The following is a 68,439-nucleotide window of genomic DNA, read 5'->3' as shown; positions in this document are numbered from 1 at the left end:
GTGGCAGGGGTCCCCTGCCCTGCAATGGCAGCTTGGGAGCTCTGAAGGTCCTCCTGCTCCACAGCAGCGGCTAGGGAGCTGTGGGGATTCCCCTGTGCCCTGCAGAGGCTGGGAGCTGTGGGGTAGCCCCTGCCTGTGCTGGCTGGGAGCTGTGGGGTATCCCCGCTGCCCATGGCAGCTGGGAGTTTGGGGGTCCGCTGCCTCAGGTGGCAGGGGTACCTCACACAGCGGGACCCTGCAGCTCCCAGCTTCGGGGCTGAAATCATGAAGGTCTTTGGAAGTCATGGAATCCTCTGTGACAAAATTGTAGTCTTAATTATTGTACATACCCACTTCCAATTCCTCTTCCCATCCCTGAACTTAGTAACTGTTAGGATGAAGCCTTGGCAACACATTCATTGCTGACACCCTGTTCTGTTCCATTGAAGCCTAAATGTATGGTAAGCAGTGGCTGCATTTATATGTGGGGCCTTAAAAGAATGGCTTCCAATTTCCACTGTTATGTTCTGTACTAACGTAAATTCAGAACAACCAGAAATCCAATAAATCTTAGAAGAAAATAAGTGACCTTAGACACTAAAGTGCATTCTTTTAAAAATCCCACGGGGAACAAAAAGAACATCTGATGTTAAGAGCCAACCAAGCTTTGCAGCACCTGTATCAGACCCTGCAGAGGAGATAATCCGTGAATAATTAACATTTTCTTTTGTATAGTCCCTTATGAAATGGTCATAATATTTTTAGATGCTTAGTAGAATTGTACTACATTTGAAGCATACATTAATTATAAAAAAGATCTTGCAAGGTTTCATAGTTACCTTTTTTCTTTTCCTGCAGTTGAGTTCATGTTTACAGGTAGCATTCTGCAGGCTCTTCTTCTGATGTTGAATTTAGTACTTTCTACTTTAAATGTGTCCAGTGTATACATCACCAGCCAGAGTCAGGAGGCCTGGGTTCCATTTTCAGCTCTAACATCACTGAGCTGCGAGACACTGGGAATGCCACTTATCCTCTCAGAGCTTCAGTTTCTCCAGCTGTAAAATGGTCAAAATTATCAAACAAAGCAAAAGGGTGGCCCAATAGTTAAGTCACTGGCCTGGGTACTCAGGAGACCTGGGTTCAACTTCATGCTCGGCCATAAACTGCCTCTGAATGTCACTCAGCCCCTTGGGGCCTCAGTCACAATGCATGAGGATCATAGTACTTCCCTACATCATAGAGGTGTTGAGAAGAGAAATACATTAAAGATTGTCAAGTACTCAGGTACTAGAGCACTGGGGGTCATATCACTGCCTTAATACATTTGTATAATGCTTTGAGATCCATAAATGAAAAGTGCAGTATATGTGTTAAGTATTATGGCATTGGTAATAATGTAGTGTTACTGGTAAGTACCGAGTCAGGGAGAATGTAAAAACTTCCTCTTTCTGGTTAAAACCTAAGAGGAATGTGTGTGAAATCTGGTAAAATGACAATACATACATAGTGTTGCTTTGGAGTTTCCTGGCAATGGAGGGAATTTGCTATTTTCCAATTTTGGTCTTCATCTGGTTGTTGGTGAAGCTTACCAGTCTACAGCTTCCATAGCATTGGATGGAAATGCAATTATATGCATTAAGATGATGAATAAACAGAATGTTAAAGTTATAATTAACATTTGTCACACTACTTTTGAGTTATCTCTTCTGCAGTCCAACAATGAGGTGTAAATGGAAGAGAAGGTGGGATTTCTTTGAGCATGTTGGAATCGCTTCAAGCTATAGAAGACAAACTGTATATTTTATCTTCATTCAGGGCTAAACAGAAAATTACATTTGCCAAATGGCTGAATGGGAGTAACTGAAAGCTAAAGGTTGGCAGGCAACAGTAGAATCCAACCACATAAATAGGTAACTATTTAAAAATTAGATGGTTACCAGCCCAGCCAGGAAACCTAGTTGTCATGGTCTGTATGTATAGAGAAGATCTGGGTTCAATTCCTGGTCACTCATTGCCCAGGCTGGCAGAAGCTCCAAGTGCTCTGGAGGCAGGGTTCTCAGCTCATGAGAGGAGGGAGGACTATACATTACTGCACAGTGAGCCTGTAGCGGAGTGGTTACTCACTCCAGCCCTGACAGGGTTAGGGCCAGCCCTAGGAGAGGGCTGGGGCTCTAAGGAAAAGCCCAGGCTGCTTAGGAAAGTAGGCACAGCTGGGGCCATGCCCCAAACAGAATACAGCAGGTCCTTATAAAAGGCTGCTAGCTGGGTGCTAAAGTAGCTCTCTCTGGTCTTGGAGGGAGCAAGGCCTGGCTGTCAGTAGCAAAGGTACTGGGCATGGAACAGGGCTGGGGAAAGGCTAGGGGAGCTCCAGCCTGGTCTCAGGCCCACCCCTGAGGTACTGGGTAGTAGAGGAAGACAGCAGGTCCTACCCCCTTGCCTGTGATTACTGGCTCTTATACTGCAGTCTTCCCCAGGGAGTGGTGCCTCATTGCTGACTGAAAGTAGCCATTGGCTGAGGCAAGGTGGGATTAGGGGGTTGGAGTCCCTGGGGAGGAGAGACCCTGAGAATGAGGGGTTACTGCCGGGGGCAGCACCCCGGATAACAGTGGCCTGCAGAGGCTGCTCCAAGGCTGGAAAATGAGCTAATTCCCAGGACACCAGTAGGAGGTACCGCAGAGATGAATCCCACATCATTGCAGAGCCCCACAGAGTATTCCCCTCCACTACCATGAACCATTAAGTCTAGATGAAGGGATGGTGGCCTTAAGGATGTGGAAAATAATTATTTGCAAATTCATACTCCACAGAAATATATTAACTACATTGTATTCAACATCCCTGTGGTGGGAAGAACATCTCAACAGCCCAACACTGTGGCATTTAATTTCAAAAGGGGGAACTATGCAAAAATGAGGGGGTTAGTTAAACAGAAGTTAAAAGGTACAGTGACTAAAGTGAAATGCCTGCAAGCTGCATGGGCACTTTTTAAAGACACCATAATAGAGGCCCAACTTCAATGTATACCCCAAATTAAGAAACACAGTAAAAGAACTAAAAAAGAGCCATCATGGCTTAACAACCATGTAAAAGAAGCAGTGAGAGATAAAAAGACTTCCTTTAAAAAGTAGAAGTCAAATCCTAGTGAGACAAATAGAAAGGAGCATAAACACTGACAAAATAAGTGTAAGAGTATAATAAGAAAAGCTAAAGAAGAGTTTGAAGAACGGCTAGCCAAAAACTCCAAAAGTAGTAACAAAATGTTTTTTAAGAACATCAGAAGCAGGAAGCCTGCTAAACAACCAGTGGGGCCCCTTGATGATCGAGATACAAAAGGAGCGCTTAAAGATGATAAAGTAATTGCGGAGAAACTAAATGGATTCTTTGCTTCAGTTTTCATGGCTGAGGATGTTAGGGAGATTCCCAAACCTGAGCTGGCTTTTGTAGGTGACAAATCTGAGGAACTGTCACAGATTAAAGTGTCACTAGAGGAGGTTTTGGAATTAATTGATAAACTCAACATTAACAAGTCACCGGGACCAGATGGCATTCACCCAAGAGTTCTGAAAGAACTCAAATGTGAAGTTGTGGAACTATTAACTAAGGTTTGTAACCTGTCCTTTAAATTGGCTTTGGTACCCAATGACTGGAAGTTAGCTAATGTAATGCCAATATTAGAAAGGGCTCTAGAGGTGATCCCGGCAATTACAGACTGGTAAATCTAACGTCGGTGCTCGGCAAATTAGTTGAAACAATAGTTAAGAATAAAATTGTCAGACACATAGAAAAACAAACTGTTGAGTAACAGTCAATATGGTTTCTGTAAAGGGAAATCGTGTCTTACTAATCTATTAGAGTTCTTTGAAGGGGTCAACAAACATGTGGACAAGGGGGATCTAGTGGACATAGTATACTTAGATTTCCAGAAAGCCTTTGACAAGGTCCCTCACCAACGGCTCTTACATAAATTAAGCTGTCATGGGATAAAAGGGAAGGTCCTTTCATGGATTGAGAACTGGTTAAAAGACAGGGAACAAAGGGTAGGAATTAATGGTAAATTCTCAGAATGGAGAGGGGTAACTAGTGGTGTTCCCCAAGGGTCACTCCTAGGACAAATCCTATTCAACTTATTCATAAATGATCTGGAAAAAGGGGTAAACAGTGAGGTGGCAAAGTTTGCAGATGATACTAAACTGCTCAAGATAGTTAAGACCAAAGCAGACTGTGAAGAACTTCAAAAAGATCTCACAAAACTAAGTGACTGGGCAACAATATGGCAAATGAAATTTAATGTGAATAAATGTAAAGTAATGCACATTGGAAAAAATAACCCCAACTGTCCTTCCAAATGATGGGGGCTAATTTAGTGACAAGAAGTCAGGAAAAAGATCTTGGAGTCATCGTGGACAGTTCTCTGAAGATGTCCATGCAGTGTGCAGAGGCGGTCAAAAAAGCAAACAGGATGTTAGGAATCATTAAAAAGGGGATAGAGAATAAAACTGAGAATATATTATTGCCCTTATATAAATCCATGGTACGCCCACATCTCGAATACTGTGTACAGATGTGGTCTCCTCACCTTGAAAAAGATATACTGGCACTAGAAAAGGTTCAGAGAAGAGCAACTAAAATGATTAGGGGTTTGGAGAGGGTCCCATATGAGGAGAGATTAAAGAGGCTAGGACTCTTCAGCTTGGAAATGACGAGATTAAGGGTGGATATGTAGAGGGTATATAAAATCATGAGTGATGTGGAGAAAGTGGATAAGGAAAAGTTATTTACTTATTCCCATAATACAAGAACTAGGGGTCACCAAATGAAATTAATGGGCAGCAGGTTTGAAACAAATAAAAGGAAGTTCTTCTTCACGCAGTGCACAGTCAACTTGTGGAACTCCTTACCTAAGGAGGTTGTGAAGGCTAGGACTATAACAGCGTTTAAAAGAGAACTGGATAAATTCATGGTAGTTAAGTCCATAAATGGCTATTAGCCAGGATGGGTAAGGAATGGTGTCCCTAGCCTCTGTTTGTCAGAGGATGGAGATGGATGGCAGGAGAGAGATCACTTGATCATTGCCTGTTAGGTTCATTCCCTCTGGGGCACCTGGCATTGGCCACTGTCAGTAGACAGATACTGGCTAGATAGACCTTTGGTCTGACCCAGTACGGCCGTTCTTATGTTCTATAGGGGATGTTTGTTATATATTGATACTGTATATTGTGCTTATTACATATAATGGGCCAGCTCTAACAACCCTTAACTCGTGTAGGTGGTCCCATTGAAGTCAATATCATATTCTTGGTGAAATCATAGGAATGGAAGGAATCTCTTGAGGTCTCTTAGTCCTGTCATGAATGCAGGGGACCGGACAAAGTATTATCTAGACCAGGGGTCAGCAACCTTTGGCATGTGGCCCATCAGAGTGATCTGAAGGCAGGCCATGAGACATTTTGTTTACCTTGACCATCCACAGGCATGGCACCCTGCAGCTCCCAGTGGCAATCGTTTGCTGTTCCCAGCCAATGAGAGCTGCGGGAAGTGGGGGACTGCAGGGACGCGATGTTCTAGGTGTCTGCAAACCGCTTAATTATTTGCTTCATTATGTTTTCAGATACTGAAGTTAAGGTGACTGGTCTGTAATTCCCAGGGTTGTCTTTATTTCCCTTTTTATAGATTGGCACTATATTTGCCCTTTTCCAGTCCTCTGGAATTTTTCCCATCTTCCACGACTTTTTAAAGGTAATCACTAATGGCTCATATCTCCTCAGTCAGCTCCTTGAGCATTAGGCCCTGTTGACTTTAAGACCTCTAACTTGTCTAAGTAACTTAGCTTGTTCTTCTCCTATTTTAGTCTCTAATCCTATCTCATTTTCACTGGCATTCACTGTTAGCTGTCCAATGACTACTAACCTTTTTGGTGAAAACTGAAACGTAAGTCACTTAGCACTTCTGTCACTTCCACCTTTTCTATTTTTGTTTTTTCTCCATCTAAAACAGCCCAGGAGAGGGCTGTGGCTGGAGGTAAGTAGCCCAGGCTGATTGGGGAAGCAGTCTCAGCTGTGGCCATGCCCCAATCAGGGCCCAGCTGGCCCTTATAAGAGGGTGGTGGGCTAGGAGCAGACAATATCAGAGGGGTAGCTGTGTTAGTCTGGATCTGTAAAAGCAGCAAAGAGTCCTGTGGCACCTTATAGACTAACAGACATGTTGGAGCATGAGCTTTTGTGGTTGAATCCAGAGGCAGAGGGGGGCCTGGCTGCCTGGGACTTGAGAGAAGGTACCTGGAGTGGAGCAGGGCTAGGGGAAGGCCTAGTATAAGGCTGAATAGATACTGGGGATGCAGGGGGCAGCCCAAGGGTAGGTGGAGGCAGCAGGTCCAAACCCCCTTGCCTGTGATGAGTTGCTTATATATTGCAGTCTGCCCCAGTGAATGAGGGCTAGATGGGGACTGGGTGAGGTGGGGACAGGGGGTGGGGGTTCCCCTTGGAGGGGAGACCCAGAAACTGTGGGGGTACTGCCAGGGGGCAGCCCCCTAGAGAAAGGAGCACTAGCGTTCAGGAAGATGAGACACCAGCCTGCAGAGGGCGCTCCAAGGCTTTAGAGTGAATTCCCATACTGGACAAGGAGGAGGTGCCGCAGGGGTGAGTCACGCATTGTTACAGGGCGTATTCTGTCCTTGGTTTTCCTCTTGCTTCTAATGTATTAGAATATATTTCATGATCACTTTCACCTAAGATGCCTTCCACTTTCAAGTTCTCAACCAGTTCTTCCCTATTTGTGAAAATCAAATCTAGAACAGCCTCTCCCCAGTAGCTTTATCCACCTTTTGAAATAAATAATTGTCTCCAACACATTCCAAGAACTTGTTGGATAATCTGTGCCCTGCTGTATTTCTCCAACAGGTGTCTGGGTAGTTGAAGTCCCCCATCACCATCAAGTCCCATGTTTTGGATGTGTGTGCGTGTGGTTTTTTTTTTAAAAGCCTCATCTACTGCTTCTTCCTGGTGAAGTGGTCTGTAGCAGACCCCTACCATGACCATGTTTTTAACACCTTTTATCCTTACCCAGAGACTTTCAACGAGTCTGTCTCCTATTTCTATCTCAACCTCAGTCCAAGTGTACACATTTTTAATATATAAAGCAACACCTTCTCTCTTTCTTCCTTGCCTGTCCCTCCTGAGCAAACCATACCCTTCTATACCAATATTCCAGTCATGTGTATAGTTGTGTTAATTAGCATTTCAGGTTCTTCCTGCTTATTCCCCATACTTCTCACATCAGTATACGGACATCTCAGATACTGATTTGATTTCCCCCCCTATGTTTTCTCTTATTTCTCCCTTAATTCATACTATAATGGTCCCCCCTCCCCCATATAAGTCTGTGTATAACAAATATCTGTGTTCCCTTATTATCATAGGCTTTGGCTAGCCTAAACAGATTTTTGTAAGGTTTCAGAACTCTTTTTACTAAATTCTAGCCTCAAATCCTGTTTTCATACTATATATTAAATCAATAAGGTTTTTTTTGTCAGCTTGCAGCACATAATAAACTGCTGATACATGCTTTAAACTTAGTAGTAGACTGTGAACTTCTCTCCCAGGGATAGATTGCTGTTAGATCTTTATTTACATGAACAGGTTTGCTTATGAATGGCATTATCTGGCAAAATTGCAACTGCTGTTTCTAATATTGCTGACTCCAGTGGTACTAATATTAACAGCAGAGAATTTACTTTAAATCATAGCATAATTTAAATCAAGTTTGCTTTAAAGAACTGAACCAAGGTTTATAAAATCCCATTAGAAAATGGGGGTTTGCCCTCAGGGTGGATAATCACGAAAATGGAGTCGTCTTTTGTTTCATATCAACCAAGTCTCTAGAATTAGGAGGGTTGGGAGAGCTGTTTGAAGAGTTCTAGACTTAATAAAAATTTCCTCCAAGCTGGGCTTTGAATAGCATTTCTTCCAGAAGTTCCATACAAGTTTTTTTTGAATTATTGGAGAAACAGACTATTTTTGAAAAAGAAATCCTTTTATTTCATGATTTATCATCAGACAATTCATTTCAGGACTATAGAGCACACACCCAAGAATATCGCATTAGACACAATACTAATCATTTTACACCTCAGCATGCTTTGAAAACCATTTTGCACAGGGTCATTATGTGACAGAATGGAAAATAATTTCATAACATGTAAGCATTTTGGATCTCCTCATCAAAATTTACCCTACACATCAAAAATACTTTGTGGAGAGCAACCAATTAAGCACCTAAATTTTAAAAACTAAAAATTCTGTTTCATAATTGAGATACCAACTACAGTACATCTATTACCAATCCTTTAAGAGAACATCAGTAGTTCTTGTTTAAAATCTAAGCAACAGTGTGAAATGGATACAAACAATAACAAATTAGCAAATCCAGTTGATCATCTGGGTTTAATGTAGAACTCATGTCATTATGTAATGAAAGAAGCAATTACATAGGCACAAGTGCAAATAGGCCATACTGTAAGCTGTCTTCTCTCTTTGGTAAAAATCAATTAATCAGCAGGGAGAGTATTAATAATTTAAGTCAGAAGCAAAATTCATGCTATAAACTGTTTTGCTTTTTCTTATTAATAGGATCAATTAATTATTTTCAGATATCCTATTAGAGAAATAGTTAAATATACACCTAATATTTGCCCCCAGTATTTCCTTGTCTTTTGATTTAGTTTATACTTAAATTAAAAAAAATTTAATTCCTTTCATAAATAGCTTGTCAATTATTTTTAAAATAACTTCAAAAATAAAACACTATAAATAGCAAAATATACACCATTTCAAAGATTACATTTTAGTTCCTGATTGGTATAACTTGAAATATGTCTCTGAAGAATAAACAACCTTTGGGCTTCTTAAACATTTGGCAAAATGTCAATTGTTGTTAGAGAAGATTCTTTTGGAGGAACAAGGAAATTACTTTTATAAAGCTTTTAATATATAGGCAGAATTCTAGTAATTGCACAAGAAAACTATATAAGCATCAAGATTCAATATAATATATTGGATGTTCATTTAAAAAAGGAACTAAAATGAAAATTGAAACACTTAAATTTAAAATTATCAGAGCAAACCCAGGAACTTTAAGGTAAAGGAGATGTTCTGTGGAAGGGCCAATTAGGTCTTTGGTTTTATGGTTCAGGAAGCTAAATCAATGGTAATGTAAGGTTCTTCCTAGTCCACAGTTTCTCAGCCCCTGTGTCAGGACACAAAATTGGGTCACCAGAATGTTTCAAAGGGTTTAGTGGCAGCTTCTGTGGCTCTAGTCCCACAGGGCTGGCTGGGCTCATCTCCCTCTTCCTAGCTTTGCAACCTTTGGGGTCCTAGCACCACTCAGCTTTGGGCCAGCTATCAACAGGACAGGAGTCCAAGTAGGCCAAATTTGAGTGAGTGACACTGCAACCTCATGAGCCAAATCACAACTCCACTCACACAAATTTAATCCAGTCAGGGAGGCGGGGCCACACCTGAGTGGCGCTGCAACCTTGGAGGCTGCAAGGCTGAGAGCCGAGCCCAGCCAGGCCTACAGCACAGGAGATGCAGGAGCCGCCACTGTGGGGTGAGTGCCGGGCAGGACCCCCACTTCCCCCCCCCTCCCCCCCAAGAGACAGGATCTGATTGAAACCATCCCAGGGCCTCTATCCTCAGACTATTTACTGGGTCACGACAAGCCATAAACATTTACAAATGGGTCCTGAGCCACTTCTTTTTACCATCAACTGTTTTTTCCACGAATGTAGTTAATTCCTCTTTCAGAGGTGGTAGATAGGTTAATGGAAAAATTCTTCTGTTGACCTAGCTATGGTTATACTGGCAGTTAGCATGAAACTATTCACAACCCTGAGCAACGTAGCTAGGTCAATCTAATTTTTAAATTTGGACTCTCTTTTAGGCCTAGTCAAGGGGAGTTAAGGAAAGGATGAAGGAGAATGAGGGTGAAGAATGCTTGGTAATAAAGCTATCCTGAAGTATACATCCTGCAGGGGCACTTACAAATCAGAGTATTTAAAATAAATAAAAATCCTCCATCTCTTGAAGGGCCTGATAAGGGCCTGCATAATTTAGGGGAAAGTCACAGGGCACCCATGTTTCAGTTCCCAGGCTCCACTCCCTGCTTTGCCTTTGTCTTCATTGTAGCTTTAGAAAAATGGGAAAATGGTAGGCCACATCAGCAAAGCTACTAACAAATAAAAAACAGTATTTGCAATGTCAGCAACTCCAGAAAATCTTTTTCTGTTAAGAAACAGTTTGCCATTTTTAGAAGTCCTATTTAACCTGTTAGCAAATTAAAAGGCAACTTTGATAGTTCAATTACTAGTAAGCTGTAAGTAAACACCCAGACTTGATAACTTTCTAGTTATGCATAGTTACTCACTTTACAGACACATTAGGCAGAATGCTTTTCTACTCCTTGTTTGATTCCAAGCACAAGATGTAGAAACCAGTTAAACTGCACAGTCCAGCCTTTATCTCTGCAAACCTCAATCTGATCTAGGAAATGCTTTTTAGCATCTTCCTCATTTTTACCTACAGTTAGAGCATCCCGGATATATTCAATATCTTCTTTGCTGGTTAATTGGGGCATTCCGGTCATTAGCATCATGGAAAACAGAATGATCAGCAGGTTTGTGTGATGTCGAAGAGCAAGATAAGCCTTCACACAAATGTCCTGCAAGAGGAAAGAAAGTTTTGTTGTTAACTAAGTGAGCAGACTGAAACAAAAGGTTTTAGGAAGCTCATTTAGGAACTTGCTTAAAATTGATTTACACAGTACTAATCAACCATGTTAAATTGCTGATGCTTAATTTCCTTACTATTCATTTTAAAAGAAACATTAAGCTAACTTCCCCATGGGTGGTGAAATTTATGGGCCCATGGTGCCCAGACACCAGGAATATTCCTGGTGCCCAGGTACTACAGACCCAGGTCGAGCCCTGTCTGAGGCAGAGTCTCTCCCTTGGCCCTGCCTTCTGCCCTGGGCATTCTCACGCTGTGCATCTCCGGGGCCATTTAGAACAGCCTAGGGCCCCCACTCACCACCGGCAGGGCAGTGGAGCTGGCAGCTGCCAGCCCACTCGCTCCACATGGCTGCCAGCTCCTCCCTGCAGCCCCTGGGCGGGGTGGGTCTATGTCCTGCCCCAAGTACCCCTGCAGCCAATGGGAAGCTGCGGGGGCAGTGCTTGGGGGTAGCAGCACATGGACACTCCTGGCCCGCCCTGCCTAGGAGCCCCAGGTAAGTGCTGCACCCCTCCACCCCCTCCCAGAGCCTGCACCTCCTTTCCCCACAACCCCTCCCTGCCCCCAAATTCCCTCTCAGAGCCTGCACCACAGCCCTCCACACTCCCTTCCAGAGCCTGCACCCCTCACCCCCTCCCACACCCCCAACCCTTGCCCAAGCTCACAGCCTACATCTAAACTCCATCTCAGATCCTGTACCCCTCCCAAAGCCCAACCTCTCACCTGTCCTGCACCCCAATCCCCTTGCCGACCCCAGGGTCTGCACTCCAGACCTCCTCCCCCAACCCAAACACCCTCCCAGAGCCTTAGACAAGTGGGGAGCAGAGTTGGGGGGGGCGGGTTCTGGGCACCATCAACATTTCTACAGACCTACCACCCCTGAACTTCCCCATCCATTGCTCTGGATGCACTAATAGCTATTGAGGCATGGGGCCGTGTTTTGTTGCAAAAACTAAAAGGCTTTTTGTAACAGCTTTACATAATTAATCAAACATAAGCTTTTTAGTGAAAAAGAGGATTTAAGTTTAATTTTCCTAATGCATGATGATTGCCAGTAACAATGAAAGAAATCTCATTAAATTTACCATCTTTCTCTAAAATCAGTAGCATTTCCTTTTATCATGGGAGAATCCAAACAAGCTCATTTTGTAATAAATTCAGCAGACCTTCTGGGGGAATATTTATTTTTTATATCTCTATACACTTTACAGAGATGATTACATGTTTAATGGAGAACACTGTTAAGGTTCATCTTGTTGATAGATAGCTATCATTTTCACCAGCTCTAGTTTTAAGTTACCCCATTTTTGCTGCAGGAGTGGTGTGTGTGTACGTACACATACACACCCGTCTACCCCGATATAACATGACCCAATATAACAGGAATTCAGATATAATGCGGTAAAGCAGCGCTCTGCGGGGGCGGAGCTGTGCACTCCAGTGGATCAAAGCAAGTTTCATATAACGCGGTTTCACCTATAACGCGGTAAGATTTATTTATTTATTTTTGGCTCCCAAGGACAGCGTTATATCGGGGTAGAGGTGTGTATATATGTATATAGTTGACTGCCATACTGAGCTCACTGGAGTAAGAATATATTTTCTGCTATCACTATTGCTTTATCACTTACCTATATACCTTATCTAATTATACTGGTACATCATTTAAAGCTTTAGAAAGGCAAACAGTCCTTATAGGTTGGTTAAATGTACAATGAATCAAAAGACTATTTAATAGAAAGTGACTAATTAGTAAACACTTTCATTTTATTTAAATCTGTATCACATTTACTTTTAGAAATAGTTTTCTCAAAACCAACAGAGCGAAGTAATGCAATGAAGCTCCATATTCAAGAAAACACTAATGCTAGAGTTAAGACAGTATGTTTCAATAGCTTAGAGGTAAAATCCTTCCAAGTAATAGTTATTAAAAAAATTCAAAACAAAACCAAGCAATAGAAAATAAAAAAATCAAAGTTAAATTTTATGGTAACGTCTATACTTCCAAGTGTATGAATTATCTTTAAGATTAGACTTTCCACAAATTTCAAAATAAGTCAGTTTAAGTTCCTTAAGCAATCAAAGGATTTCCAGGTAACTTTCTCCAAAATCCTATCAATATCCTATTGGAGTGTGTTCATTTTAAATCAGGGTTAGTTTTTTTTTAGTCCTTTAAGAGCCTGCATACCACCCCATTTTAACAAATAAATGTTAACTATGGAGCCATGACCATTAAGGGGGAAATTCTGCTTTCATGCCCTGCATCCCTTGGAAAGAGTGATCCCAGCACAGCTGTAGGAGTGACAAGAGCCAAACAGGTTAGGAAGATGTTCCAGAAGAAGGTTTTTAAATAATTTCTCACCTCTCCCAAACCTCTCCATTTGCCTAAAATTTTCCAAATAAATTCTTCAGTCAAATCTAAGATCAGTTGGTTTAGTGCTGACAAAGTTGGGGATAGATTATGTTGATCAGAATTGAGTTTATAATAGAAAACTCATTTCATCTGTAACTTTATGGGGATTAGTGTCTTTCTATATATTAATTTGTATATTCATTTCAAACAAGGAAATTTTGGCACAAAAACTAATGTGTATTCATTTCCCCTTGAAGGAGATGTGAGCACTTTTTATAGTTGTATCAGTTGATGAAATCAAAGAAATTTGGTTTCCAGCGAGACTATTTTCCCCTGGATGTTATATCTCAATATTGTTGGTGCCAGGGCAGAGGAACCATAGTGTCATAAAGAAAGTTGCTTCATCAGGTCTCACATTTAGTCTAAGGACACTGAGATTTCTGAGAATCTGCAATGACTTGCTAAAGCTAATTGTCTATGTATAATCTGAAGTGAGTTCTGAATTGGCACTCTCAAAGGATGCCGATATCTACTCTCTGAAGAGGCAGAGAGGTGAAAACCACATATGTATGCATCGAGGACATGAAGAAGATTCCCTCAGGTACATGGCTATAGACACACCTGAGGGTATCCTTGCAGGCACAATAAAGCAAAATGATCTCTGAAGACAGACATAGTGCAAGAAAGAAAAAAATCCCCTTAAACACACAACAAAAGGGACAAATGAGAGTACTTAGGTCCAAAAGCTATGCTAGATATTAGCTAGAACAGTGGTCCCAAACTGTGGGGTGCGCAGAGGAACATTCAGGGGTTGGGGGTGGCAAAGTCCTGGCCAGCCCCCATGGGAAGCAGGGAGGGAGTGCCACCTAGCTCTGCCCCAGCCTTGCCCCCCACCACAGCTCCGGCTTCCAGCCACAGCTCCGGACCTGCCCCCCAGCTGTGGCCCCACCCTCGGCCCCTGGTGCCTGGTCACTGCTCTGGCATCCCTACTACTGTTCATGCCACACACCCATGGCCACATGCCTGGCCCTGGCTTCTGATTGTGGCTCCAGGGGGTGGAGGGATGGACAGAGGTAAGGGGGTGCTACATGAAAAGTCTGGGGATCACTTTTAGAAGTTTTGGCACCTTTCTAATGTACACTGTCCAAAGTCACCTGTACAAACCCACTCTTCTCAACACACAATTTATTTTACAAATTAGTACTTTTAAATGAAGATGAGTTGTATTTTTCCCCTATCACTTTTTTCTAACAATCATCTACATGATTTGGTAGCCACAGGGTATCTCTTGAGGAAGTTGTTCAGGCATTATTAGAAAAATAACACAGCATTATCAAGTTTGTAGGGCAAAGCAAAATGCTAAGAGTGAAATATCTAAGCTAATAATAAAAACAAAAACAAAAACCCAGCAGACAGATGGCTCAAGATGCTAGAAATACAGGGTAAAACCAGAACATTTTTAAGGCTTCTGTAAATTAAAGGAGGACCAAACCTCTGATTCACAGATAATTTTGTTTTAAGAAGTCCTCCTATATGAAAAGGAGTTGCGAGATCCCAGCCAAAAAAGCTGGAAAATAAAAATTCAGTACCACTGGCACACTCTTGGACATTAAGAACAAAGAGAATTCTAAAGGCATTGAAGGCAGCCAGAAAATTCACCTACAAGGGCACTAAAATATTATTCTTCTCAGATCCGAGTTGAACTTCTAAATTGAACTTCTGTGGTAAAGACACAGAAAAGCGTCAATATTGCTTTCAGCAAAACAGAGTTTCAAGACATAGTTAGTATCCTTTCACATCTTAAGTCCACTAAATAACTATCAGAAAATGCAAAAGTTAGGTTAAGCTCTGATAGAAATAACCAAGACAATATTGTACCATGCGTCTTTGTTGCTAGCTTTATATGCCATGCCATTGGTAACTTTGGAAATGTAATAGCTAGCTGTATGTTATGTTGCATTATTCTTTATCAAAGATGCTATTTTTTAACTAACAGCTTCTTTAAGATCTGCCAAATAACATGGGGCTATGGTCTTCAGCAGCTGTCAGAGGGGCAAAATCAGACATTTTGAAGAGGAATAAACACCAGAGCAGTACATTACAGAAGATTTCTCTGAAGAATAAAACTGCAATATGGTTGAACATCAAATTAATATAAGGCACTCTTAAAAATTAATGAATGCTCAATAATGAACCTTTCCTTTAATACCTAGTAAGCAAAGTCAGTCACAACAAATGAAACACTTACTATTACAAAAGGTTATGATAACTAGCATTATTGAAATTAAAAAGATATTGCACATTTTAAAAAAATTCTATAACTAAAAATACAGCTTTAGTATAGGAAAGTATCTTATTTGGTGTTCTCACCTTATTTTTAACTTTCTTTTTATTGTTTTGAAGACAACAAGCCATTTAAAACATTGACAGAACACAAATTTTGAGACAGTACTGTAATATTGCGGAACTGCAAATGCAGTTACATTTTTTGTTATTATAGAAACCTCTCCCTAAATCCTCCCTCTTGTACATTTTGAAAAGATAAATAATTGACCAGTTTATACTATCAGAATTGTAGTTCAAGAAAATATGAATGGGTTAACTACTTTTTATCTGGTTATTGGCACGAACGGAAATTAGACCGCCCCATCTTACATGCAACAATGTCTGTATGATTTAGAGGACTGCAATTTAGATTTGGGGGGAAAGATTGTGATTTAAGGCCCACACCAGAATTCAGGTTTGTCTTCATTAGATATTTTTGCAGTAGTGTAGCTTCCCAGATCCCAGGGAAAGTCACTGTCCCATGTGCCAGTTTACACGGGTTCAGTGCATCAACACTGGGAAATTGCAGTACAGTGTAGCTACAATGTCTTCTCACAGTTCTCCTGGGGTATATTTTCTTGCTGTCTATCTAATCACTGCTTCCAGACTGAACATGACCTACCAATTCACACTGGCATTTGAACCCTACATTCAAGCATGGTTTACACAGCGTCTGCAATAGCACTTCTGCTCTGGTACACAGCTATGTTCGGTTCAAATCCTCCTTTGAAGGGGGGTTCAACTCTCCTATCTTCCAACAGCCAAGAAATGCCTAGCTTTATAAAGGGCTTTGCAATAGTTTGACTTTTAAACGTTCTATCATCTTACAAATATGGTGGATCTGCAGGTCACTTGGAATTCTGCACTGCTAGAGCAATGAAATCCATTCACACTAAGATGATGCTGGAACTGCTTTTGATTTAAAATAAAGGCTCAAAACTAGCAGTGGGTCCTCACTTACTTTTAGAAGCACAGGATGGAAAATGGCAGCTGCTTTGTGTTTAGAAATGGAAATTTTTGTTCCAGAAAAGCTTAGTTGAAGACAGAACAACACATGTATGTTCAAATATAGAAGATTTTACCCCGAAAATGCCTATTTTAAACATCTCAGAGGAGCAGCACTGGAAGCCATTATCTTATCTTATCTTAAGCCTACTACATAGGTTTCTTCTGCAGGTCCTATAAAAGACCACAATGTCATGTTCTTAGCCATTTTGGAAGGCCTCACTGTTAAAAACGATAGCACTCCAGAGAAGGAAACACTATCCTACACTTAGGACATATGAAAAAAATACTACAGAACCTACCATGGTTCAGGACAACTGGAAATTTCTATTCAGAAACAGAATTCCAGGACTGAAATAGGCATGCAGAGCAGGAATGAGCTGCCCTGACATAGCAGTTAAAAGTATGCACAGCACCTGCTCACACTATGGCTGACTCTAGCAAATTCCATTAGTCTTCTCTAATTTTATATATATATTGAAACTTAATAATAAACAAATAGTCTAGTGAAAATGACTCTATTAACTGGGTCTAACAGAATACATCACTGTATTCACACCCTAAACACTATTGTAATAATTTTTCCAAGACATGTCTTGTAAGGTATCATTTGAAATCTTGTTATGGTCAGTATTGTCCTGATAAAATGTGTGGCAACATTGCATGTAAAGTTATAAGATTGCCCTGTATGATGTTTTTTACATATGTTCCAAACCCCACAGCCCTGCCTAAACAAAGTTATTTTTCTGACTTTTATACCTCATTACTTGTACCCACTTAAAATCTCTTTGTAGTTAATAAACTTGTTTTACTGTACCATCTAATCCAATGTGTTTAAACTTAAGTGCCTGAATAATTATTTGAGATAATAAAATGTCATATCATTCCGCTTAAAGAGTAATGGAGTTAAAATATTTCGTACTGTTCAGGAAAAAGCTGGGCAGTACAATACATTTCTGGGGGGAAATCTGGGACTGGGGAGGTGTTGTGGTTACCTGGCAGTACAACCGAGGCTGGGGAGAGACACAGTGCAACCCAGAGCGGCTGGCAGGCTGCAGTTACACACAGACACTCAGGGTGTGGTTTGCATGCAAGAAGGCAGTTTGTGAGTGGCCCAGGTGCGAGCTACTTCAGCAAGGCAGTGTAAGGCATCCAAGGTTGCCAAGCAGGGGTGATACAGCTGCTCATTAGTCTGGACTGTATCCTGGTATGTCATACTGGGTGATCCCATTCAAAACATGAAATAGAGTAACAGGTCTTCCCATTCATTTCCATTGCAGGGTAATGCTGTGCCAAGAAGTGCCGTATGTGCCTTTTGAATTCTAGTTCCCATAATCATATAGGTAATTTGAGAATTTAGTTGGGCCTAAAATAGCCCAGAATTTGATTTTTGGTTCAGTGCATTCTATTAACAGAGGAGTCTTAAATTTTGAAGACTAAGGCACCAAATGCTAGTCTCAAAAAATTAAACATTGTTTAACTTATTTACATCAGAAGATTGACTCCTTACCTGAAATTTACTGAAATGCAGACTTGTCTTCTTTCCAGTAGTTCCCATGACAAAAAGAAAATCTGGTGTCAACACAAAAGGGACTCTTTCCTTATTAATTCCGAGGAAGCTTTTGTAATTCCCAAGAATATGACCAAAGTCAATATGAAAGAGATTACCTTCATAAGAAAGATAATTCAAGATTAGGCTGATAAATAAGTAGTAGACAAATATTTCCACTGGCATCCATAATACTATGGATAGCAACCTTATGATTTATCTTACATTAGTTTACTATAATATAACTCTGATTTACTAGAACAGACTATTTGTTCTCCTTTTTATACAGCATCATAGCCTCGGAGCAAAATATTTATTGTTCAAATTTATTTTTTGCATCCCTTAATAAGCAGGCAGAACTTCTATATCTTTATCTATTTCTCTTAGTGGCCTTGTTACTATTGTGATGTATATGTTATAAGGTCCCAAGTCACATGATAAAAAAAAAAAGCTGTACTATGAAAACTTGTGTCTTAAATCCATATCACCACATACCCTTGTGAAAAAGCCCCCATAAAATACAATAGAGGTGAAACAAATATGGTTCCACAGAAATTATTCCTTTAGGATTTAATACATAATGCAACCCTTTCTGTAGTTATTTTTAATCATCATATAAATATCTATAACAAAGATATTCCATAGTCACTAATTCCGTAAGATCTTTTCATAAAGGTATATAAATGCTTGAGTTCACTGGAAACCAAGCCATTTCACTAACAGCCTAATTCTGCTTTCTCTCATGGATTGGTAACTGGTTAAAAGATAGGAAAGAAAGGGTAGGAATAAATGGTCAGTTTTCAGAATGGAGAGCCATAAAATAGTGGTGTCCCCCAGGGATCTGTACTGGGCCCAGTCCTATTTTAACATATTCATAAACAATCTGGAAAAAGGGGTAAACAGTGAGGTGGCAAAATTTGCAGAGGATACAAAACTACTCAAGATAGTTAAGTCCCAGGAAGACTGCAAAGAGCTACAAAAGGATCTCACAAAACTGGGTGACTGGGCAACAAAATGGCAGATGAAATTTAATGTTGATAAATGCAAAGTAATGCACATTGGAAAACATAATCCTAACTATACATATACAATGATGAGGTCTAAGTAAGCTGTTACCACTCAATAAAGAGATGAGTCATTGTGGAGAGTTCTTTGAAATCATCCACTCAATGTGCATCACAGTCAAAAAAGTTAACAATGTTGGGAATCATCAAGAAAGGGATAGATAATAAGACAGAAAATATCATTTTGCCTCTATATAAATCCATGGTACGCCCCCACCTTGAATACTATGTGCAGATGTGGTTGCCTAATCTCAAAAAAGATATATTGGATTTGAAAGGTTCAGAAAAGGGCAACAAAAATGATTAGGGGTATAGAAAGCTTTCTGTATGAGGAGAGATTAATAAGACTGGGACTTTTCGGCTAAGGGGGCATATGATAGAGGTCTATAAAATCACAAGTGGCATAGAGAAAGTAAATAAGGCAGTGTTATTTACTCCTTCTCATAATACAAGAACAAGGGGCCACCAAATGAAATTAATAGCTAGCAGGTTTAAAACAAACACAAGAAAGTATTTTTTCATGCAACACACTGTCAGCCTCTGGAACGCCTTGCCAAAGGGTGTTGTGAAGGCCAATACTATAACGGTGTTCAAAAGGGAGCTAGATAGATTCATGGAAGATAGGTCCATCAATGGCTATTAGCCAGGATGTGCCAGAATGGTGTCCCTAGCCTCTGTTTGCCAGAAGCTGGGATTGGGTGAGAGGGCATGGATCACTTGATGATAACCTGTCTGTTCATTCCCTTTGGGGCACCTGCCATTGACCAGTCAGAGGACAGGATACTTTGGTCTGACCCAGTATGGCTGTTCTTATGCTCATTAAGCTTAATCAGAGTTGCGTCTATGTTTCTGATGGTAGAATCAGGGTGCTAAAGTTGTTGATTTTGTTTTACTTTTTTGGAATTTGGGTTTTACATACATTTAAAAAATTATACAGAAAAAACAGATGAAATAAATGTCCATAAAGCTAAACCAGTAGCACAGAATCTATGCACGTCAATAAAAATGTTACCAACCCTATTTATGTTACATGATTAAACATTTTCACCCTGACTTCCAGTCAGTGCAGTCTTACATATCTGTGAGTCAGTTTAAATACTAATGTTAATAAATAAAAGGTACAGGGATATGATGATTAATGAGTAAAATGTAAATATCAGTTAAATATCTGTTAAAACACACATCTACTAAAACATACCCAGTCCCTATTTTAAGTATGTAATTCATAAAAAACCTCACCTGATTCTGTAATCATAATGTTGTCATTGTGTCTGTCTCCTATTCCAAGTACAAAGGTTGCCACACAGTAACCAGAACAAGAATAAACAAATCTTTCCACTGCTGCCTGAAACTAATGAATAGCAAGAATAAAAGTAAGAATATTCTATTGCTTATATCAATGTTTCTCAAACTATTTCCCATTGTAGGCCACATCTGTGGAGGACTGGAGTTCTGGACGGGGAGCCAGCGGGCAGGGACTCTGAACCATGCCATATGGGGCTGGGTTGCAGCCCGATCTTGGACCTCGCCGGATGGCAACCCTGGACCACAGACCCCTGTTGTATGGGGATGGGTGGCAGCCCTGGACTGGACCTCTGTTGTGTAGGGCCAAGGGGAATCTCTGACCCCAGATCCCCACTGTGTGGGGCTGGCAACTCCAACCGTGGAGCCTGTAGGGCCGCGTGGCAGCCCTGGACTCCAGACCCCTGCTATGTGAGACCAGGTGGCAGCCCCAGAGGCCGTACTCTGTGGGGCCGGCTGGCAGCCCCAGATCCTCACCGAGCTGGGCAGCCCAGACCCTGCCATGCCAGGCAGCGAGGAAACCATAATCCACCACAGGGCCTGGCGACCTTTAGCACACAGCTGGGTTGCAGCTGTGTGCTAATTGGACCACATGTGGCCTGCAGACTGCAGGTAGAGAACCACTGGCTTATATAGAACACTTCACCTTCAAATATCAGTATAGGCACTAAGAACAGGATCCTACTCAGCACCTTGCAGGATCAGGCCCTTATTAATTACTTACCACAACACATTTGTGAGCTACATTTATATTGTTATCCCACTTTTACAGAGGAAAAAATCATGCAGAGAGGTTAATGATTTGCCCAAAGCCACACAGCAAATCAGTGTGAAAGCCTGTGTTAGCTTCCAGTCCTGTGCTTAACCTTAAACCATGCTGCCTTTTACAGCCTTCCTAAGGGCTTGTCTACACTTACCTCTGGAGCGATCGATCCAGCGGGGGTCAATTTATCGTGTCTAGTGAAGACACGATAAGTCGACCACCGAGCACTCTCCCGTCGACTCCGGTACTCCACTGGAGCGAGAAGCGTAGGTGGAGTCGACGGGGAACATCAGCAGTCGACCTACCGAAGTGCAGGAGTAAGTAGTGAAGTAAGTAGCTCTAAGTATGTCAACTTCAGCACGCTATTTTCGTAGCTGAAGTTGCGTAACTTAGACTGACTTAGCTCCTTCCCCCCAGTGTAGACCAGGCCTAACAGTCTAATCAGCTTGCCATGCATCACTTCCAAATATCATCAACAAAAGGGATAAAAAAGCATCTTGTTACTCAGGATTATGACTGTTAGCTTTCCTTTTGCCCTGTTACATCACACCCCATCATACACACCATAGTTCTTGTTCTGCTACAACACACAGTAACATTTATTTTTAAAGGAAAAACAAACTATGTTAATGAAACCTGTGAACCAATTTAAAACAACAACAAAACAGAATAATTTACAAAGAGGATGTAGGGTGTGTGTTACAGAACACTTTTGGGACTTTCAATGGGACTTGTGCACCTAAGTCACTTAGGTGCTTTTGATAATCCAATTCAAAAGTGTCTAAGAATTCACCTTTTCTTCAATCACACATCTGTCTTTCAGCCACTGATTTAATATTTCATCCTTAAATGCACCTGTGTTGCCAACTGTACTTTGCTGAATTTTGGCAATTGTTGTAGCATCTTTCACAATTTCAATCATTCCTACAAAAGACAGGGAGGAAATAAGAATTTTATTTTTGAAAACACTTTTATATATATACATATATATATAGAAGCAGTGCTGTCTGCGTATTATTTCATAGAACCACAAAGTCAGAGTGAAGGTCTTATATTCTGTTGAGATATTCACATTAAGAGGTTGCATTGTCACAATTCAAAGTCATTATGTCTCAAGCAACACTACAGTACAAATATTGCAAATGTAATATCTCCATCCAGGTACTGAAAAAGCTGAAAGTTGGTTCTTTTTTATATTTGATGTTAATGGAATGTAGATCTGAGTAGTCTCCATATTGCTGGAACATCAATCTGTGTGTTGGCTTACAAACAGTAGCTTCATATATATGTTGAATAAGATTGGGGAGAAGAATGAGATCTGGGGAAATCCGCAAGTAAATGCTCTGGCAGACCACTTGCCTATCATGACCCTCTGATTTTGGTCCAAGGGAATGTAACCTCTAGGAGACCTTGAAGTGGTGCACCAAAGAGTCACATATTGAAGAACACTAGTTTAACCTGAGAAAACATTCAGTAATGAGCTGAGACTGTTCCTTCATTTGACCAACAATATCCTTTTTTGTGGTACTGAGGGGTGCACAATTCTTAGATCCATCACATGGAAAAGGGAATCTAGGAAGTACAAAAGAATATAATTTTCTTGAAATAAAAAATTGGGAGCCTATTAAGAATTCATAAAAGAAGAGAGAGTAATGGCAGATTCCCCCCCCCGCCCCCGCAATTCTATTTTTATGTAATTGGATAGTTTTAAGATAAATTTATATGCAATAAAATTAAGTCTTATAGTTTCTGGAAAATAATACATTTTCTAAAAAAATGGTCTAACGGAGAGGCCGCAAAATTTGAAAACATTTTAACATTAACAGTTAATGTTAAAGTACATGTATCAAGTAATATTTTCATATATATTCATGTTTAATTTCCTCTGATTTTCATTTTATATAATTTGAATAGTAATCTCTCTGATTTTAAAAACATAGTATGTATTGAGAGAGAAATACCCTTTATATTGCAACATTCTGCATTTTAATAAGCATGAATTTGGGACTGCTGCATTGCTCAGAAATCACAAAGTTATGAATGCGTAATGCAGGTGACCTCCAAGCAATCTTGATGAAATCTCTCCACTGCAATATCACATTCTCTATGCCACATATTTTTAGCTTTCAGAAAAATTACTTGGAGATATTTTAGAGAATTCTTAATTTGAGCAGTACTGCCTATAAAGCAGTTTCTGCTGTAGGGGGGGAGAGGAAAGTAAAAAAATGTATTGTGAAGAATGTGGGAAATACCTATATTATTTTTTGTGAATATTATGTGGACCTCTGCCTATTTGATTACTATCATGCTGTCATCTGCTATGTGGATGCAAAAAGTTAACTCAGTCCTGGGAAGTTCTGCATGTCTCCAGGAAACCAAAGTTAATTACTTTAGTCCTTGTCTATACTTAAAGAGGAATGCCAGTATAGCTATACTAACAAACCTGGTGGTGGAGATGCAGCTTGTACCATCAAAAGACTTCGTTTGCCAGCAAAGCTTAAACCTGTTTCCCAAATGGAATAAGTGACACCAGGGCAAAAGGTATAACTTTTGTCTACACTGGGATTTTTAGATGCGTCAGTTACTCCCCCCCCCACCCCACTCCTAACCAACATAGCTATGTTGGCAAAACTTTGAAGTGAAGACCAAGCTACGGCCATGTCTACACTAGGGTCACTTTACCAGTATTGCTATACTGATATAAGTATATTGGCAAAGCATTCTTTGTGTGGATGTAGGTATACCAGCGAAGCTGCATTTTGTGGTGGAATAGTAAAAAACCATCCTCACAAGTGAAACAAGCTATCCCAGTAACTGTGCAGTTTTGCTGGGATAGCTACATCTATACTAGGGGCTTTTGCTGGCATAGCTATGTCAGTAAGGAGTCACACCTCTTACCACTCCTGTGACATAGCTGTGCTGGCAGAAGTCACCAGTGTAGACCAAGCCTTGAACAGCTCCAGTCATCATTGTTCAACAAATAATACTGGTGTCAAGGCCTTTGAGGTTCTGTCCCTGTCAAAGTTGGACACAACACTCCCTGGGCAATGGGGAGAGGGAGAAAAGCGCGTGGACAGAAAGAACAGAGAAGTCTGTTTGGTTTTAAAAAGAGATGTCCCCTGAAGCTCAGGGGCAGGAGTGGCGCCAGGGTTTTTGGTGTCCTAGGCGGGGGTCCTTCCGTGCTCCCGGTCGTTGGTGGCAATTCTGCGGCGGGGGGAGGTCCTTCTGTGCTCCCGGTCTTCGGGGCACTTCAGCGGCAGGTCCCGGAGTGAGTGAAGGACCCGCCGCAGAATTGCTGCCGCCAACCCAGAGCGCGGAAGGACCCTCCGCCGCCGAATTGCTGCCGAGGCCGGCAAAATGCCGCCCTCTCAAATCCTGGTGTCCTAGGCGACTGCCTAGGTCGCCGAAATGGAAGCGCCAGCCCTGCTCAGGTGAGATGGAGAAAAACAGGGTCTGTAGAAAAACAGACTGAAACCTGGCTCCCAGAAGAGTGAGGGTACCAAGGATATGTCAGGCCTACCAACATCTCGGGGAAAATGTGAAGCTTTTGGTAAGATAATATGTGTATGGGCTTCATATTGTTTTAACCCTTCTTTCTCTGATTGCTATGTATCTATGGACAAATAACACTTTGCTTTGAAGAAGCTTATTGGAGTCACTGCATTGTCATACTGATCACAACTCCTGAAGGGAAGTGTATAGCAGGGGCCAAACCCAGTTTGGGTAAACACAGTGGTGATTTCACTCAGAGACATGCAAATGCTGGACCTACCAACTTGAAAGCAATGCTCAGAGAGGGACAGAGAGGGGTCAAAAGTAAGGCTCACCCTAGAGCCATGACTTACACAGAGACATACAATATGAACTTTATGTACAATTTTTGTGACTTGTTACCACCATGATGCTCTGCAATCCACTGATCTCATCCAGTGTACTGTACCTATTTTATTTCCTGTAGAAATGCAACCATAAGGCAACAAACACAGGTCCAAGGATTCTGCTTCCCAAATAGATTCCATAATTCGAAGAATCTAGTCATAAAAACAATATACATTTTTACAGCACTCCATCTTCAAAAGCACTTTACAAAACAATTAATTAACCCTATCCATAATCCTGTGAGATAAGTCAGTAGCATTATCCCATTTTACAGATGGATAGACTGAGACAGAAAGAATAAATGATCCATCTGAGGCCACAGAGTCAGTCAGTGGCAGAACTGGAATTAGAACGTTATACTTCTTGGCTCTCAGTCCTGTCCTCACATCATGTCTCTTTCCCTGATAAAACATACATATTTATTGTATGCCCTATTTTAACAGACAAGAACTGACCACATTATGAAGCACCAACTTCTGTGTAAATCCTCAAAAAGTGCTAATATTGGTAAACTGGTCAATTGGAACACCATCATCAGATCAACCAGCAAGGTCATAAAGGAGAAATGCAATCTGTCACTCTCTTTTACCTTTGTAAGTTTACAAAAAATACGTTTTTCCTTTAGTGGGAAATGGATCATAATGGCCAAAATGACAAATTAATTTTGTAGGATAGTGAAAGTGTAAAATTTATTGAAGAAACTCAGAGTCTCAATTCTACCATCTAGCCAAACGCATGCAGGAGGACTAGGACAGGAGGAATGAGGTGCAAAGGTGATATAAAGTACCAACAGGACATAAAAAAAATGAGGCCCTAGTCCTGGTTGGGGCCTCTGAGCAGTACCATAATATGATTTAATAAATAATAAGTTCATGTTCCAAGTGTACCATAAATACAATTTACACACATTTTTGACAGGAAAAGGTTTTTTTCCCCAAACAATACTTCATTCACGTGGCTCTTATACATATCACATGGCAGTTTAGCAATCATACCTGTAAAATAAGCATATCCTGGCGAAGGTCATCTCCATGTTTGAAGATAATGCCTATGGTTTCATTTGATAGGGCTGTGGGGTCTGCACATTTAAATTCAAGCCAAAGTGGCTTTTTCTTGGATGCCATTACTTTGCATTTTTCAATCTGTAAAAGATGAATTCATTTCTAAGCTTTTTACTCCTGTTGGCACAGCAGAGTCAATGCAGCTAACATAGAATTAGCTGCACATCCTACTGCTTTTCATGCATCATCAACACATTGTTTACAAAATTCCAATCAGTTATGCCTGTGGAAACAAATTTAAAGGTTGGGGGAGAAAGGTGTTATTCAGTTGCCACAGAAGGCCTAATTTAGCTTGCAGAACTTTTAATACTAGTGATGATGCATGAGCTGGAAAGAACCCAGCTTGACTCAGAGCACAGGCTAAATTTATAGAATTGGCCATTAAAAAACAAACAGCATCTTCTAAACTGTGAACCAAGAATATGAGATTCTGAAATCATAGGGAGACAATAAGTATGGAAACCCACAATAGCAGCTTTACTGTTACTTTGCAGAGTAGAAACATACATTTAATTACCCTCCCTCCTCCCCCAAAAGACTCCTATTGACTTTATTGTGAGTGAACTGGGTCCTATGTCTCTGGATTCTGTTTGATTCTATTTTAAACATCAGTGAAACATTGCATTTGAAAAAGCATGAACAGACTTTTTGAGCAAGAAAATTACATCTTTGAGGGCATCTGAAGCTAGATCAATTGTAAGTACACATCTGTATCAAGTCTCTACAATATTAAGAATTATTAGTTGTTTATTGCATTTTATTTTATTTCCAATTTACGGTAGAGAACACAGAAACATGTATTTGGACAGATCCTCAGCTGAGGTAAGTTAGTTTATAAGTCGTTGACATCAGTGGAGCTACGTTGTGGATCTGGACCACAGTATTTACCGTATATAAAACAAAAACAAAAAATCTCCAAACAAACCACAACTCCCACCTCCAAAACCCACCCCTCAAAACATGTTGCTTACATTCTTACAGTATGACAGCAGTAAGTAATTTAATGTAATTATGTATAAAATACGAAAATAAAAAAAGAACGTGAATGCAATTTCAAGCTTGTGAAATTCAGCACTGAAACTCGGAAAACTTATTTACTGTTTTTCCAACAAAGTTAATTCAGCCATATTGCATGTGTGGCATGTAACGTATATTATTCCTGATTGCCTTCTTCAATGTAAACTTATATGCATATGTTAATATTAGTATGTTTACACTGCACAAAGAAAATAGGAACTGCTACATACATGCAAGATATGGATGAATTAATGTTGCAAGAGAAGACAATTTTTTGGATTATCCTGATTTTTAAGTGCTCGAATTCCCAAGCATAGCACTGCAGTAACACTTTCCCACCCCCTCAGTATTTTCCTTTTTAGAAAATAAAATAAAAAAAATCCAGCTAGTTATTTTTATGGATAAAACATAAATTGGAAGTTTGTTCCTAGTTCTGCAACAGACTTTCAGCAAGTCACCCTCCTCATGCTTTAGTTTTCTCTGTAGGCCTGGCCTGACGTAAGTAACTTGCCTTGTTTTTTAGTGGGCATGACTGGGAAGGTGAATGGAAGGTTAAGATGTAATTAGGGACTTACAAGCAGTATGCTGGAGTCAGGATGTCTGTACTAGCTAAGATAAGCAGGAATACAGTAACTCCTTGCTTAATGTTACAGTTATGTTCTTGAAAAATGCTAAGCGCTATGATGTTAAGCGAATCCAATTTCCCCATAAGAATTAATGTAAATGGGGGGTTAGGTTCCAGGGAAATTTTTTTTCCCCAGACAAAAGACTCTCTCTACACACACACACACACAAACCCACACACCAGAGTAAGTTTTAAACAAACAATTAATAGTGCACACAGCAATTATGATTGTGAAGCTTGGCTGAGGTGGTGAAGTTAGAGGGTGGGATATTTCCCAGGGAATGCCTTACTGCTAAATGATGAACTAGCACTTGGCTGAGCTCTCGGCTGAGGGTTAACACGTTGTTAATGTAGTCTCACACTCTACAAGGCAGCAGGAATGGAGGGAGGAGACATAGCATGGCAAAGAGAGACAGAGAAGAGTGTGTGTGTGTGTGAGAGAGAGACCTGCATTGCCCCTTTAAGTATGTTGATCCTACTCATTTTTAAGTAGATTAGCAAACTGAGACAGAAGTTGCTGCCAGCAAATTCCCTCCATCCTGAGCCCTGTCATGTCCCCCTGGCTCTGTGGAGAGGTACAGGAGCAGGGGGTGAGAAGCGGGGAGGGGGGGGGGAACACCCTGACATTAGCACTTCTCTTCCATCACTCCCTCTGCACAGCAAGCAGAAGGCTCCAGGGAGAAGCTCCAAGGCAGAGGGCAGGAGCAGCATATGACAGTGAGGGGAGGGACAGCTGAACTGCTTGGCAACGGATTGCCTGCTGGGAGGTTGTGGCACAGGGAATTTAGGGGAGGTGACAGGGGGCTGCCGGTCCGCCCTGGTTCCAAGCCCCCAGCAGCTAGCTCCAGTGGGCTGCTCTTTCTGCAAACAGTGGACAAAGCAGGCAATTGCCAAACAACGTTATAAGGGAGCACAGTGCAACTTTAAATGAGCATGTTCTCTAATTGATCAGCAATGTAACAACGAAATAACATTAACTGGGATGATATTAAGTGAAGGGTTACTGTATAAGTTTTGCTGTGTAACTTTGGATGTGTGGTATGCTCCATAATATACCCACCCCCTACACTTGTCGTCAACATAGCTTTTCTGTATGCCATAGAAAGGAACCTGAGTGACGAGACTGTAGTCAAACTGAGTTCTTGGGGAATTGAGTGGAAAAGGTCTCAGGAGAATGCCAATATAGCAGTTCAGTGACTTGGATTCCATTTGTCTGGAGCAGGTAATGTATAGTTTATTACATATGTAGCTTTACTTGCAAGGCTCACAACCCAGAAGTTTAGCAATGGCATTGGAAGGGTTTAAATTTCAGGTTTCCAGGGCACTGGAGGAGTGGGTTAGATCTAAAAGCAGTCCCTATTGACTCCCCTAAATAAATGATAGGGGAGACTGGAACCAGGTAGAAAAGGAACTCCAATAAATAGTGTTAGACAAGAAATGCAACAAAAAGAAACAAAAAATGTTATTACATTATTATACAGAAGACTCTCCTAAAGAGAAATTAAGTAACATACAGGGAATAGAGGGAGCTATTTTGGATTCCTATAGAAAGGAATGCTTGGCAGAGCAGGCAAAGGTATGCTAAATGCTACTGAAACTTTAAAGACTAAGGCCAATGGGAGATCATGAAGAGAACAGTAATTGTAGCTAAAGAATGAATGCAAACAATCACAAAGATAAGCTCATATTCAAAGAGAGAAATAGGCTGAGAAATGTGTCACTTTGGGAGATAAGTAAGTGATTGAAGGAAAGAGTGAGGGGCTAAAGGGACTATTTATGCAGATGTTAATGTTAGAGTGCTGAAAGGATTAAGGAGGCTGGTATAGTAAAGGTATTGGGCGTAATATTCAGTAAGGGGAGACAGAATGCTTGGTTTGATCACAAAATCTGGTTACAGCAGTGCAACTTGGTCGAGTTTTCAATGGTGGAACCCTGGTAGTCAAACAAATTACACAAGAGGAGGTCAGGTGGTGACAACACCACCACTATGCTTTTGTCCCCAGGAATCTTTATAGTCATTCTGAAGGAGAATGGCCATTGAATGGTCTGTAAATAATCAATTGTAAGGGAGTCCTGTAGGCAGAGAGACACTCCAATTTGAATCACTGGACTATGGACAATTTAGTCAAAATCACTAAAAAGAAAAAAGGGGGTTCCATTTGAACTTAGCTGCCTACAAATGTACACCTAGGGAATGTAGTCAGGGTACAGTTTGTAAAATACAATTAGAGCAAAACAAGTTGTGTTGATTAAAATACTTAAAAAGAAATGCAAATATATTTGTGTAATTACATAAGGTTTTATGGACCTAAACAAACACTCCTGGTTTGTAAAACCCTATTTTGTACATAAAAAATGAATTGGCTTTTAAAAGATTCCACTAAAAATCCATTTCAATCTTTCATTCAAAGTTGCAAAAGTGGACAGGCACTTTTGAGCAGCTGCCAAGGTTTGCTGGTAGTCTTTGCTAAATCCTTCTCCCTCAAGCCCCCCACTCAAGCCAAACACACGTAGCTTGTCTCATTTGGCTTTGTTACCTCAATGTTTTTATGAAGTTCAACATTTTTTTAAATAAGGGCTAGAGGACATGGTTGCGGCTGTGGCAAGGATGACCAGAACCAAGAAAGTGAGAGACTCTGCATCCTGTTGTAATGCATCAGCAGCCAAAAGAGCTGCAGGGTGAGAATGAAAAATTAAAGAGACAGTACACCTCTGGAGCAACAGCAAAGATGTGTATGGGAGGGCAGGGGGCATTGTTAGAGGATTAGCAGTGTTTTGAACACTGAGCCTTAAGGTGGCTCTAGTAATCAGACAATCGCTTTCATAGGGGTACATGGAGACTTTTTATTCACAAAACAAACTTTGATGTGAAAATTAATATGGCTAACAAGATGTTATGGCAAATAATGGGTGAGAGATGCACTATGGAAGATTCCTATGGTACATGAAGTGTGTTTCATAAGAGAGATAAAACAAATGTAAAGTCACGCTATTTAATTAAAACCATATAGAGGCTCCATATAGGAGCCACAATAGGTTGTGTTTTCTGTTTCAGATGGCTGTGCACTTTGGAAGCAGAAATCAAACCAGCACCAAGAAAGATCGGTGAATGCAAGAAATGAATCTTAACCATTAACGCTTTTATCTAAAAGTTTTGTTTAATTGTAGTGTAAAATAGTGTCATTAGGAAGTAAAAACCTATATGGAAGTGTTTTATAAATGGAAAACTAAGCAATTATATAAAAGATTGAAATAGCCTAGATCTGAAACAAATCCAACTAATGGCTTAGGGTTAAATTAAGGCCATATTGCTTAATAAATTTTAATTTATTAATGTGCCAAGTGTCATTGAATTTCACCAATCTGTAGTCACAGGGGTTTGGTCAAAAATGGTTTAAAACTATTGAAAGGACTTTATGGACAAAAAAAGTAAACTTTTAAAATGCATAAGCCTACCAAGGTCAGGAAGCAACGAAACCTGGAGGGAGCCTGACATGGGAACTGAGCTTTTTGGGACTGGTATATCACTTTGAAACCAAGATGACATCATCAGTGACAAGTATTGCAGGCCCGGGGAGGCTGAGCCTCCCGAGCCAGGTGTGGCCACACCCATGCTCCATCCCGAGGCCCCCTCCTGCTTCCTGCCGCTTCCCCCATGGCCCTAGCCCAGGCAGGCTGCTCCTCTTCCCCAAAGTGGTCTGGGACTAGGGCGGGCCTGCCTGTGGCATGAGACTCAGGGAAGCTGGGGTCAGTGCTGAGGTTGGGGGCAATCGGGTGGGGTGGTCTGAGGCTAGGGGGCGGTGGCGGACTTGAGGCTCCGGTGGGAAACGGGCGGGTCTCAGGCACAAGGGGTGGGGCCAGAGGCTAGCATCCCCAAATGTGTGGCTCATGCATCACCAATGGCTGACATAGAGAGGCTGTGGGAACATGAACAAGCATATGAACAGAAGCTAGCAGCAGAAGTACCGCAACCATTACATGAGCACCGGTTTCAGCCAGAATTAGCATCTAGGACAGGGGTAGGCAACCTATGGCACGCGTGCTGAAGGCGGCACCTGAGCTGATTTTCAGTGGCACTCACACTGCCCGGGTTCTGGCCACCAGTCCAGGGGGCTCTGCATTTTAATTTAATTTTAAATGAAACTTCTTAAGCATTTTAAAAACCTTATTTACTTTACATACAACAACAGTTTAGTTATATATTATAGACTTATAGAAAGAGACCTTCTAAAAACATTAAAATGTATTACCGGCGCACGAAACCTTAAATTAGAGTGAATAAATGATGATTCGGCACAGCACTTCTGAAAGGTTGCTGACCCCGATCCAGAGTACTGTATTTTGAAAATTAACAAAGCAAAAAAATTGATAAAGATTTTTTTACTATTTTATATGTATGATGTTGTAAAACATTTTTTTACGTACAAGATAAAGTTAATTTCAAAACATGAAAGATAAAAGGCAAAAACAATGACATACAATATAAAGTAAAAGAGGCCTTAAGTGACAGAACAAAGGTTTGCCCTATTTTATCACTACAGAAATGTTAAAAATTTGGTACAAGGGATGTAATACTAATTGGTACAGGGTAAGAAATTTAACAAAGGTCCAATAACATGAAGTTAAATGTGAAAAGCACTACAACTCGTCTGGCGTGGAAGAAGTTTTATTTTCCTTCCTCAAATTCTGTTGCAAGACAATGCGAAGTCCAGAAAGCTCCAGACTTGTACTGCTGCTTGCACCAGGATGGCATTTACATGCACAGAGTAAGAGCTGCCAGCACATGGGTTCAATATGGGGGAATAGTCTTTAAATTGCACAGTACAGTTGAGATGCTGGGATGCTGGTAAAGTAAAAACTGCCTATGTTGTTGATGACAAGTATTTTTTGGTGGCTTAACAAGACCACATCTGGTATGGACCCAGGGAATGTTATTTTAATTGGCCTATGTTCTGTTTGACACCTAATTTCTCGTGGTGATAAATGGAAAGGTTTTTTACATTTTGTACCAGTTTTTCATAATGTCATTAAAATAAAAGTTAAAATTACTGAAGGATGCTTTCAAGGCAGAGCAAGCTTATAATGTGGGATTAGATCCTTCTGGGTTCTACCTGCAGAGGTGAAGTTGTATCCCCTGCTTCGTACTTTGAGCCTAATATTAATGGTTGTTCAAATTATTACAACGACTGTGGTTTTGGCGATGTGTTGTTGCTTGGTAAGCTTGAAAAAAAGAGCACAGAAAGGTGGAATAGGACACAAATGAAACAAATACTAACATAAAAAACAAGAAAATTAAAGGAGTGGAAATGTAGGTCTGGCTTGCCATAACCTGCCTCATTTCTTAGTGGGCATGATTGGGAAGATGAATGGAAGGTTAAGTTGTAAATATGGGCTTACCAAGCAGTATGCTGGAATCAGGTTGCCTGTGCTAGCTAAGATAAGCTGGAACACTCTGATGCTAGGGACAATGGACAAGATAAACTTGATGTAAAGATCAGGTTCTATATGAATAGCACATGGACAGAGCAGGCTTATGCAAGGCTGGGGTTAATGTGATTCGGTGCACCTTAAATATTCAAAATCAACTGGGCTTTATAGCTATGTGTGAAACTGCCAGCCTTAAATCTTAATTACTTTAAAAATACTGAACCAACTGGCCTCAAACATTTGGGCTGAGATGAAATATTGAAAATTTCAGCCCCAAAGGGGTTTAAATATATGAGAAAATAGAAAATGTGTTTGAATGGAAAGTGGAACTCACACTGGACTAAAGTAACCACTATAATAAACATTTCTTTGTTCACAGATTACTTTGAGTTTAGTGTCCAAGAAATAAAAGGACGGGATAGTCTGTGAATAACTGTCTGTCTGCCTTTGATGTCACAACATTTGCACCTATAACTCTATTATTTCCCTTATCTAGGGAAGTGCTGGTAGAGTTGTGAGCTTCACAGTCTATAGGGAAAGTATCAAATGCTGTTGTGGCAGCAAAGTGTCTAAAAAAAATGTCATGTTATCATCAAGCCAATTGTAACTTCTATCTACAGTATCTGAATAGCCCATCAACTGCTTAATTGATTCTACAGTCATACCACATCAACCTCTTAATTTGGTAGACACGTCTCTGTGATCATGTTGCAGTGACCAGCATTTTCATTAATGAAGTATGAATGAAGAGACTTTTACACCACTGGCCATTTTATACAAAATAGATTATGAGTCTGAATTAATTATGTTAGAAGGAAGGTCCATACCATGATTGCTTTTATTGCATTTGGATAAATGTAACACTTCTGCATATACAAAGTCCATCAGTGCCGTTCTTCCTACACTGTGCAATAGAATATTTTCTGTATCACCACCACATAAATTCTATCCCAAAATTCTTTGCAGAATTAAATGATACTTACAAAAATAAGGTAATAACTCAAGGCAGAGAGAAAGGAAAAGGCAATGAAAAGAATTTTTAAGCTGAGATTTGAAATAAAACAGCAATTTGGTATATTGAAGAGATACAGAAAGGCTATTCTAAATGGCTGTCATAAACAGATGGTTAAGGGTTAATGTCTCTTTTACCTATAAAGGGTTAACTAGCAGTAAACCTGGAACACCTGACCAGAGGACCAATCAGGAGACAAGATACTTTCAAATCTCGGTGGAGAGAAGCCCTTGTTTGTGCTTCTTGGGTTTTTTTTTGTGTGTGTTCTCTCTGGGTTCTGAGAGGGGCCAGACATGTAAGCAGATTCCTCCAATCTTTCTGAAAAAAATCTCTTCTGTTCAAATTAGTAAGTACCGGTTAGAAAGGTGGTTTAGTCTTTTTTTTGTTTGTTTTCTTTATTTGCAAATGTGTATTTTGCTGGAAGGACTGTATTTGTGCTGGGGGGAGGACTCTCCCTAGTGTCTATAAGCTGAAAGACCTGTAACATTTTCCAACTTGATTTTACAGAGACAATTTTTACTTTTTCTTTCTTTTATTAAAAGCTTTTCTTTTTAAAAGACCTGATTGATTTTTTCCCCTTGTTAAGGCTCAAGGGAATTGAGTCTAAACTCACCAGGGAGTGGTGGGGGGAAAGGAGGAGGGGAAGGTGAATTTTCCTTTGTTTTAGATTCACGGAGCTTGAATCTGTCTCTCTCTCCAGGACAGCCCAGGGAGGGAAAGCCTGGGAGAGGATACAGTGGGGGAAGGGTGTATTTTCCCTTGTGTTAAGATTCAAGGAATTTGGATCTTGTTTCACCAATGAGTTGGTGAAGCCTCTCCAGACGACCCAGGGAGGGAAAGTCTAAGAGGGGGAAAGGTGGGGGGGGATAGTCAGTTCCTCCTTGTTTTAAGATCCAGGGGGTCTGGGTCTTGGGGTCCCCTGGGGAGGTTTTGGGGGGACCAGAGTGTACCAGGCACTGCAAGTCCTGGTTGGTGGCAGCCCAATCAAATCTAAGCTAGTAATTAAGCTTAGAGGAATTCATGCTGGTACCCCATCTTTTGGATGCTAAGGTTCAGAGTGGGGGTTCATACCATGACAATTGAAGAGATACAGAAAGGCTATTCTAAATGGCAGAGAAGACTTTTGTATCAACAATGGCTCAATGATGTGGTGCAATGACTGTGCCATGGGCAGTCATACCTAGTGGTTGGAGCAGAAATCAGGCCTAATGATCAGAGCAGAGGGTCAAAACGAAAGATAACGTTAGGTATGAAGCTGAAGGTCAGAGCTAGAGACAAAGTCAGGTGCTAGGCTAGGGATCAGAGCTGAGGACAGTGTCAAGGATAAGGCAGAGCAGCAGAGGCCAAAGTAGAGCAGGACAGCAGGAAATGGGAGTAGACGGGATCTGGGATGGGAGGACAGGAACAGGAAGGAATGCAGGGCTCAGGAGTCAGGTAATCCAGAGGTAGTCACAGCCAGCCAATGATTCCGCTACTTGCTCGCACAACTTCCTGTTGTTACTTCCTGGTTTACGTTGTGCTCCTTAGCCAGTTGAGGGTCTGGATGTTTCCCCCAGTGTTTTGGGGCAGGGTCCTCTGCAAGCTAGACCTTCCTTGAACCTGTCCCTAGTTACTCAGGTGAGCTGCTGGGTGGAAGTCATGGTCTGAGTGCTGCCTGGGGACCCATGGATCCAGGTTTGAGGTCTGTGATCCGTCATATGTAAGGGGAGTAACTGGAGGACTAGACAGATACAAAGCAAGTGAAGTAGACTGGAATAAGTCAATAGACGTTTTTAGATACAAGAAAGCCAGTTTCTAACTAGATCCCGAAATTAATGGGGAGCCAGAATTGCTGTTTGAGGATTAGTGTTTTGTCATCATGTTTCTTCCTTGAATATGAGGTAAGCAGCAGCCATTTGCTTATACTTGCTTAAGGTGAGATCTAAGAATCAAAGACCACAGAAAAGATAGGGTTGTCAAATTGAACTGAGGTAAAACCATAAATGAGGATATCTATGGCAGAAGTGAAGTCAAGACTTTTGTGTACATGATTTGAAGAGGCAGATATGTAAATCACACATATTTGCAGATAAGAGATTTTCAAACCATGAAGAATTTGTAAATAATAAAATATATTTACCACTAGTGCTCCTGCTCTCAGCCCAGGGTCATATGGAACTCTAAAGCTTTCCGGAAGTTTGCTGTTCTGCAGTTTTTCAAGCTTTTGTTTCAGCTGTGTGATAACTGTAATCGAAAAAAAAAATCACCATTATTGGGTTCAAAAGTTAGATGCAGAAAGTTACAGTTAATTAGACCTTTTAAGTCTCAGAATTTGGATGCAAGGCTCCTATTTTTAGCTACCTTTTTGAACTGCTTATATCTAAGACCATCTAGCAGTTCTCCTGATTTGGAAATCCAAGGAGATTCTATAGGTAGGGATGCGCTATCTGGTTAAATGTCCTCGGGTGTCTAACTATAAAGAGCCAGTTACAGTGTTACCAACTTTCATGATGTTGCCACTAGTCTTGTAGAATTTGGCGTTTTTCTTAAAGCTCCAACTCCTGGACTCAGGTGATTATATGAGAATCTCAGCTTTCATTTAAATAACATTTCTACCCCTCATTATTAACAAAAAACCTGAAAACATGACCCCTAAAGGTTCAAAACTAGAAGACAAATACAAGAACACAACTTTTTAAACAAATCTCATGATTTTTGGATGCTTAGTGTGAATAATACTGAAGCCATGAAGACACTAGCCAGAGACATAGCCTCCCTAGAGCATAGTGCCCCCAACCATACCTAGTCACAGATTTGGATCTACAGTTATAGTGATGTTGGGCACTGCTTTAGCTCCCTCTCTGTGACCACAAGGCTTTCCAGCAGCAGCCAGGCAGTTACAGCTAGAGCTCCAATCCTCACAAGCCAGGGAGCAAGGAATAGTTACAACTAAGGGCTAGCAGCTCAGTCAGAGTATCCCCCAAACTGATGGCAGGCAGCAGCAGATCCCTCACCCAGTACAGGGCAATGGCCAGCACCAGGAGTCAGCAACCGACCACAGCCCTCCATCCAGTCCAGGGCAAGAAGCAACCAGTGGCAGAGCCTCAAGGAGCCACCAGTTCCCTAGAGCCAGCCAGGGGCAAAGTAATTACTATATTCTTAAGTATCAGAGGAGTAGCTGTGTTTGTCACTTTTTACAGATCCAGACTAAGAGTCCTGTGGCACCTTATAGACTAACAGAAGTATTGGAGCATGAGCTTTCGTGGGTGAATACCCACTTCTCATGCGTCTGACAAAGTAGGTATTCACCCACGAAAGCTCATGCTCTGATACTTCTGTTAGTCTATAAGGTGCCATAGGACTCTTTGTCGCTTCTTACTATATTCTTAAAGAATGTTCCATACTGTAGCTCTGTCAGTTTTAAATTCTAGCAAACAGAACATCTGCTGATTATGTAAATAAGGTATTGAATATTCATATATGTAGGAGATTCATTCATAGCCCCTCCAGATTTCTGATCCTTCAGTTTAAATAGGAATGGTTAATACTAACATTGTTCCACCTTAGATAGTCAGTCACAATCCCTTTCTGCAATATGCTGGGAAGTACTCTTCTTGTATATTAAACAAACAAGACACCAATTTAAAAGAAAAAGAAAATAAGACAGGGATTTCTATGTGCACAACTTCTAGCTATTCAAGTGCCCCCCCATATTGATGGCACTATATAAATTAGAGGTCGGCAACCTTTCAGAAGCGGTGTGCCGAGTCGTCATTTATTCACTTTAATTTAAGGTTTCACGTGCTGGTAATACAATTTAATGTTTTTTAGAAGGTCTCTCTCTACAAGTCTATATATTATATAACTAAACTATTGTTGTATTGTAAAATAAACAAGATTTTCAAAATGTTTAAGAAGCTTCATTTAAAATTAACTTAAAATGTTGATCTTACGCCACCGGCCCGCTCAGCCTGCTGCTGGTCTGGGGTTCTGTTCACCTAGACTGACAGTGGGCTGAGTGGGGCCTGCGGCCAGGACCTCGGCTGGCAAGGGGCTGGCAGACAGAACCCCAGACCGGCAGCGGGCTGTGCGGGGCCAGCAGCCGGGACCCCAGACCAGCAGTGGGCTGAGCGGCTCAGCCTGCTGCCGCTCAGGGGTTCCATCCGCTGGCTCCTGCCAGCTGGGATCCCAGCTGCCGGACCCGCTCAGCCTGCTGCCAGTCTGGAGTCCCGGCTCTGCCCATATACAATAGGTACCTACCTTCTTCCTGGTTCTGGCCCATTTTCTTCCTCTCTCTGCACTGAGCTGAGGGTGGGAGTGCACTGAGCACAGGGCTGGGGGTGAAGGGTCTGGCCAGGAGCTAAAATGAGGTAGGGGGCTCAGGGTTGGGACAGGAGGTTTGGGTGTGGGGGCACTTACCTGGGCAGCTCCCATTTGATGTGGGGGGTGCAGGTGTCAGGGTAGGGGGGCTGGGTATGTGTGGAGGTGCCAGAGTTAGGGCTGGGCTCATTGGTGGGGGATGAAGGAGTCAGAGGGCTGGGTGGTACAGGGCTCAGGGCAGGGGCCTGGGGTGTGTGTAGGGGGGGCGGTCAGGGTTCAAGGCTGTCCCCCCAGAATCCCCAACCCCCGGCTCCTTGTCCCGACTACCCCTCCTGGGACCCCACCCCCTAGCTAAGCCGCCCTACCCCTTGTCCCCGATTGCCCCCCTAGGACCCTACCTGTCCCCTGACTGCCCCAACCCTTACCCACACCCCTGCACCCAGACAGAACCCCCTGGACTCTCATGTCCCATCCAACCACTCCTTGCCCCCTGACAGGGCCCCCCCAGAACTCTGGATCCATCCAACGCCCCTCCCCCCGCTCCCTGCCTGCCCCAAACCCTCTCCACACCCCTGCCTCCTGACAGCCCCCGCAGAACTCCCGACTCATCCAACCTCCCCAGCTCCTTGTCTCCTGACCACACCCTCCAGAGAGCCCCCCACCCTAACTGCCCCCCGACCCTCCTTGCTCCCTGTCCCCTGACTGCCCTGACCCCTATCCACCCCCCCACTCCCTAACAGACCCCGGGACTCCCATGCCCCAACCAGATCCCTGTCTGCCCCCTCCAGAGACTCCCAACCCTAACCACCCCCCCGGGATCCCACCCACCCATCCAACGCACCCTGCTGCCTGTCCCTTGACTGCCCCCACTCCTTACCCAACCCCCGGTCCTGGCCCCCTTACCATGAGACTCCCCGCTCATCTGGAGCCCTGCCTCCACATGTGCGCGCAGCCCTGCTCCGCCCCTCAGAGCACTACGCGCATGGCAACAGGGCTCCGGATAAGTAGGGAGCGTCTCCCTCCCCACGGACGCAAACGCTGCCACGCGGGAGCACACAGCCCTGACCCCCAGAGCGCTGCACGTGTGGCGGCAGGGCTCCAGGGGAAGGTGGAGGGGCCGGCGGCTTGCTGCGCACGGCCGGATGCTACGGCTGGGGAGCACGGACCCTGCAGCTTGCCGCGTCGGCAGGATTTTTAATGGCACGCCGTTGCGTGCCATTAAAAAATGGCTCACGTGCCATCTTTGGCACGCGTTCTATAGGTTGCCAATCCCTGATATAAATAATTATACCCTTAAAAAAAAATAGGAAAATTAGAAGGGAAACAAAGGACCACCGGAAAATGAAGACGCTAGACACAGCATTTATGCACCTAGAATTTTTAAAATACTAACAGAAAAATCTCAAAATCTTTGCTATAAAGTTCAGTGAATTAAGAGTCACCCAGGAATTAAAAACAAACAAACAAACAAGCGACACTTATCTTCGAGACTTTTAGGAAAGAAGGGCCTAGAAAATACCAGATGACTAATGTGATACCTATTCTGGGTAAAATATCTGAGTGCAAGATAAAGGAGTCAATATGTGAACATTATAATTAGACACCTTTCTTTAAAGACAAACTAGAGTTTATTAAAATAGGCCTTCTCAAATAAATCTAATAGCTTTCTACAATGTAATTATTGATTTACTACACAAAGGTGCTCAGGATATAGCACGTCAATTTCGATAAGCTATCTGATCTAAAACCACATAATTAAGATACTGAATATCAATTACTTAAAGCGATCACAGTAAAGGTTTGGAACTAGTTGATTTAAAAAAAAGTATCTATAAATAATAAGATTTCCCAGCTGATCTAGTTTAAGAACTCAAAACTGGAACCTAGAGAGAGGAAACAATTGCACAGATATCTATTTTGAAGATATTTAGGAAGCAATTATGCAGAGCCAGGGATGAAAGTAAATAGTAAAACAAGTATAAGACTGAAGTGTGTTGCTCTTATAGAAAAAAAATTTCAATGTAAACATAGGGATTCTGACATGAAAAATAAGAAAAATATTACCCTATATAACCATGGTGATACTGCACCTGGAATACTGTGTACCTAAACTGAGGGAAGATAAAAAAGGACTAAACAAAAGTACTGAGAAGGGTGAAAACAGAGATACAAGAATTAGGGGATAAGATTGAAAGACTGATAAGACTAGAAAAGTGAAGACCAAAGGGAGAAGATGTGATCCAACACATTCAGACTGACAATATAAATAAAGGAAGTCAATGGAGATGGTAGGCAAAAGGCGCAACAGTTTGAAGTTAAAGGAAGAAAAAAAGAAAAAGTTTGGGAACAACGTAAGGAAACATTTCTTAACAAGTAAGCATAGCTAGGCAGTGACACATTTCCAAAGGCAACATATCCCATATTTTCAAAAACAAGTTAGATAAGTATTAGTGGAACAGTCATGTGAGAAGGCCTGAAAAATGCAGAGCGGTCACACTTGGTCACCCAAGTACTCTTTTCAGGTCCTGCTATATATCACACTATTGTTGCAGAGAGTGAAAGAGAAGAAAAAAAATGACATAAGACAGACAACTTGCTGGACATAAAGCTGATTGCTGTGATTGAAATTTCAGAATCTCTCTCTCTCTCTCTATAGCTGCAGAAGCTTCAAGTTTCCTCCTAAAAAGTAGATTGATCAAAGAAGTTTGGGGAAGTCTCCCTATGTGTTTTGTAAAATAATTAACAGTAAATTTCTTCTAAAATATAGAAGTTTTTAACGGAGTTTGTCAGCATCATAACCAAATAAACACCATGTTGAACAGTGGGCATGACACAGGAAGGATTGTCTAGGTTATTAAATACTACGGCCCCAATTTTACAGTCTTTAAAACGACAAAACTCCTCCTGAATTTAGGAATGCAGGATAAAAGTGAAAACATAGCAAGACCTGAAAAAATAACTGGGTCATCAAGGGTGAACACTGCATTTTTTCACGTCTACTCACATAACTGACTGGCTTATCTTGGAAACATCAATTTACACCATGGAATTAGTGGATGGTGAGTTGGATTGGGATTTCAAAGCTGATATTCACAATGGAAGGGAACTTGGAATTTACTTTTTAATTAACAACATCAGGATCTCTGGACTGAAGGAACACTTTCTAGATTGATATGAGTTGCACTATTCACAGTGGGTTTTCCAACTGCTGGAACCAGTCATGTTACAAGCTCCTATTGGTGGTTGATACAGCATGATAAATGCTGAAAAAGAACTGGTAAGATGTCACGGTGTAGTGAACGGAATTCTCTCCTCTAGGAATGAAGAATCTGGAAAGTTGTTCAAAATGCAGGAGGCATAGTCAAAAATGAAGTAAACATTTCTTTCGTTCTGGGAAAGAATGCTCCAAGACTTTTGAAATGAAGCCTCGCACTTACTACAATCCAAAACACTGTTTAAGGACTTTTAGCTTGGAGCATAAACTGGTTTATGAGATATATTGAGAAAGTGGCTTAATGAAAAATATAACTTCATATTAGGTATGCAAAATATACCATAAATCTGAAGAAAGGTGTCATCTTTTATAAAATCAATGAACTGAATTAAAAATCCATTCACTATTAATTGAGATAAAAAAGTATGGTTTCACTCAAATTTGTCTACTGTGCCTATCTCAGGTGCTACGCATGTAATAAAACATATACACAACTTTAATACAAATTGTAATTAAAACAGGGCACCTAACCAGGCTCATACACACTGATCATTTCTCTCTCTCTCAAAAATAAATAAATACATTGTGACAGACCCAGACCAGCGGGATACAGGAGTCTGGTAGAGGACAAATATACTGGTCACTGGATGAGCAGTTTTCTGTTCCCTGAGTGACCAGAGCAGGGGCTGCACTAGAGTAATCAGGAACCTGCTAGAACCAATTAAGACAGACAGGCTGATTAGATCACCTGCAGCCAATCAAGGCAGGCTAATCAGGGCACCCGGGTTTAAAAAGGAGCTCACTCCAGCCAGGCGAGGAGGAGCCAGAGGAGAGGAAGTGTGTGTGAGGAGCTGGGAGCAAGAAGCTGAGAGTGAGAGGGTGTGCTGCTGGAGGACTAAGGAGTACAAGCATTATCAGACACCAGGAGGAAGGTCCTGTGGTGAGGATAAAGAAGGTGTTTGAAGGAGGCCATGGGGAAGTAGCCCAGGGAGCTGTAGCTGTCATGCAGCTGCTACAAGAGGCACTATAGACAGCTGCAATCCACAGGGCCCTGGGCTGGAACCTGGAGTAGAGGGCGGGCCTGGGTTCCCCCCAAACCTCCCAACTCCTGATCAGACACAGGAGGAGTTGATCCAGACTGTGAGGAAGATCACTGAGGTGAGCAGATCAGCCAATAAGCGCAGGACCCACCAAGGTACAGGAGGAACTTTGTCACAACATGAAAAGAGAAAGTGAGACCTCCAGTAATTTTCCCAACCCCAAGCAACATCTCCCAAGAGCCTACCAGTCATCTCCTTAATCAATCCCTACAATTAACCTTCCACTTCTCTAGGAAAGGTCTGCATAAACATCTGCAGCATCACCTGCAGGTCACACTACATCCATGGCTCAGATGAAACAAGAAGGAAAATTAATTTCAAAGCCCAGGACCCCTCACTGAGAACACACTGCTTCCCGTTTCTACCAGGAGAGGTGCATTAACTTGCACCTGCATCTGTGTTGCAGTAATACACAAAGGAGAGAGGAGTTAAGATTGTATAGTGTGGTGTCATCCTACCTCTTCATTTCATGGTAGCATGTGTCTTTTGTTTTTTCTTGTCACATTACATATGCCTTAGATTAGAAGAATATTAAGAGTACCTGAATTCTGCATTTCCTGGTTTTACAATGTTTAAGTTCTGGAAGGCACCCAGGAACACAGTGCACCATTGAGTGCCTCCAACCTTAACTCCGCATGAATGCAGTTTTCCGCAAGTGAATATATTATTGGCTTCTTTGACACCCACAACTTATGTGGCTATTTAGAAGAATTAATTGTAAAGCTCAGTGGCCGAGGTAGTAATTTACTCTTATGGACACTACAGAGAAACAGTACTGTTTGCTGCCTTGGTTTTAACACACATGGAGTGAAAAGACACATACATTACATAACAAATGAAGCAATACCTATGAATAAATACCTTGAGAGGTGACATCGTACTTTTCAGCAGAAACTGATTTTATATCCATTGTGACTTTATGCAGCAACTTAATTATCTGAACCTGTTTCATGAAATCATGTAGCATGGCTTTTCCACAGCCCCTAAGATACGCTTCTAGGATCACAGCAAACCTCTGCTGGTAGTGCATGGACTGAGCAATCTCACTTCTTAAAAACCAAAACAAAAAGTGACCAATTCGTTTGTTCTAAAGGCAGAGAAAAGGCTAAAATTAATATACATGATTTTCTCCTGAGAAACAGTCAATTTTAACAATGCCTGTAACTTTAATGTTATTTAATTTTGAAGTACTTACTCTCAAACCTCGTTTTAGTAGAAATCTGGCTAGTGCGCTGTCATGATAGGGTTCAAATTTCACAGCCTAAACAATGCATATAAAAATCAAAGTAACACATATTTTATTTAAAATATTTATAATACCTTGTTGCATTTTCTTATATGTGCAATTTACAGATGACATCAACAGAATAGAGCTCTGTCAAAGTAAAAGTGTTATAGAAAAGCACAGGTCTTTAGAGAAAAAAAAAGTTGGAAAAAGCACTGATGTTTCTTTGAATGTGATTTGATCACTGCATTCTATGATTCCATGCTAGTTGTTTTTTTTTTTGAGACATTATTATAGTGACAGATGATTAACAAACAAAAGCCACATGGAGAAGTAGCCATCCAGTCTAACTTCACACTCATGAATGTTGGTGCACTATAGTGACAGTACTCACAGATTCAGATGAGAGGGTGGCAAAAAACCAAAACATTCTAATACTGTTTTACATTAAATTATTGTGTATATTATAATTTAATAAAAGTTTTAACCCATAATTTTTCCCTTTGTTTTGAAAATAAACTAAAAATACCTCAGTAGTTTATTCCTTCTTAAAATCATTGTAATGTTTATCATCTTGAAACAAATTCTTTTAGAAAATGCACAAAGAATAATCTTAGCATCCTGCATTGTATGCACTTGTGTATCTGCCAGCCTGCATATTAACTGAGCCCCTAATTTGGGTGCAAAAATGTGTTAAAAGCAAACAAACAAGGACTTGTCTGTAAGCTCTGCTGTCTTAAAGGAGAGTGTACAGAGTAGCAGTTACATGGCAGGTCAGACTAGATAATCTAGTGGTAACTTTTGGCCTTAAAATTTACAAACCTTGAATTGCATATGTCCTGTCGAGGGGGAGCCCAACCTCCAGATGGGTGAAGATAAGGCAGTAGAGTATATAGAGGCTTTGTCAGAAGCACTGCTCCTGCAAATTTGGAAAAGCCAACTCCACTTTCTTAGGAGTCAGCAACTACCTCTGAACCTGTGCGGCTTACAAGGTCCACAGGCTGCCTTGCCACAGAGGTGCCCAATCTTATTGTAGAATTTGCTCACAGGTTCCTTGACATTTAGTTGTGTCTGCTGCTCTGGAGTTTATAACCTTTACAGAGAAAGAGCTGCCAGGCATGGAAAGGTGCAGAATAGGACCAGAATAGCTGGATATACATTTACACTAGAGAATTGCACTATTACAAATTTCTTCTGCAATCAATAATACCCTCAGTTCTGCAAGTTGCAATGGTGCAGTGTTCCCACCCCAAAGCAAACTATTGTGAAAGTGAAAGAAACTTCTCTTTTCAAACTCAGATCTCTGAAATGCTTTGTCGTGTAACTGATCTCAAGCTTTCAGCAACAGCTAGCAAGAGATCATATGAGATATTTCAAGCAAATAGGATGGTAACTCACTTTCCATTAAAACCCTGATTTTGATCTTTCTAACTTTCTATGAATGAATAAATCCTAAGTATGGAGTCAGAACCGTGATTCCTTGCCATGCCTTTTATTTTACTGTTTTATACTTTTTAAATTTTATGGAGCAGTACAAGTACATGAAAGCACAAGATTGATAGTATTGTTAGCTAAGATGCATGCACAGCAGCATGAAAGATTCTTCACACAATGCAAGCAGACCTTAAGCACAACCCAAAACTTTTGTGTCAGGCCTTGTCTAAACCAGCATTTTCTTTAAATTTTTCATTGTTTCATTACCAACAGTGGCAGCAATAGCAGGAGCACTGGTACGGACTGGCCACTGGTGTTTCAATTACTTAGTGAGAAGCTGAATACAGATTACGTTGAAGACGTAACTTTATTAAATCCTGTGCATTACTCTGACCATGTGGCTGTGTTGCTTCCAGCCAAACTCCCCACATTCCCTGGTGTCCTGTCAATAAAAATCCCTCAGGGTAGGGTGACCAGATAGCACGTGTGAAAAATCAGGACAGGGGGTGGAGGGTAATAGGCATCTATGTAAGAAAAACCCCAAATATCCAATCACTCTACCTCAGGGAAACATGGGCTCTCTGACTGCGGTTCTGCTGATCATTATACAACTGGTGCTTTAACTATCATGTGATCCAGACCTGATCTGAGCAGGATTAGAAAATCCAGTGTGGGTGGGTTTCCATCATTAGAACTACACTGGTAGTAGGGTGACTGTGGAGAAATCTGAAGAAGACTGTTAATATAGTCACAACGTGTGAATGGTAACAAAGGTAAATGAATTAAGGATATTATTAATTCCTTTTACTAGCAGTGTTTTGATTAACATTGGAAACTTCAAACAGTAGGGCATTCATAACACTGGAACATTTCAATGATCATGCAAATATTCAAGGAAACTAATGTTCAGGAATGCAAATATACCTTACCTGCACTAGTTGCAAAAGGTAATGCAGAACATCATCGTCTTCTAAGCTCTCCAGCTTTTGAACCGCCATTGCTCTTACGTTTTCATCCGAAAAGTTACAGTCCAAAAGTTGCATTGTTAGTCCAACATCCAAACTGCTATGATCCCAAGCTTCTCTTTTAGCCAACAACTGGTATGTTTTAGCCACTATTTCTTGCTGTCCCCACTTCACTGAGCTAAGCAGCTTAGGATATGCCTTAGGGTGCTTTATGCTTTCGTATCTAAAATGCCACAATAATTCTTTGTCCTCAGGAGTAAGAGGATTAAGTGGGTCAGTGTCTATGATTGCTTCAAGTTGTTTTCGAAGCTGGTTGGGCATTTCAGCTCTTGTCCTGTCCCCTTGGGGGTCAGATGTTATCCTATGTTTGGGCAAAGCTATCGGGTGGCAATATTTATCCAAAACAATAGATATAGCCATTGAGTTTTCTTTATCAGGATTGGTTGCTGATGTAAGTTTGTCAGCATTGATGCTTCCCTGCTCTTCCCCCTTACCTGAAATCTTCCACATATGAAGCACGTACTCCCCGCTACGTAACAGGGAACGGTGATCAATCAACAAAATATTTACATAATAGAGTAGCTGAGTTTTACATTTAGAATCGGAGTTGGGGGAATCATGTGACTGAAGGTTAACCTTTGTGGATAATGCCTGTGCTTTGCCACAATATATCTGTAGATTCAGTAGTGCTCCTTTAGGCAAATCTTTAATTTTAATATCAAATTCAACCCAAGTATTCCATAGAACCTCCTCAGTAAAAGGCTTAGATATGGTCCTTCTCTGTGAAAGAAGTTGTTGCCCATGTTGAATATTAGCCTCAACAAACACAGTAAGTTCAGTATTTCTTGGTAGCACTGGGATATCAATGCCAACTATCTTGACCCTGAATTTTCTATTACAGTCCCACAAAGAGATAGTGAACACCCTCTCATGATCTTTTCCATCTATTGTCAGCTGTTCATGATATCCTGTAACACCTGTGCAGTCATCCACCAAGGGCCATTCTTCTTTCTGAACCTCATCCTCCTTGGGGTCAGGAGGGTCATCTAGTACTAGGTGGATCTCTTCCCCATTTTTCAGGCACTGTCTTATCCAGTGAAAATCTTTGATTGGAGTCTCTCCTGTGATATACTCATCTCTGCCACAAACCCTGAGAACAAAATCCAGTTCACTGTGATCCTCAGGAATATCCATCAAAGATTTCTTCTTTGCCATTTTTGTGAAAAAGCTCTGAAGGATCATGTCTGGTGTGTCATCAATTGATACTTTAATTTTCTGGCTAGTTGTTCCTCTGTGTATGATTATAAAAATATTGTTATTAGTAATCTTTTTAAGCACATATTCTGGGAGTGGCTTAGATGTAATCCATGGATGCATTGAATACAATTTTGGATCTCTGCAGGCTACTTCAATCATTCGTGGTGTGACTAACCTGCGACGAGTAAATTCTAGCTCATCATCATGCACATTACTAACATCAGTGACATCATAGCCAATTAAATCATTAAGTTGCGTCTGAAATTCCTGAACCGCCTGTGCTGGTTTTTGCTTCTGGATCACAGAGATTTTGCCTACCTTTTTCTGTAACACTTTCCAATACAGTATGCAGTCCAACGTCTGTATTACTTGATGTTTGTCATAAATTTCATACCACTGCCCTTTCTTCTGATATTGAAGAATAAATTGATCGGGAGCGAATTTATGGTAAAAGTCTGTGGTTTGGCTCATCTCTATTGCACGCATCCAAATCTGTGCTTTCATTTGCTCAACAGTACAGTTGCCAGCTATTTCGAGTAACATTGTTTCCTGCACTTGTTTATTCCTTGTAGGCAGAATGAACTCAATGGATATCAGTTCCACTGAAGATAAATTACTTGCTGGACTGTGTGGCTTCATTCTTCTTCTCCTTCGTTTGGCTTCCTCTCTCATTACAACAGGCTGTTCATAATTCCCCAACTCCATGCCAGAAGAAATCTAGCAAAACATACAGATGTTTGATCACTTTCTCATTTAATTTCTGTTTGTGTACTCCTACAGACACATTAGCTCTTTTTGTTACGTTTAACTACAGGCTTTAATCATAACCTTTACATATACAATATACATTCCAAAAGTTTCTGAATATAAAACTATTTTTGTTCAGGATGGCTTATTTGAATCAATCTATTAATTTTAAAACCAAACATTAGGTACAGCAATAACTAATTAAAATTGTGCATTTATAGAACACTATCTACCCAAACATATTTTATGAATTGTGAACCTGATCGTGTAAGGGCCTCGGGCCTAAACTGCCAGACTTCAGTAGAAACTGTGATCTCTAGAAGCTTGACAATGCTTTTTTTGCTCCGACTGATTTTCTCTTTTGAATTTGTCAAACATTGATTTTCTTCCCCTCCTGTATTTTGGATTATGCTGAAATTAACACAAATGGATTTTAATAATTAAAAGACATTTTGCTATTAGTGAGCCAGTATCACAGAATGATGTCATAGTAAGCGCCGGAGAAAAATATGGTAATAGTAGCAGAGGAAACAAATATTGTTTCTATGTGGACCCCACAGAAAACGAAACTGTTGATTATTTCCCCGTTCCATGATGAAACGTTAAGATATTTTTATTTTAAAAATCCCTTATATAATATACATCTAAATTTTAGCCTAATATGATGGAAATGTTTGCAAGCCAATGACACTATAGTACATTTTATAGCAAGTGAAAATATCTAAAACAGACAAAATTAGAAAGAAATTTTAAGACAATCTTACTGATTTTAAGAAAGCAAAAATGTAATTGCTCAGAATTAGTCTCTGTTCTACCATATCAAAGTGGAAGTTATTTACAGAGTATTCAGCTGAGGAATGCAAAGTTGACTGGATGTACTTACATTTGTTCCCCTTCAATCTCTCCTTCATAAATTATGTTAGATTGCTTAATTATTTAAACCTTTTTTTAGGGAAAAAAATAAACTTTTATACATAAAGCCTCCCTCTATTTGCTTACAAAAAGCCCCAGCAATCTCATCGTGTCCTTGTTAATATTAGAACAAAAGGTAAGAACATACAACAAAACTAACCTGAAACAACAGAACACACAATGACTACAATTCGTTCTTAACGTTTCGGAAAGCAAATAACTGTGGGCACCATATTTATAATTACCAAATCAAATTGAAACATTACCTGATTACAAAGCACAGGATGAGTCGCTGAATAAGACTCATTTGTTTAATTTTAAAGTATTTTTTTTTAAAATGAGGATCATTCACAAGAAAGTTGTTTGTTTAAGTTGTTCTGCTTTTCTTGCTTGCCTTCATATCCAGATGCAAAGGAAGTGCTGCACTTACCAGGAAGGAAGTTTTAACCAAGTTGATTATACATATGATTGCTCATTTTAAAAAAGTCAGAATGCTTTTCCTGTCAGAACAGAAAAAATATATTTACAGTACTGGCAACCACAAAAACCTGAACTTAATTTTAAAACTCATGGGTGGAAGGAATGTGCTAAAAATTACCCACTTAGATAAAAAACATTAATAAAAATTAAAACAATGACATATGCATAAAACTAGCTGACTAGAAGAAATGTTCTGTATAAAGATGAACTATATTTGAAAGAGCCAAATTATAGATGCTTAGTACAAAAAAGAAAGTAAAAAAGGACAAATTAAACAAGACACAAGGCTCTAATGCTGCCCATATGGTAGTCCTTAGGACCTTTGACTAGATTGACTACCAGGGATTTCCCTACCCTCACCCCCTGAATTTCCCCAACATCCCAACAGTGGTCAGCTAGTTACACAGTGTTGCCAATTTAGTCATTGGTTGGAAATTTGAATTGAAATTGAAACATTAACAGCATATACAGTATATGATAAAATACTTGTACCTGAAAAAGTATAATAGGTTTGAAAAGTATGAACGAAGACTAGCTTCTTCCCACAGCTGTTGTTTTCTTGACAATGTTGGCACATTTATTTTGGCAATATTGGCCAACCTTATAATTTCAAATTATGATTTGTAAGCAAGGTCTGAATGAGATCTACCCTGACAGCCAGGGCAGGGGGAAGGCTTCAGGACCAGGCTGTATTTACATGAACTCAACTACTCTACCTAGGTATCCAGCCCACAGAGCTGTGTTGTCCAAGCGATCAATTTTGGCTGGTGTTGGGTTACAAATCACTTTAGTATTGAATGTGAGGATCATGAAATGTTGTTAACCTTGTTGTATGAATAAAGGGCAGCAGAACTGTACTTAGCTTGCCCTAATTGAGGGGGGTCACCCGCAGCGCTTAATTTTTGCCAGGGCTGAGCCCCAGTACCTCTAGACTTGCCATGTCGGTTATGAAAGTCAAAAACACCTCTTTCCTTACAGATCCCAGTGGAGTGAAGGGGAGGGAGAGACAGGGGTTTTGCTTGGTGGTGTGGGCTGTGCCTAAGACTCGCAGGCACTGTTTGACCTGCCCCTCTCCCCTATTTAAAGATAGAGCTTATTAGGCTCCATAGAGAGTTTTTTGTTTTGTTAAGTGACCGCTAGAACTGAAAACACTGATAATCAGGTCTAAGTGCTTAGACCTGCTGCAGGACAGCATTTCTGTGGAAAAGACAGCCCAGCCTGCACTTCTTGTGAGGTTCTCCCACTGAGAGATGAAATCACTGAGTGCTGGGTGGAACCTCAAGAGACCAACTCACAGAGGTCACAGTGGCAGGTGGCAGCAGAAGGTGATGTCACAGGGCCATCGGCGATGGAGAGGTGGAGTGAATGGTGGCACGACAAACAACTGCGGCCAGAGTGAGTGGCCAGAGGGAGTGATGAGCAGCTGGAGGAATGAGCAAGGTGCCTTCTCCCCTGCACCACCCTTCCACCCCCAAGGTGGGAGGTGAACTCATGCGAAAGCACCTCTGAACTCTTGGTCTTCACTGACCAAAGACAACAACTAGGAGTGGGGTGCGGTACAAAGAGAAGGGAGGGGCACGTTAACAGAACATTTCTTTGTTGGACTACGTTTTAGTGATTTTGCTCCAAAATGCTAGATTTGTGACTGCGAAATTTATACAAATATACATTTCCTAGTAGGCCAAGATTTTTGAAGTGCATTGTTTGCTAAGGTCATTATCTCATATTCCTGCTATCTCGAGGGATCGTTATCTTGGGGAGTTTCTGTACTAAAGATTTTTATTATAATGAATTTTTACGTAAGAACTAGGGCTGTTGATTAATCACCGTTAACTCACGTGATTAACTCAGAAAAATTAATCGTGATTAATCTCAGTTTTAATCATGCTGTTACACAATAGAATACCAATTAAAATTTATTAAATATTTTGGATGCTATTCTACATTTTCATATATATTGTATTCTGTGTTGTAATTGAAATCAGAGTGTATATTATTTTTATTACAAATATTTGCACTGTAAAAATGACAAAGAAATAGTATTTTTCAATTCACCTCATATAAGTACTGTAATGCACTCTCCTTATCGTGAAAATACAACATAACTGCACTCAAAAACAAAACAACATAAAACTTTGGAGGCTACAAGTCCACTCCGTCTACTTCTTATTCAGCCAATCGCTAGGACAAACAAGTTTGTTTACATTTACAAGAGGTAATGCTGCCCTCTTCTTATTTACAATGTCACCTGAAAGTGAAAACAGGCATTTGCATGGCACTTTTGTAGCCGTGGTACAGAGACTGCATGGCAAGTATTTACGTGCCAGATATGCTAAACATTCGTATGCCCCTTCATGCTTTGTCCACTATTCCAGAGGACATGCTTCCATAACTGATGACGCTCATTAAAAAAATAATGTGCTAATTAAATTTGTTACTGAACTCCTTGGAGGATAATTGTATGTCTCCTGCAATCTTTTACCTGCATTCTGCCATATATTTAATGTTATAGCAGTCTCAGATGACGACTCAGCACATGTTCATTTTAAGAACACTTTCACTGCAGATTTCACAAAACACAGAGAAGGTACCAGTGTGAGATTTCTAAAGATAGCTACAGCACTCAACCAAGGTTTAAGAATCTGAAGTGCCTTCCAAAATCTGAGAGAAACAACTTGTGGAGCATGCTTTCAGAAGTCTTAAAAGACCAACACTCCAATAGGAAAACTACAGAATCCAAACCACCAAAAAAGAAAATCAGTCTTCCGCTGGTGGCAACTGACTCAGATAATTAAAATGAACATGCGTCAGTCCACACTGCTTTGGATTGTTATCGAGCAGAACCATGTCCTCTGGAATGGTGGTTGAAGCATGAAGAGACATATGACTCTTTAGTGCCTCTGGCACGTAAATAACTTGCGACACCAGCTACGACAATGCCATGAGAACTCCTGTTCTCACTTTCAGGTGACATTGTAAACAAGAAGTGGTCAGCATTATCTCCTGCAAATGTAAACAAATTTGTTTGTCTGAGAGATTGGCTGAACAAGAAGTAGGACTGAGTGGACATAAAGGCTCTAAAATTTTACATTGTTTTATTTTTGAATGCAGGTTTTTTTGTACATAATTCTAAATGTGTAAGTTCAACTTTCAGGGTAAAGAGATTGCACGACAGTACTTGTATTAAGTGAATTGAAAAATACTATTTCTTTTGTATTTTTACAGTGCAAATACTTGTAATCAAAAATAAATATAAAGTGAGCATGGTACACTTTGTATTCTGCATAGTAATTTAAATCAATATATTTGAAAATGTAGAAAACATCCAAAATATTTAAATAAATGGTATTCTATTATTAACAGTGTGATTAATCATGCGAATAATCAAGATTAATTTTTTTTAATCACAATTAATCGCAATTAATTTTTTTAATCACGTGACAGCCCTAATAAGAATGGCCATCTTGGGTCAAACCAACAGTCCATCTAACCCTTTCTACTTGCGCTACATTGATGACATCTTCGTCATCTGGACTCATGGAAAAGAAGCCCTCGAGGAATTCCACCGTGATTTTAACAATTTCCATCCCACCATCAACCTCAGCCTAGACCAATCCACACAAGCAGTCCATTTCCTAGACACTACTGTGCTCATAAGCGATGATCACATAAACACCACCCTATACCAGAAACCCACTGATCGCTATGCTTACCTACATGTCTCCAGCTTCCATCCAGGACACACCACACGATCCATTGTCTACAGCCAAGCTCTAAGATACAACCGTATTTCTCCAATCCCTCAGACAGAGATAAACACCTACAAAATCTCTATTAAGCATTCTTAAAACTAAAATATCCACCTGCTGAAGTGAAAAAACAGAGCCAGAAGAGTACCCAGAAGCCACCTACTACAGGACAGGCCCAACAAAGAAAATAACAGAACACCACTAGCCATCACCTACAGCCCCCAACTAAAACCTCTCCAGCGCATCATCAAAGATCTACAACCTATCCTTAAAGATGATCCCTCACTCTCACAGATCTTGGGAGACAGGCCAGTCCTCGCGTATAGACAGCCTCCCAACCTGAAGCAAATACTCACCAGCAACTGCACACCATACAACATAAACACTAACCCAGGAACCTGTGCTTGCAACAAAGCCCGATGCCAGCTCTGTCCACATATCTATTCAAGTGACATCATCATAGGACCTAATCACATCAGCCACGCCATCAGGGGCTTGTTCACCTGCACATCTACCAATGTGATATATGCCATCATGTGCCAGCAATGCCCCTCTGTCATGTACATTGGCCAAACTGGACAGTCTCTATGCAAAAGAATAAATGGACACAAATCTGACATCAGGCATCCTAACATTCAAAAACCAGTGGGAGAACACTTCAACCTCTCTAACCACTCAGTGACAGACTTGAAGATGGCAATTTTGCAACAAAAAAACTTCAAAAACAGATTCCAAAGAGAGACTGCTGAACTTGAATGAATATGCAAATTAGATACAATTAACTCAGACCTAAACAGAGACTGGGAATGGTTGGGTCATTACACTAATTGAATCTATTTCCCTATGTTAAGTTCTCCTCACATCTTCTATGGGTCATCTTAATTATCACTTCAAAAGGTTTTTTTTCCTCCTGCTGATGAAAACTCATCTCAATTGATTAGACTCTTCCTGTTGGTATGCATACTTCCACCTTTTCATGTTCTCTGTATGTATAAATATCTCCTGTCTGTGTGTTCCATTCTATGCATCTGAAGAAGTGAGCTGTAGCTCACGAAAGCTCATGCTGAAATAAATTTGTTAGTCTCTAAGGTGCCACAAGTACTCCTGTTCTTTTTGCGGATACAGACTAACACGGCTGCTACTCTGAAACCTGTCTTCCAATAGTGGCCAGTGCTAAGTGCTTCAAAGGAAATTAACAGAACAGGGCAATTATCAAGTGATCCATCCCCTGTCATCCACTCCTGATTTCTGGCAAGCAGAGGCTCTCAGAGCATGGTGTTGCATCCCTGTTCATCCTGGCTAATAGCCATTGATGGACATTTCCTCCATGAACTTATCTAGTTCTTTTTTGAATCCTAGTGTAGTTTCAGCCTTCACATCATCTCCTGGCAAAAAGTTTCACAGGTTGACCATGTGTTGTGTGAAGAAGTACTTCCTTTTGTTTGTTTTAAACCTGCTGCCTATTAATTTCATTGGGTGACTCCTAGTTCTTGTGTGATATGGAGCTTATTCACTTTCTCCACATCAGTCAAGATTTTATAGATCTCTATCATATCCCCTCTTAGTCCTCTTTTTTCCAAACTGAAACATCCCAGTCTTCTTAATCTCTCCTCATATGGAAGCTGTTCCAGACCCCTAATCATTTTAGTTGCCCTTCTCTGTACCTTTTCCAACTCCAATATAATTTTTTTTTAGATTGGGTGACCAGAATTGCATGCAGTATTCAAGATGTGAGCATATCATGGATTTATATAATGAAAATGGAGGAGCTTGGTTTGCCAGAGTAATCAGCAAAGCCAATGCTCATAAACTATGTGAAAAGGCTGCAAGACACCAATCCTCTGGACTGCACTGACATGCAGGAAGCCAGCCACTGTCAAAGCCAATTTTAGAAGTACTTAATGAGGCTGTTAAAAATGTTGGCAACACAACACAGTTTATTCAAACAAACATGGCTATCACACATACTTTCTCTTTAAGCAAGAGATAACATTGGCCTCAAGTTTGTAGTGTATGGTAAGTGCATTGTGATTTGTTAATCCTGAAGTTGGACACTGGTTCTGACCAAGACCAGCAAATGCTCACTATCTTTCTGCAAGAAATTCAACTGACAGGTTAGAAGCATGCAGTGTAACTGTGAAAAACTCAGCAGCTGAAAAAGTGAAGAACTCTCACTGCATTCAGAAAATATGCATATATGGCTCATGAATGAACTGCAGCAAATGGGTGTCCAAGTATTAAGTCACTGCATACATTATCTTAAGGTCAGTGGTAGGCCAATAGATGAATTGCTAGATGTTCAGGTTATAGAAGACACATCTGCTGCATCTCTGACAACCCACATCTTAGGAAAGTTAAAAGCTTGTAAATTGAACCCCAAAGAGATGGCTGCTTACGCATTTGATGGAGCTGCAAACTTCTCTGGAAGACACAGTGAAGTACAAGCTTTGCTCAGAGAAAAGTGTAACTCTAAACTCTCCCATACACACTGCGGAGACCATCTACTTCAACTAGCACTAATACGAGCTGCAGAATCTTCAAAAGGCATTTAAAAAGCTATAAATTTAATGTCTTCATTATACTCTTATTTCAGCAAGAGTCCAAAAGGACTGAGTGTCTTGGAAAATATAGAAGATACACAGGACTGAAGTTTAAATTGGTCCAACCTGCGAAAACCCGCTGGCTTTCTCATGAGCGATCCTTGGCTATTGTCTTAAAATTACTGCAACCATTATTACTGGCTTTGGAATGTATCTACCGAGATGGGATGGATTTAAGTAGTGAGATTGGTGGACTACTTTTGCTACTAAATTCAGAGAAAACAATCGCCATTCTCTCTTGTAAGTCTACTGTTGAAATCACTTGGGTCATTAAACAATGCCATCCAGGCATCTGCTACAACACTAGTAGATCTCTGTCCAGCAATGGAAGCTACACTAGGATCAGTCAGAGAGATACCCATTGAAAACGTACTGGAAGATGCACAGACTTCAGTTCAGAAGTTGACTAATTAGGGCACTTATATTGATTCTTTAAATGAAGAGGACAAGAAGTGTTTGTTAAGCCAGCTGAAAAAATAAAGTACACAGACTTGATTCTTACATCTCTACAACAGCAACTTCTGGATTCTATCAACCTCTACGTTTTTACAGATGCCTGTCTATAAAACACCAACAGTTGAGTGAAGTGAAGCACTACCTGCAATGGGGCTGCAATTTGATTAGGACAAAATAGAGAATATGAACACAGAGTGGAATATCATATGATGAATGAATGATTTGACTTCAACTTCTTCTTTATCATCACTAGTGGTTTGACCCAATCTCTGTACTATGTTTCCTGGGATGAAAGAAGTAGGAAATCATCTCTTTCTACTCCCAGTCACAACTGAGTGCTCTTTTGAATAGAATTTTGTGTTCTGAAAGAAGTCGCCTTCTGAGTGATCATGAGCATATCATGAAGGACTGGAAGTACAGGACACACAGGAAGCCACCAAAAAAGAATGCACTGCATTCAAGAAGTTCATTAACAGAGTTGTGCAAAATTACAACAAGAAACCAAGATGGACGTAGATGTCATGCTTCATAGTAGGCTTGTGTAGCCAACTTTAATCTGTGTGATGATTTTAAAACATAAGTTAAATCTAATAAAATGGTTGTGAAACATTATTCAGTTTTTACTGTGGTGCCATACAGCCCATCTTAGCCCCAATGGTCTCACCCCTCATCGAGCCTCACACACACACTCTATATTTTTGAACACCCCCACTAATTTCAATTGCTGAGGAAAACACTGTTAACTGCAGTTTTTGAACGTGATCTCAATACAGATGCCATATGGAGCTGGCTTTCTCGAAAGACTAGATTGAGGTATCCATGTTATTTCCTGCGAATATATGTGCTACAAATGATGACCAAGTGTATGGTTGTGGGATACCAATATTTCTGAGAGACTGTGGTAATATATGAACTTCTGATAATGTATTTACCATTTTATACTTAACAGCTATACTTTTAATTATATATAATATGTATGAATGGCTAGAATATTAATCAGTTATTTGTATTACATATATTTTTCATTTTCTGAATTTCAGCTTGAATGGTTAAAATTTGTCACAATTATAACTGGACAAAGTGAGTCAAAATGGGAAGCATTAGGGAACTTTAACTGTAGGTATTGCTACTGCTCCATTTTATATATGATATATAATGTATAAACAAACACTTCCACACACATTGAAATCTACTGTGAATGATGGCCTGAGATTCATGAAGAATTTGAAGGATGTACTTTCAACCCTAGATTTGTGCAGCCACTTATACCACAAGTTAAAGGAGCTATGAGATATGCACATCCTTCAGGTTGGAGTTAATGGAAAATGCCATAGGGGAAGGGGAATGTAAGAAAACAAAAATTAAAAATCAAAATATAGGGACAGGACAAATTTTAATCTTTTTCAGCATAGGACTTTATTAGTAACATGCTGGCTATTTTGGAGAACAGCAGGTAGAACCCACTCTGGAAAAATGGCGGCTGTGAGGAGGAGAGAAAAGTATACAACAGACAAATATAAAGGTGATCAAACTCCAGCAGTGTTTTCTTAGGGTATGTATACACTTAGAACACTACAGTGACACCGCTGTAGCGGTTTAGTGTGGACACTACCTATGCCAACAAGAGGGGTTCTCCCATTGGCGTAAGTAATCCACCTTCCAAAGAAGCTGTAGCTAGGATGACAGAAGAATTCTTCTATTATTCTAGTGCTGTCTACACCAGGGGTTAGGTTGGTATAGCTATGTCTCTCACAGGTGTGAGATTTTTCACACTCCTGAGAGATGTAACTATACCGATGTAAGTTCCTAGTGTAGACCAGCCCTTAGACATCCATGCCTATGCTAGGTCTAGAATATGGGGAGAGGAACTATAGCAGCATAGCTATGGTGCTATAGCTATGCTGGCATAACCTATAGTGGCGACAGAGTTTACAGAAATGAAAGGGCTTTTTCTGTTGCTGTAGGAACACCATCTCCCCGAGCAATGGTAGCTACATCGACAGAAGCATTCTTCCATTGACCTAGTTGTCTCTACACCAGGAGTTAGTTCAGTATAACTACAGCATTCAGGGATGTGGATTTTTTACACCCTTGAGGGCTGTAGCTATGTCAGTCTGGAGCTTGTCTACTCTTAAATACAGCAGAACAGCTGCAGTGCTGTCATGCTTCAGTGTGGACACTACCTACACCAGTAGTGGGCAACCTGCGGGCACGCAGGGAGGTGTGGACTACTGCTTCCCGCAGCTCCAATTGGCCAGGAATGGCAAACCACAGCCACTGGGAGCTGTGGGTGGCCGTGCCTGCGGATGGTCTATGTAAACACTGTCTCGTGGCCTGCCAGTGGATTACTGATGGGCCGCATGTGCCTTGTGGGCCGCAGGTTGCCCACCACTGACCTATGCTGATGAGGGAGTCTCACATTGGTGCAGGTAATCCACCTCCCCTGGAGGTGATAACTAGTTTGATGGAAGAATTCTTCCACTGACCTAGCACAGTCTATACCAGGGGTTATGTTGGTATAGCTACGTCATTTTGGATGTTTCACATCCCTGGGAGACATGGCTATACCGATGTAAAATGCTAGTGTAGACCAGGCTTCAATTTTAAATGTAGATTAGACCTTAGTTATAACAGCACTTAAGATGCCATCTTCACTAAACAAACTTCCTGGTTTCCAGAAAGATCAAGCCCCATCTACACATGAGGCAAAACACTGAAACAGTCTTTGGGCTTGTCTACATTGCAAACTTTCATTGGCATAGCTGCGTCTCTCAGGGATATGAAAATCCACAACCTTAAGAGATATATCTAAGCTGACCTAACACCTGATGTGACAGCACTAGGTCGATGGAAGAATCGTGTCCTGGGGAGGAGGATTACCAGCGCTGATGGGAGAACCCCTCCTGGCAGTGTAGGTAGAGTCTATGCTGAAGCACACAGTGATGCAGCTGCGTTGCTGTAGCTGTGACGCGGTAGCAGTTTAAGTGTAGACATACCCCTAGGCTCTCAAATTAACACTTCACAGAGGTGAAAAAAAATCTTCACAGTAAATAATTCACCTTATTCATAGCAGCGCCATCATGGTTTAAGACCCAAAATAGCAACTCTGTTAAGGAACACAATGAGGCCACTGAAAAGCCTTCAGCTAGTAATATGCAGAGTTGTTGTAGCCATGTTGGTCCCAGGATATTAGAAGACAAGGTGGGTGAGGTGATATCTTTTACTTTACCAAATTCCGTTGATGAGAGAAAGAAGCTTTTGAATTACACTGTTCTTTTTCATATCTGGGAAACTTAAGCCATGTCTATGCTAGCACTTATGTTGGCAAAACTTTTGTCACTTAAGAGTATGAAAAAAATCATCCTTCCGCAGGCAACATAATTTTTTTCAGCATAAGCACTCTGTGACATGTCATTCCATAATTTTTATGAAAATATGCTTATGATATGTATATGACATAGCTGAGATATACTTTATGCAAGATCGCTCATGTGCGATATCATTGGAAAGGTTATGATTTACTGAATGCAATTATCCAATTTGTATGCCTGTATCATTTCTGTATCTGAAGTTAGGAATATTGACTATGTATCTGCATTTCAACTATGCTACTTTGGATGACGCCCACTGCTAACACTTCAGGTACAACAATGGAAAAACGAGACAGGGCAGATGGCCCATCAGCGAGGACTACAGACTGAAAAGTGTGGCCTTCCTGTGGACTCTCCATACTGCCACTGACTCATGGATGCTGTAATACTATAGGGTCAGGTGGTCTTGTCACCTGATACTAAAATATTACTAGGACTTCTTGTAACTTTCCACTGTAAGGGAAGGGGGGTCAAGTTTGGGAAACAAAGGATTCCTGCCTTACGTAAATCCTATTTAAGGGTGGGGAGGAAGGCAAACAGGATTCCTCCTCTCCATGGCCTGGCTGCCCAAGAAGGAAAACTGAAGGCAAGAGGGAAGTCCAGACTGAGACAGGGGTCTAGTCTGAAAAGGAATATAACTGGAACTCTGAACCACAGAAGCTCTGCAAACTGCCTACAACAATATCTAGAGTGAGAAATATTATTTGTAACCAATTTCTTTAGTGAAACTAGCTTAGTTTGCATGTTTGATTTAATTTCCTTAGTAATCTGCTTTGTTCTGTTTGTTACCCCTTTTACCACTTAAAATCTGCCTTTTCTAGTTAATAAAATGTGTCTTGTTTATTATTAAACCCAGTTTCTGTAATTTCTAACTGTGGGGGTAAGAAATGTGCACACCTCTCTCGACACTGAGGGAGGGGGCAAATTTCCTAATATATCTTTGGGTCTGCACTCCAAGGGAGGTGGACATCTGAGTGCTGAAGCAAATCCCTTAAACTGAGTCTTCCCATAGCTGATCTGCAACTGGGTGTGGCTCTGCCTGTGTGTGTGTTAGAGGAGGTTTTAAGAGCCTGGCTCAGCAAGACAGGTTAAAGGGGGCCCCGGCAGAACAGGTAGACTCAGTGGCATGTCAGCACATCAGATGGCTTCTCAAAGGGTCCAACCCGTCACCTGCTTATGTACACAACACTATGTTGGAGTGAGACACTCCTGCCAACATAGCTACTGCTGCTCATTGAGCTGGTTTTATTATGTAGATGGGAGAGCTCTCTCCCATCAGTGTAATACAGCTAAATGAGTGCTCTTACAGTGGCACAGCTGTATTGGTACAGCTGTGCTGCTGTAAGCTTGTAAGTGTAGACATGGCCCAACTCAGAGTGTCACAGCTACCTACAAAAAAGGCCAGTTCACCTTGAATGGTCCCTTGAAATGTGTTTTAACTACTTATGCTAGACAATCTATTCCATCTTGTGTTTAGTTGTGACACTTTAAGTTTTCAAGACCTGAAGAACTGTGTGTAAGCTCGAAAGCTTGTCTCTCTCACCATCAGAAGTTGGTCCAATAAAAGATATCACCTCATTCAGCTAGAAATGGCTTTCAGCCATTCTTATCTATTGTAGGCAGAGCTGACAAGGATGCAAATAGTTAAGATGGTCTAACACTTTCCTTTATAAGATGCCGTTTTCAGTTGATTTTAACTTTGCCAAACTTTAAAAGTTAGGGCTGAAATTTTCCATGCTGGGTGTCAGACTCAGACTAATTTATTTTTAAAGTTCAGCTGCTTCAGAAAATGAGTTTGGGAGGAAATATGCTGTTTTGTTAATTGTAGTCTTGGCTTGATATAAGTAACTTGTCTCATTTCTTAGTGGGCATAATTGGGAAGGTTAAGTTGTAAAAAGGGGCTTGACAAACAGGATGCTGGAGTCAGGATGTCTGTGCTAGCTAAGATAAGCATTAACACCTTGATGATAGGGGCTATAGACAAGATAAACCTGGAACGTAAAGATCAGGTTCCACGTGAAGAGCCCACACGAAGAGCATGCTGTATAGGTACTGGTTCCTGCAAAGTAAACAAGCCAATCCAAAAATGTACGATTTAATAAGTAGCAAATGCAATGTAATTTACAAACATGCAGAAAGGAAGAGGTTGTCTGTGTAACTTTGGATGTGTGGTTTGCCCTATATCCAACCTGTACGCGTGAGTCTGATCAACTCAATGTAGCTTTGCTATAGGAACTTGAGTGATGAAATCCAGAGTCAAATTGAATGTTTTGGATCCCAGAGACCTGGATGAAGTGTTCTCCCAGAAATGGACAAGGTGTTCTGGATAAGCTGAGTACAAAAGGTCTCGGAGGGAATCCCAATGCTAATGTTAAAAAAATTCCTAATCCTTTTGGTTGAGAAGTTCTAGCACCTCAAACCTTTGAAGCAAGGACCTGAAATTTGGCAAGTGGGGAAGAGGTTGCTCTGGGGTCATGGAAGTGGTTTTTTTTTCCTAACCCCATAAAAATTCACTCAAATTAGCCAAATAAGCCTCTGCAAATCACCATTTGTACATGAGGTTTGTTGGAGTTTGGTAGCTAAATCTCTGAAGATTCTGTCAGAGCGGAGCAAGACTTTTCCTGCAATTGCTCCTTTTAGATGACAGGGCCACTCTGGTGCTGAGCACCAGAACTGAAAGCAGGGAAGCAGCCTGACTCACACCCAAAGAGAAGAGGAGCAGGCAATGACAGGGACAGAAATATACCAGGTGAGGGGGAAACTGTGAAAGTGTGTACCCTTATGTTCATCCTTTTTACAAGACTATGATCAATTTGTACAAAGTATGCCTTGTGAGGTATCATTTGAAAACTCAGAATTTGCTGAACATTATTGTCCTGATAAAATATGTGTGACAACATTGTATGTAAAGTTATAAGACTCTACTGTATGACATTGCTGAGACATACTCCAAGTTTAGAAAAGCAGGCACTAACCAGTTCCTCAGAGACAAAAGGCAAACTGATGCCTCAGCCAGGTGTCAACAAAATCAAATGGACTATCACCTGGTTAAGTGGCCATTCTTTGGCAGGAAGTAGGGTGTGAGTGAGAAATTTACATCTTGGCATGGAACAGCTCAAGGTTCCTGAGCAAACACCTGAACCCCAGCAGCCACCTGAACCCCAGCTGGAAATGATTCTCAAAGAGGAGAGAGATATTAAAAATGAGGAACAGAGGCCCCAAATCACCTCTCTCCCTTCATCTCTACTCATGGCCTCAATAACACTTGAAAGACAAAAGAAGCATCACTGAACTCAGAGAGGCGTCCTGGCTGAAAGAAATCCACCCAGACTGCTGTAAGCATGTGGTGAGAGAAATCTTTTTGTTTAAATTCACTTATCTTGTTAAATTAGGTATTGTGTTCTACCAGTTATTTCTTTCTAACCAATTCTGACTTTTATGCTTCATTACTTGTAATCACTTAAAATCTTTCTTTCTGCAGTTAATAAACTTGTTTTATTGCAGCGTGTGTGTGTTTGGATTAAAGTGTTTGGGAAACTCCATTTGAGAGAACAATGTTTGTGCATATCAATCTCTATTAATGAAATGATTGACTTTATATGAGCTTGTATTGTTCAGGAAAGTACTGGGTAATACAAGACGCACATTACTGGAGGAAAGTCTGGAACTGGGAATTTGCTGGTGTTGCCCTGCAGTATCATTCAAGGGTGGCTGGCTGGCTGACTAAAGCACTCTTTCAGTATAGCTAGGGGTAATTTACATGCTGGAGGCTGGGTGTGAGCAGACCAGGAGCGGTTGCTCTCACAGCAAAGCAGTGTAAAAAGCACCTCAGGTTGGAGAACTGAGCGGACACAGCTGTCCAACAGTCCATACTGTACCCTGGGGAACATCACAGAAACATGTCTGGGCAATCTTAATTCTAGCTTTCCCTAACTTCTGAGTGCTTCACTTGCAGCCTTAACATTCTTTCAGATAATTTTAATATAATTACTATACACTTTGTAATATAGTTGGAAAAAAATCTGTCTCTACATATCATAGGGCTTGACTCCACTTACCGGGGGATCGACGTGTGGTGATCGATCCACCGGGGGTAAGACCTGCTAAAAAGACTGCCGATCATTCTCCATCAACTCAGGTACTCCACGGGAAAGAGAAGCGTAAGGTTAGTTGACAAGAGAGATTCTCCTGTCGACCCAGCGTGGTATAGACACTGCAAAAGGTCGATCAAAGGTACGTCGATGTCAGCTACGTTATTCACGTAGCTGGAGTTGCATAACTTAGGTCGACCATAGTGTAAATTTGTAAAATGAAAGAATGTGTACTAATGAAAATTTGTAAAATGAAAGAATGTGTACTAATCACAAACTACTAGCTGTGAGTTTTTATGTCAATGGACCCATATATGTTTTACCTAAACATTCTTGGATCTAATGGAATCCCATTGCCCTGACTTTATTAAATATACTTGGATTCAGCAGGATCTCAATGGCTGTGCCTCCTTAGATCTGGCAAAAGCCAGCAAGAACCAGTCCTAACATTTTTACAGTTGGCTGGCATGTGTTTAAAGATCAATTCCTCCAAAACAAAAACACACCATTTCCTGGTCAATTATTCTGATAAACATCAACCAGCTGATCAGACTGGTTGTCATCTTGCATAACAGACAGCAAATCTATACACTGCCTAGCCATTACAAATATTTTTTGGACTCATCCATTTGGAAAGGACAGGGGTGGCAGTATTGTGTGATAATCTAATGGTCCTGCCATCCATTGCTAGTGGCGGGGACTGGAAACATGGACTCCTCAGGCCAAAAGAGTTATACCAGGGATAAATCTAATTCTAGTCAATAGAAATATAGATATGCCTTGGGCAAGTTACTTAATCTCTTAGTGCTGCAGTTTACCCAATACAGGCATACTACTAATCTAGTTCTTAATGATGTTGTGAGGTTTAATTGATAATTAGCATTTGTAAAGTGTTTTGAGAAGATCTGATGAAAGATTATATAGAAGGACAATGTGTTATTACTATTATGGCTTTTAATTGTATATTTTGTACCATAAAATAGTCACAACATCTATTGAACTTCGCTTTTTGAATAAAATCAAGTGCAACTATTAGAGCTTGTCCATGTGGGAATGTTTTACCAGTTATACTGATAAAGTCATACTGTCATAACCCACCATATGAAAAACTTTTATTTTGGTATAGGAGTGGCTTTTTTTCAGTTTAATTTCCCAAACAACTAAACTAAACTAAAAAAAGGCACTCTGTAGCAGAATAAGGATGTCTACATGGAGGATTATACTGGTGTAACTATACTGGTTTAAATACACAACTTGGGTTGTTTTCATGGGTCTTTCCCATGCAGACACAGAAATGTAATATCTAATACATTCTGTATCAGGGGATTGTATCCTTCTGTTGCAGGGGTACTGATTTTTCCACATCTGTTACGATCCAATGCGGAACTATGCAAATAAGATATTGTAAAACACAAATCTGTATGTACCCATACCCATTATGTCAAACCCCTTAGAAAATTACTAACTCTCAGATGAACCAGGTGAATTCTGGTACCCACTAGAAAGTATGCTAGACAACTGGCACATACACATTCATGCTTCTTATCAATAGGACTTTGAGTGAATCAAATTCTCTAAAAGCTACCCTAGTTCCTCAGCATGTTTGGGCTCACTGGAGATTTAAAGATGTTTAGATCTCTAGTCAAAGGGGAGGTTTGGTGGCAGACTCTGAAATGAGCTAAAACTTTTAGCAGCCTCCATAATTTCAAACACATATCTTGAATAAAATATAGTAAGATTATAAATAATTATACATAACTTTAATAATAGAGTGATATTGCACAAAAGCAAACAAAAGTTTGAAAGTAAGGAAATTCACAATGAAGGTCCCTGCAGCATTCTGTTTACTGCCTACTTCTTCCTATTGTGTATTTTATTTACAACACTCTGGTCTTCAGTCGCATGGTGATTTAGTCTCCACCAACACTCCCCTCTTATGCCAGCTACAGGGAAATCACAAGGGCATGTACAATAATTGGAAGATTTATGGCCTCTATATGTATAGGATGGACACAACAGACATTATTTGTTAGATGAGAAAATCCATTTATTAGTGTTTAATATTTATACTGCAGTAGATCAGATTAATATATTTTAAGGCAAGTAGGGACCATTATGAGCATCCAGTCTGACCTCCTGCATAACATAGGCCAAAGAACTTCACGCAATAATTTCTGCATCAAGCCCATAACTTCTGTTTGAGCTATAGCATATCAGGATTAGGGCCCTATTCTATTTGGCACCATACAATATGTAGGAAGACTCAGTCCCTGATTTGAAGAATTTAATCTACACTCCCAGTTATGCAAATAGATAGTCTCTTTGGGTAAAGTTACCTGCATGCGTAAGCATTTGCAGGATCAGGGCTTAAATAAATTGAGAGTAATGAGACAGAGTTTAAATTGTTACAGGAAGAAAAAAAACTGCAAGAAAAAAATAAAAAATAAATTTAAACTTAAAACATTGATAATGACACATTAAATTAACGGTTAACCTTAACTGTATTGTAATTAACATATCAGTCTTCAATTTTCCTAGGTTTTAAACAGTCTAACCTATTTTGTCATTTATATTAAGAAATATTTACATATGCTTCCATATTAATTTTTCCAAAGCGTAGAAGGTCTGTATTTACTGCTACGGAATTTAGAACACCACAGCAGTCAAACCACAACTCATACATTCTACAATGGTCACTATGCAGATTTAGAAGAAATTCCTTAGATTCTAAAATCTACAGCAGTCACTCTGGAGTTTAAAAGCATATACACCTGCTAACTGTAAGAATGGCCAACCTGTGTGCAGGATACACTTCCAGATCTTGTGAACTAACAATAAACCAATCTCATAGGATTGAACTACACCAGTGTTAGAAAATTAGGGGCCAAAAATCCCTGACCCTACCCAGTCTTTGTGTACAGTACATTAGTGTTACAACTGTTAGAGCTGTACCCACTGGTTAGTGCGTTTCTGTTTGGCTTTGTCTACATTAAGATTTTTTTCAAGATTGCTTATGTCAGCGGGAAAGTAAGGAAGGCTTCTGCAATGTGATCTGACCCCTATCCCTTGACTTCAGTGGGGCTCTGCACGGGCAAGTGGTCCACCTGCACAGAGCTCATTGCAAGATCAGGGCCTGAGAACGGGGAACTCCCAGAAGGTAAAAGTAGTAGGCCTAGGCGATAGCTTTCACTGAGGAAAAGTGAATCAAACAAGCCTTGAAGCCCTTAAGCCAAGTTGTGTCGGAGTTACACCACAGCTGCAAAACCCATTTTTTCTAAGGCCCACACCTGCCCCCCGGGGTATCATTTGCACCCAAGGCCGCCCCCCTGCTCCAGGGCTGCTGCACCTCGAGTCCAGCTGTTACAACAACCCGCCTCCTACTCCCCGTCCCCCCGGCATCCCCTGACCGCAGGGGGAGGTGCGTGTTCCAGCAGCTGCCTGGAGCCCGCAGAGGCAGGGAGGAAACAAACGAGCCTGTTCAGCTGGAGCCAGGGGCGAGCCCCGCTTGTCGCTACTCACCGGCTCCGCGCAGGTGTTTCCCCAGCCGGGAGGCGGGCAGGACCCGCGGGCGGAGGGGAGCCTGGCGCCGGCAGTCCCGGAGCTCCAGGCGCCGCCTGTCCCACTCCCGGCGCGCTGGGCAGCCGGCTGCGGAACCCTCCCCCGGAGCCGCGGCGGGCAGCTGCAGCCGCTCGGTCCAGCTCGGCGCCGAGCCTCTGGGCGGGAGCGGCCCTGTGGTGCCCGGCCCGCACCTGGCAGCTACTGCGAGTGCCGCGCACGGGCCAGGGCCTGGAGCCGGGGCAGGGCACTGGCAGCCCGGGCCGGGCGCGGAACAGCTCTGCAGGGCAACGCCCGGCGGAAGGACAGCGCGGGGGAAAGCCCAGGGCATCCCCTGTGACCCGCGCAGGGGGCGGGCAGGCGGGGGAGTGCAGAGCACAGGAGAGCCCTGAGGAATGGGGGAGGGCGCGATGGAGTTTTAAATCCCCCTTTCTCAAGTGTTGTGGCAGTGCTGGGTTTTGGTATGGCCCGGTCTGCTATGTTCCTACTTGCTGAAACAAATCCTGTCTGTGACTTCGGAGTGAGGCGCGGTCTGTAGCGCAGGTTTTGTATACGTACCCCTACGCCAGTACAATTCCGCCCACCCCCATGGAGGTGCTGCCTGCACCCCTTTGACACGGGGCTTGCATCAGTGCTAGTTCACCTGCTGAGGTAAGGCACGCTGGTGCAAGCCACAGGTTTATGGTTTTTTGTTGTAGCTGGTGCAGTTGTGTGCATTAGGGGTTGGTACTGTTGTAAATAGTGGTACTCGTGCAAATCTCTCTAGACTAGGCACGACCTCAGTGAAGAAATAGCTACTCCCTTCTAGAACTAACTGTTGCAAGATGTAACTGTTTGAGGTG

At 41.1% G+C, this 68,439-nt stretch overlaps 1 protein-coding gene across 4 annotated transcripts; it reads right to left on the bottom strand.

Annotated features, from left to right (window-relative positions):
• Positions 1-7,988: 7,988 nt before the first annotated feature.
• On the bottom strand, positions 7,989-67,651 carry PIK3CG (phosphatidylinositol-4,5-bisphosphate 3-kinase catalytic subunit gamma). Of its 4 annotated transcripts, XM_050925302.1 has the most exons (12): positions 67,562-67,651; positions 48,643-48,794; positions 46,344-48,353; positions 43,951-44,016; positions 43,617-43,842; positions 36,262-36,365; positions 25,996-26,142; positions 25,062-25,152; positions 21,915-22,045; positions 20,296-20,407; positions 17,954-18,111; positions 7,989-10,692 (listed from the first exon to the last, which is right to left on the bottom strand). In XM_050925302.1, exons 3-12 carry the CDS (start codon positions 48,339-48,341, stop codon positions 10,411-10,413), a joined length of 3,315 nt encoding a protein of 1,104 aa, XP_050781259.1. In that variant the 5' UTR covers positions 48,342-48,353; positions 48,643-48,794; positions 67,562-67,651; the 3' UTR covers positions 7,989-10,410. The 4 variants fall into 4 exon arrangements, with proteins under 4 accessions (XP_050781259.1, XP_050781280.1, XP_050781275.1 ...); XM_050925323.1 differs by lacking the exon at positions 43,951-44,016; XM_050925318.1 differs by lacking the exon at positions 48,643-48,794 and having other exon boundaries at positions 67,562-67,649.
• Between the last annotated feature and the right edge of the window lie 788 nt (positions 67,652-68,439).

Source organism: Gopherus flavomarginatus, chromosome 1 (assembly GCF_025201925.1).
Source record: "Gopherus flavomarginatus isolate rGopFla2 chromosome 1, rGopFla2.mat.asm, whole genome shotgun sequence".
Lineage (NCBI taxonomy): Eukaryota > Metazoa > Chordata > Testudines > Testudinidae > Gopherus > Gopherus flavomarginatus.
This window is presented reverse-complemented; position numbering and strand designations above follow the sequence as displayed.

What these genes read in the sequence shown, in the direction of transcription:
- PIK3CG (XM_050925302.1), bottom strand. Translation starts at nt 48,341, where the DNA reads ATGGAGTTGGGGAATTATGAACAGCCTGTTGTAATGAGAGAGGAAGCC. An exon ending in GTACGATGTCACCTCTCAAG is followed by an intron (nt 36,366 to 43,616) that starts GTATTTATTCAT and finishes TTTCGATTACAG; the next exon opens with TTATCACACAGCTGAAACAA. An exon ending in GATGTGTGATTGAAGAAAAG is followed by an intron (nt 20,408 to 21,914) that starts GTGAATTCTTAG and finishes GCTATTCATTAG; the next exon opens with TTTCAGGCAGCAGTGGAAAG.